This window comes from Amblyomma americanum, chromosome 11 (assembly GCF_052857255.1).
Source record: "Amblyomma americanum isolate KBUSLIRL-KWMA chromosome 11, ASM5285725v1, whole genome shotgun sequence".
In the NCBI taxonomy this organism is placed as follows: domain Eukaryota; kingdom Metazoa; phylum Arthropoda; class Arachnida; order Ixodida; family Ixodidae; genus Amblyomma; species Amblyomma americanum.
This window is the reverse complement of record NC_135507.1, coordinates 12,190,666-12,255,830: the sequence shown is the minus strand read 5'-3', so window position 1 is coordinate 12,255,830 and position 65,165 is coordinate 12,190,666. Positions and strand designations below refer to the sequence as shown.

At 47.7% G+C, this 65,165-nt stretch overlaps 1 protein-coding gene and 2 long non-coding RNA genes across 4 annotated transcripts in view; 1 reads left to right on the top strand and 2 right to left on the bottom strand.

Annotated features, from left to right (window-relative positions):
- Positions 1-7,999: 7,999 nt before the first annotated feature.
- LOC144110374 (uncharacterized) lies at positions 8,000-15,758 on the bottom strand. The gene is made up of 6 exons (XR_013309818.1): positions 14,397-15,758; positions 13,745-13,850; positions 13,543-13,648; positions 11,171-11,360; positions 10,739-10,909; positions 8,000-8,169 (listed from the first exon to the last, which is right to left on the bottom strand). It is a non-coding gene; the product is annotated as an uncharacterized LOC144110374 (long non-coding RNA).
- A 12,230-nt stretch (positions 15,759-27,988) lies between these two features.
- LOC144110704 (uncharacterized) lies at positions 27,989-34,773 on the bottom strand. The gene is made up of 2 exons (XR_013309908.1): positions 34,684-34,773; positions 27,989-28,165 (listed from the first exon to the last, which is right to left on the bottom strand). It is a non-coding gene; the product is annotated as an uncharacterized LOC144110704 (long non-coding RNA).
- Positions 34,774-56,247: 21,474 nt separating this feature from the next.
- LOC144110367 (uncharacterized) overlaps positions 56,248-65,165 on the top strand; it is a 22,879-nt gene continuing 13,961 nt past the window's right edge. For both annotated transcript variants that reach the window (XM_077643220.1, XM_077643221.1), the window contains exons 1-2: positions 56,248-56,337; positions 61,403-61,585. In XM_077643220.1, coding sequence (XP_077499346.1) covers positions 56,275-56,337; positions 61,403-61,585 — 246 coding nt within the window. In that variant the 5' untranslated portion in view covers positions 56,248-56,274. The remainder of the gene's footprint in view (positions 56,338-61,402; positions 61,586-65,165) is intronic.

Sequence of the window (65,165 nt, the reverse complement as noted above, 5' to 3'; positions counted from 1 at the left end):
GAGCCGTAGGGGGGTGGGCCTTGTGTCAATTGCTCATACTCGAGCAGCGCCGCGCCCATTCGTGAGCGCGGGTGCGAGCGCATACGCTGCAGCAGTGAGCCGCCGTCCGGTGCGCGGTGAAGCCGGTCGATGTGATTCAATGCCCTGCGCGCTGCTTGTAGCTGAAGTGGCCGCGCTCCTGCCTCGGCCAACGTTGCGGCGCACTGCGAGTTTTTGGGCAGGCCTAGGCACACGCGCAGGGACTTGCGGCTTGCTGGGAGATGCCCTGGCCTCGAGCGGTGAGCTTGTGCACGGCAGCGGTGATCCTCTTCATCTGCTGACAGGCCTTGGTCGCCGCGGGGCGGAAGGAAAGGCGAAGTAATTGAAAATTAAAATTGGTTTTCAGGATAGGAAATGGTGCAGCAACTGTCTCACATATCTCAGTGGACACCCGAAGTGCACCACAAGGAAAGGGATAGAGGAGGGAATGAAAGAAGGGAGAAAGAGGTGCCGTAGTGGAGGGCTCCGGAATCATTTGGACCACCTGGGGACCTTTAACGAGCACTGACATCGCACAGCACACTGAGTAATTGCAATGTGAATATTTTGAATTCTTTAAGGCAGGCGCTCTCAATCTTGAATATTTGGCTGTCTACGAGAAACCTCCCAAATTTTCAACTCTGTCCTTTCTTTCTCTACGTGCATGCATAAAAGAGTATACACATGCGTGACTGCTAAAAAAACCAATCAAATTAAATTAATAGTGACTGGCTTTATAGTGTAAGTCTGTTACAATAAATTACAGCACAAGTCCCAAAATAAAGTACGCCAAAAAAAGGAGGGATTGGGGCAGCTGGCATGGTGGCTGCGGAATGTGTCGAGTCGGCAGTTCTCGGGCAATCACATGAGGATGACGACAGCAAAGTGAAACCCAAGACAGTCTAGTGGTCCCCGTCATCTGTCAAATGCTCAGCGTGGTAGACATGCTGAGGTGGCTCGCGAGCTCACCACATGACCACATGCAATCCTATCGGGCATGCGAGCGAAGGGTAAACCTGTTGTTGACGGCGAAGGAAGAGCAGAAAGAAAGGACCGTTTTGACCACAAATGACTTTTTTTTTTCTCCGTGAGGAATTTACAACATGCTCTGAAGGATTGTTGGCACTCTAAATACGAATTTCTATCCAGCGAAATTTAAGTGTCACAAAGTAAACTGCTGATTCGACCAACTTCGTTAAATCCAGGCTTAACTGTATAACCCGACCTCAGCGTGTTCAAAACAGCTACAGCCGAGGGCTCTGCAAAAATGGAAACGGTACACAAAAATAGGAAAGCAAGAAGTGCCTTAATATTATTGGCCAAACAACATATCACGCAGTAATGCGTGCGACACAAGGAGTGCAGCAAGGCCTTCGACACGTTGATGCATGCAGACGCCCATGCAGTAGCAGCCGCCATCGCTGCAGAGCCACCGCTGCTTCACGCTTCGTGCTGTCTGCTTCCAGTGCCCATTCTTTCTTTTCTCCGTTATTTCTTTTCTCTACCGCACTCGACTCTTCCAGTGCCTTCTCTTTCTCATCAGGCCGAGCCACGTTCGCCTTCGCCCATGCACACCAATAGACACCCCAAGTTAAGCTGTCTTCTAGTAGTTCGCGAGTCAGGCGGCGAAGCTCGATCGCTGTAGCTATCATAGAAATATATTCATAGCTATCATATAAGTATATGGAGCAGGGCCAAAAATTGCTGAAACTCAACAAAAGGCCCCTAGGCCTGAGGTCGTGCCGTATATCCACAAAATTTCGCGCAACCTCAAAAAAGTTGCAAGCAGACACGGTGTACCTGTCGTGTTCTCGGCTCCCAACAAATTGGGAAAGCTCTGCCCACGCATTTGTGACGCAAAAAAACGTGAGTATCTCAAGAAGCACCAGGAACCGTTCGTTCGGTGTTCCACTGGAGTGGTTTACTCCATTCCTATGTCTTGTGGAAAGTTTTATGTCGGCCAAAATGGACGTTGTCTGAATGACCGTCTGGGGGAACACGCCCTAAATTTAGAAAACCGAGAGGACAAATACGTGCATTTGGTTGCGCACGTTAGTAACTGTGAAGAATGTGTGGCCCGGTTTGAAGAGACGAAGGTTCTTGGCAAGAGTAGAGATAAGACGGCACGGATTAGCAGAGTAGGGATAAGACGGCACGGATTAGCCTAGAAGCCTATCATATAAAGAAACTTGGTGGCGAGTGCATCAGCGAACCTTCTTTATCTCTGTTCGCGGCTGAGATCGCCTTTTTTAAAGCGGCTAACTGTTAATTTTCACAAATATTTCTTTTCACGTCTTACGCATGTCTGCCCGCGCATGCGTTCTGCTTTAGTGGCTTTTTCGCACCTGGTTTTGTTATCTCATTTTTTCTTTCTTTTTTCATGGTCTAACACCCCACCCTTCAGCCTTTATAAGGTGTGGCCTTCCGCCAATAAAGCCAGTTGACAGTTTGCGCTTGTGTGTGTGTGTCGCCTTTCTCGTGTGTCGTTTTATTTGCGCAAAAGAACATTTCTAGATCGAGATCATAGAAGTAGCCGAAAAAAAACACTATGTTCGTATCTTGGTTTTGAATATAACGCAAGATGCGTTTCCAAACCGAAGGACTAAGGAAAAAAACTCTCGTTACGTTCCTGCAAATATGGTAACTGCAAAGGTACTCATGAGTGGCCATCGATGCATTACCATAAATGTACTACGGATCCTGTTTGCTGTACTGTGACTTATACTTGCATTGCAAAGAGGAGCCCACCTGCTGGCGGAGTTTCGCGATTTCTGCCTGCGTTGGATCGATGTTCGCCTCCGGCTTGTTCTTGGCCATCTTAGCCAGGTCGGCGTAGCGCAGTGTGTCCAGGGTCTCCTCACGGTTGCCGATTGCCGGACTAATACGAGCGATCGTTACCGTGTGGCTGCTACCTCCCAGCGAATCTGAGGAAAAAAGTAAATAAATAAAAATAGGGAGGAAATCAAACGCAAGGGAGTGAAAGATTTTTAAGAAAGTTCCTGCAAACAAAATATAGTGTCGAATGCAGAAGGTAAACTGCACAGTCCACGAGCATACCAAACACAATAGAACTTTGACCAATTAGAAGGCCGTCGGACCTTGAAAAACATTCGAATTAAACCATAAATGGCTGATGCTTCTCATCAGAAGAGTAGTAATAACGGTTCTCAAGTTTCCGAGCCCGAAGCTGCAAACTACGCCTCTGTAAGCTTGGAAAGCTAGACAGGTACTTTATTGGCCATATCACGAACACCAAACCACCTTGTGGGAAAGTCAAATTAATCTTAATATTTTATAACGGTCCCTAAAACTTCAAGGAAAGCACAAAAGGTAACCATTCATGCCAGAATGTAAAGTTCGCTAGTCAGGACCGCGCACAGACCGAAACATGTCCCCTGAGATTGCTTCCTCGGCAAGAGGCGGTCATCTTGGAGGTCACGTTGTGCGCAAGCCGATGTTGCCTCAAGATGCAAGGGTCAAGATATAAATTACGGAGGGCACTTCAGACTATTTACCGTTCTTGAATGCGAAGCATTCGTTGTTCACTTTATTTCCTTTATTTACAAAATGTTTTCCTTCTTTGTAATGACACACCTACTGATTAGAAACACTCATAAGGCAACACATATACTAGGTTCACCTTAGTTCGGCAATCGACCATGCGGATTTTTGTCCAATGGCTGGCGTTCTCTCCTAGCGACCTCAAAGTTCTGGGTTCGATTCCCCGGCCTGAGGAAGGAGTTTAACTTTTTTTGCGAGGTAGCATATGGGTTTTCTGACACGCACCGTCTGTCGGAAATAATTTGGAGCTGTGTAAAAAAAATGTATCATGATAACTTGTGGTTCTAGTGATTGACGATTGATTGGAGTGCGACAGGCAATGATGAGTTAAGGAAATCTTTTTAATTAAGGAAATGAAGAAATGAAAAGAACTAGAAAAAGCGGGCTCAAAAGTGTCAAAATGACCAGAAAGAAAAATCCAATGCTTCATGATGCCAGTTAAGAAAATTTAGAGTGTGTAATTGATCAACTGATTAACTGAAACAACTTAAAAACCCTGAAGCGTCGCCTAAGCAACACATGACGCAGCAAACCGCGTATGCTATCGCGTCAATTCATAAGCGCAGCATAGGAGTCCTCCACCGCTTTTCACTGTGAAGGGGATGAATTTTTCTGCATCAGAGAAAGCCTGGCCAAGCACAAGATAGATGGCCCTCGGATTTAGCATTGGCGCTTGCAAAATGCTGGCACCGGTGCAACTTGGGTTCGGAGGCATCCACGCTGCCACCACAGCGAAAGCGGCGCATGGTGATAAAACCCTGCTGCTATCCCAACTCGCATTTCTCGCAGTCATGGCGCCAGACTTGTGGCTGCTGAATCGAATCCTAACAGGTGCAACGCTCTCTGTGATGTGATTCGGAGCCTCAATACAGACCCAGTACTTCTGACTGACCCCACTTGCGACTTTCGCATGCCACGAGGTTTACATAGGCGTGGCTGCAATCACCTGCAGCGAATTCACTTGCTCTTTTCTTGCGCACAAAATTTTTTTTCATAAACTTCGGGGATCCGGCAGCCCTCAGTGCCACAAATGTGGTGCCCGCGAAGATCTTGAACACTCGGTTTGCCGCCGACAAAACATTAATACACCCCGCAAGCCTCCGCTAAGTACTTAAGGAGTCTGCCAGGATGGCGTCCCCTAGCATTTCGTTTCGCTGCAATGACGAGGTGTGGTGTGTCGATGTGGCTGTGTCTGCAAGGAGGACAGCGAAACGGGGAAAGTGCGCAGTGTACACAAAGTCACATTGGCGAGGGAGGAGCAGCGGTGGGAGGCAGTACGGCACAACGCTTAGTGCCCGAAGGGATCGACGCCACCTGGGAGATTGTGTAACAAGTTCGCACCTGCAGATTGCGTACGGGTGCGTAAGGGCCGCCGCTCCTGTGTATCTTACTTCTGTGTTCCCCACTATGAGCCGCTGTCTACCGACCCACTTCCTTCACATCAACATAGATGGCGCGCTTTTTTCTCTACTTACCGGTCCTCATAAATCATGGCCGCCGTCAAAAAAACTCTCACTGCCTTGCACGACGCATAACAAGGAACTGGAGTCCGCATGACATTTTGCAGTACTTACCACATGTAACGCGCTATTCACCAAAGCTTCACCTTAACTATTACCACGTGAAAGGTCAAAGAATCTGCCATCGCCGTCACAGAACACCCAAACATACGGTATCTCCTCGGCGCACCCAATCTTATAAGAGAGCGTGCGTAAAACAGGTTGCTCTAATTACCTAGAATCTCGGCCGGCAACAGCACATGCTTCGCAGTTGCAGCCTCAGGGTTCTTGACGTGGCAGCGAAGCCTGCTGTTTGGCTTCTCCCGCTTTCACTCTGCGACTTGAACGAGTTTCCGGTAGTTCCGGGCCACAACGGAAACGCAAGTTTCTTCTCGATGACATCTGCAATGAAAATATTCATATGATGCTCTAGATGCTTCATATTCAGTTATTATGCCTCGACAATCTGCGTAGCCGATTATGGGGTTGACAACTGTACCATTTTCAGACAGACGCAGATAAAACGCCGCCAATAAATGCTGCACTTTCGGGTGCCTGGCCAGGCATAGAAGCTTCGTTTTCGGCAGAAACGTAGAAGCTTCCTGTCCGTATTTAAAGCCTTCGATGTCCTCAGAAAACAAAATGTCGTCTCCCGGCGGAAAAAGGTCAACCCTATACGGAAGCGCCCGCATGGGGATACATCCACCATAACCCTCAGGAGAGCGTCGCTTATAGAGACATTACTGGTTCGGCGCGATCTTCATTTGTTCAGATCCACAAGGGGCCTTGCCACAGTTCGCTCTCCGTTTAGGCAGGGAGAAGTAGCAATAACGTTGATTACCAGGGTCATCGACGGAGCCCAGCTAGATATCTCTCTAGAAGTGCACTTTACCATAGGGTCGCGGATGTCATATGAGCACTTGCTTATAGACAAAGATAATATGCGTTTGAAGCAAGCTGTAGCTAGTCATGTATTCTTGTTTTTTTTTTTTACTTCAGATGGGTAATATGTGTTCCTGAGCTATGGAGCAGAAAAACACGTCATGGTCACGTGAAGCAATCAGTGGTATTTTCTTGTAGCCGGTGACTCATTATAGCCGGTGCTTTGTTCCAGCCGGTTTTATAGCTGGTGACAGGCAGTGCAACACACGGCGAAATCGGCTTTACCTATCGTAGTGAAGATTTAGCTTAAAAAAGGAAACGTAAGAGAAAACAGGGGTCACTTACTACAAAGACAGAGGAGTTGAATAATTTACTCATTCCTCCTTAGAGGTGGAGCCACCTTACGGAGCAGTCAGGCACGGAGAAAAATATTTATGGAGCGCGCACCATCCCCATTGGCTCAGCCATTGCCGCATTATCAACTGCACTGCAAACTGCTTATGAGACTAAGTATGGGCGAATGAAGAAACTTTTGACCCTCCTTTTCTTGCTTCTCGCTCGTGATTAGAAAAATGGGAATCCGTCGCGACTCACGAGCTCAGTCAAACCAGGGAGCATATGAAGCGTTGCTAATGCGTAGCACGGAGATTACAGGACGAGTAGACACTCTTTAACAAGCCTTGTTGCAGAAATGGGTGACCGCAAACGAGGAAGACAGCACGGAAGCACCAAAACAATTATTCTTATGGTTTCGTCTTACGCGACAGCAGGCAGATGAATGAACTAGCAACTACCCCACACCTTCGCTTCTATTTATCGAGAAACCACACGCTTACCAGACAGATAGGAGGCAGTGACTGCCTGAAGCATGCTGGTGTGGTGGGCATGCGCAAAGAACCTTCCTGCTTCCGTGCTACGGCTGGCCGGCGGGAACCGCCTTCCATGTGTCTGAAGAAAAAGGACAAGTGAGCCAGTTATCAGTTACAAACGTACCTACGACCCACATAGCAAAAACATATAAGTACCTCGCCGGGAGCGAGCATAAACACATGCGTTGACGTTTTTGCGCTGGAAGAATTTTGCAGTGACATAGTTGGGCGCTCCTAATGGTAGGCATTCTGTTTTCGTTTGGTATAAGCAGAGAGCGAGGTGGGGAGGTGGGGGGGATTGTGGTATTGCATTAGCCAGCAACAATTTAAGATCGAAGGGACAGATGCCCCTCAAAGGAGGCCCTCCAGCTAATGGCGCCGGCCCATTTTCATGAAGTCGCGGTTAATCCGAGTAACACTCTTTAACTTCGGGACCTCCTTCTGTTTGATATACTGCACGTATGTAAAATATTAACAAATAAAGAGAGATTCTCATTCTGAAGCCGTAATTATCCTCCATTCATATGCCACCCCCTGGGATTTCCCGCTAACGGGTTCAAGGGCACATGTTAAGAGGGAGAGGTAGAGAACCATTCAAGGGGGAGGATTGATCGATGCCACTGGCTGGAAGGGCTCCTTTGAGGGGCACTGGCCGCTTCATTCTTGAGTTGCATCCGAGTACAGCAACCAACCACTTTTTACAGCGTCAGCTCTGCGCGGAGATCAAGTCGTTCGCAATAAAATAAGATGCTGATGTCTCGCCTTCTTATTTATATGTGGACAAGCGACGCATTAAAGTTTTAACGCGACAACGTTAAAGAGCTCGCGTCGCAGAAAAGCCGGGGTCGTCAGCGTCGGCCGTGAGTGAAAAATCCCTCCTCCTCCTCCTCCTCCTCCTCCTCCTCCTCCTCCTCCTCCTCCCCACAATGTATGCCACTCCCCCAACAAAATTGAAGAAGGAAATGGAACAGTAACTGCCTCACATATGTAGGTGGACACCCGAACCAGGTTTGAGGAAAGGATATGGCGTATAACTGTCTCGCATATATCGGTGGACACCCATGCGAAGGGTCGACAACTAATTATATACTGTACGCGCACTTCTGTGACGGCCACTGGCAGACGTATCTTCCTTTGTGGATCGCCAGGGCTGCTCGTAGTGTGCGAGCCTAGTGGTTATCGCTCGTTGGCCAGTGCGAAAGCCCCGAAGTCTCGAACCAACCGGGCTGCGTTATCCTGGAGCAGCTTTCCCTTATGACGAGGAGCTCCTCCTTCTCGGATGCGCTGAGTGGCTTGACGTCATTGAAGAGGTTAGGCCGGACTCCACCAGCGCCGCTTACCTGCGAGACGACGAAATGAACATACAAGTGGAAGGATCTTTCGCCGCGCAAAGAGAAAAGGACGGGACACAAGAGTTTGGCAAATCCTTAGATTCAGCTTGCGACTATCACGAATCCCACGCGCTGAAGTGCTGCACGTAGTAACAGAGCTGTTTGTAATGGTGACACATATCAGATAAGAAAGCGCAGAAATGACAGCGATAAACATTTCCGATGTCTTGTTTTGTGCAGTACATTTCAAACATACATTTGCATGCTAGTGCTTCTGATGTGACGAACACACTTTTGCTGGTTGTTCTATATTATCCAAGTCGACACTGATTAAGAGATCTAGTCTGTCTCGAGACACAACTTAGTGATATTTCAAAAAAGCTTCCTAGGACCTGTACCGATCGCTGTTGCACGAATGGCAGTCACTGCCTTTATGACGTGGATAAAAATGTGCAGTACAAATCTGGTACTTACTCAAAGGCTAGTCGAGAACAATAAAAAAGAAAGCTGGAAAAGCGGGTAACTCGATCAATAAGAAGGGCAAACTGTGCTAATCTTAGCTGTTAATAAAATGTCTACATGTGACATGAATACATAAAACGTTTGCACAACCTTATTACTATTTTTAAAGCAAAAGCTTTACTTCTTCCCTATGCAGCTTCTTCGCCATGTGCGCCGTGTGCGCGACTTTGACTGAACCGAGGGGAGCCCACGTGACAGCTATGACATCACTCACCCGCCAGCCCCGAAACCGAGCGCTCGCCTGTTTCTATAATTATTAGTATAGGCTGTCCGCGTTCATTCTGTTCATTGGCGTTGGCGTTACACTTTTCGAACAAATGATACTGAACTCCTGTCCTCGCATCAAGGGAGCGATGCCTGGCCAAGCATGGGAAAGGTATAAATGATCTAACCCATTCCCCAGAATACCTGCGCACAGTAGTTCCGGGCACCGGGATTTATTTTAACGCCATTATCCACCATTCTAGGCGGGATTGTCGTATACACTGTCTTCATGTACCAAGCAGCCGGAGGCTGAGTCAGAGATAGTGACCCCTTTACGCACTGAATTTTTATCATTCCGTACACAACAAATTCTGACTCATCAAATCTACTACTTCCGTGTCATACATGATGTAGCGGAGTGGTACGCTTAAGTTTCAACGAGACGGTTGTATACATTTGGCGCATCAAGTTTTAAAAGGTAGTCATGTAGGTGCCTGGTTGTTCCGTTTTATTTCCCATAAACCTGAATTCAGGCTACGCAATATGAGACTGCGGTCCAGTTGTTACGTGATGTCCCATTTCTCCTCTGGCAATGGTCCGTCGTGTGAATCTACCTTAAGCGGCGCTTTCATGCGCCAAATACAGGGTTAGAATTGTCTTCGTTTCTCGCGGGCTCCGTTTTTGCAAGAATTACATCTCGCTTCCCATATTTCTGCATAGAAAAGCATTTGCTCATAACAGTTGCGTGAAGACACGGGATCGAACCTTGCAAATACAGGTTGCAAATACAGCTATACAGCGACTGCTATTAAAGACCAACTCACTTGGCTTAGCGGCGTATTGTAGTAGTAGCAGTCGCGTAAGCAGACTCTCGCTGAATCTCGCGTTACGTAGTGGCAGCCGTTCTGTAGTTCGTTTTTTTTTCTCTTTTGGAGCACACTAGAGTGTCCATCATTCGGTTTGGTTTGGTCTATGCGGGTTTCACATCCCAAAGTGACTGAGGCTATGAAAGACGCCGTAGTTGGTTGCGCACGTAATGAGCTGCGACGGGTGCGAGGCGATTTTGAATGAGACGAAGATTCTTGGCAAGAGCACAGATAAGACGGCGCGTGTTAGTCTGGAGGCTTTCTACATCAAGAAATATGGCAGGAGGTCCATCAGTACCCCTTCTTTATCTCTTTTTGATTCAGAGTATCAATTTTTAGATTCAGTTATCATGTAACTTTTTCTTTTTCTTGTATGATTTTTTGGCTGCCTGCCTGTTTTTTGTGAAGCGATGTTCTCTTTGTTCACCTTCTCCTCCTTGTCACCCTTCTCTCCCCTTGAAGCTTCACCGTATATAAACTGCTTCCTGCTTCAATAAAAAGCCAGTTGTGAGTTAAAAAAAATAGCGCTTGTGTCTCGTCTGTTCTGTCATTGTGGTTGCATGTTTTTGCGCTAGGTTTTCTCTAAATCAAGTAGTTAAGGGCTCCGGAAATTTCGACCGCCTGGGGTTCTTTAACGTGCACTGACATCCCACAGTACACGGGCCTCTAGAATTTCGCCTCCATCGAAATTCGACCGCCGCGCCAGGGATTGAACCCGCGTCTTTCGGGCCAGCAGCCGAGCGCCATAACCACTCAGCCACCGCGGTGGCCTAAGGGAAAGGTATTGGTCTAAGTCTAAGGTAAAGGTATTCGAATTACGAAGGGGCACCAAAACAGGAGATACACGCAAACCAAATGTGCAGTTCGAATCAACTCGAATTCGAATTAAGCGAATTAACGAGATTCCGCCCTAGTGGTAGCGGCTCTGTTTTAGTGGGGTAGAGAGGCTACACAGGCTACGGGAAGGCCATTGAACCCATGCCTACCGATGGTTCCCAGCGCAGCGGCTGCCAGATGTCGTCCGTGTGGCGTCGTCCAAAGCGCCACCCGCTTCCTCGCTGCGGTCGCTGGAGGTGGAGCCTCACGTCCAGGAACTGCGTGTTATTCCCCCGATGAGGTATTGGAAGCGCAAGACTTTCCTCTCGAAGCAGAGCATGCTGGAATGAATGCAAGTCTCATGTATATAGCAGATAGACGAATGATGCGGTGAAATGTCATGTGCATTCGGTCGGGGCCACGCATATACCGAAACATGTACTCAGATATTACTCGCACGCCAAAGGCCATCACCAAAGAATATTTCCACGTGAAAGGTCGGAGAATTTGCCATGCCGTGACAGAACACTGAGACCTTCCGGGTCTCCTCGGTGCACAAAAGCTTAGAAGAGGTCGTGCGTACAACCCGTCGCTCAAATTACCTAGAGGCCTGCTCGGACGTTCTCAGGAGCCGCCGGCACCTGCTTCCCATTTGCAGCCTGATGGTTCTTGTTGAGGCGGCAAGCTGCTCGTCGGCCCCACCTGCATTCACGCTGCGGCTTGAACGAATTTCCGGCTGTTGGCTCGCTGTGCATAGCTACAGCGGAAACGCAAATTTCTTCTCGACGACACCTGCAATGAAAACATCCATACGACAGCCTAAATATTTTTCAGATTCCTTCATCATGCCTCGATTATCTTTTTAGCCGATTATGGCGTTGACAACCATACCATTTACAGTCAGAGCCATATAAAACGCCGCCTATATTATTTCTAAATGCCGCAGTTTCGGCTGCTTGGCCAGGCATAGAAGCCTTGGTTTGGACAGGAATTTAGGAGCTTCCTGCCCCGACATGAAGCCAGGAAAGAAAATGGTGCCTCCTGGCGGAACATGGACAACTCTAAGCGTTAGCGCCGTAACGGAGACACCCGTTTCTCGCAAGAGACCCACTTACAAAGACGCTATCATGCATGGGACGATCTTGGTTTCGTACAGGTGCACAGAACTTCGGTATTTCTACCTCGAGCAGGCTTGACAAGGGCAGTGTTTTCTTGCACTGCTTGGAAACGCTATGTATTGAGCAATATCGGCATTAAAACAAAATTTTTAGATATAATGGTAAGGTTTTTCCGTATACGCTCAGCCGTCTTTGGCCGGCACCGTCAGCTTCCCTATAAGTCTGTCTTGCATCTCTATGTATTTTGTCCATGAAGTTTTTCCTATAATTTCGCAGACACCGCCACACTGTATACTCACTGCACATTTTTCATTAACCCCTCTACGAACTTTTTTTTTATAGTGAGATGTATTCCTGGCTAGCCCTTTGTCTGGAGAAATGAAATGCACTCCCTCTTCGTATCGGCTGGTATTTAGTATAGGCCGCTGAGCCATTAAAAGCATTCGGGGGACTCACATCCGTGTCTATTATATACAGTATCATTACTCGAAGAAGCCGGCGACAGAGAGCACATTGGACCTGATATACAAAATCATATCGATCGTAACTAATCAAAGACCCGAGTAGAAAATAGGAAGTTCATTTCCTTTGCAGTAAGCCTGCAGTGCCAAACGCACACATTGAGACATTAGGGAGATGGTTGTTCAGGAGAGCCCAAACGGCAAACACAAAATTCCAGATGGAAAGAAAAAAGAAGATCGCGAAGGAAGAGTATCAACATCATGAATCACATGTCTTATGCGGATATATCTCCTTTTTTCGGCTCGACTTCAAATCAAGAGCGCTCTTTACTGTTTCATAGCTAGGCGTTCTTTCAGCTATATGCGACGCACTCTTCGCCGGTCTGACTTGAGCCCCATATCTTTGGTGAGAGGATAACGTGTTTGGCAAATATTCTCACGCGTTAGAAAATTTCTGCCCGGACAGTTCTCTTTGTTCCCGCCTTGACGGGGTGCCGGTTTGCAGCGCCGAAGAATATTTTGTAATTGTCGCCGATATTGAATCTACCGCCGCATCGATGCTATACTAATTGCTTAAAGATGTTGAATATAATGTCAATTTCTATCAGACACTAAGTTACTGCTATGTTTAGTTGGAATGTGATTCGCTTACTGCCACCAAAAATCTCAAGTAGAAAGCAGTCTCAGTGGTCTACACACGCATTCCTCTTGCGTTTTGATTTACTTTTGTTTAAACTATAAACTACCACACTTGCTGAATCGTCCGTAGCAACATAGCAGATTACAGAACGCCGCAGAAACTTTGTTCCAGGCTAGGTACTTTCAGCTTTAAATGCAACTGCAGCGTGCTGTTGGAACGAAGAATTTCCACTGCGTTGTATTTTTAGCAGGCCAAAGCAATATCACGTTATCTCACAGCTGCCTCATTTTTACACCAGTGATGTCAACTACGCCTCGTCCACGTATACATGCACGCCCACGCACACAGACATGTAGTTTATCGGTAATTTACGCATGTAATTTACCTGCAGTTGTTGGCGGACTTCCGGAAAACCTTGTTGGAGCCAATGTGGTGTCTGAATTAGACATATTTCAGAAAATCTGAGGAACAACGAAATGTAGTACATGTAATGGTGCCACCGAAGCGTGGATTGCATTCTAATCTGCACAGAGGTTAGTCCGGCAGAGACGCGGTGCGCTACTTGAACAAACATGAAATCGTATTGGAGATCGGGCAGAGGGTACCCACGCCGCGCCCACCTACTATCTCGCTAAGGCTGCCGCCGCCTAGGATGTTTCTGGGTAACAGGAACATAGATTATATAGGAGACAGAAAAATGGTGTACCAACTACCTCAATCCCTTCATTCATCACAAAAAGTATCCACAGGCTCACCCGACCAGAAGCAGACAGTGGCGCCTTTAGGCTGCCGGTCGGGCAGAGGGTGTCCACGCCGCGGCGACCTGCTTTCTCGCTAAGTTTTCCGCCGCTTACGATGTTCCTGGGGATCAGGGACAAAGATTGTACAGGAGACAGATAAAATGGTGTGCCAAGTACCCCAACTCTTCCCTTCAACAAAAAATATCCACAGGCTCACCCGACCAGAAGGAGACAGTGACGCCTTGAAGTCACTGGTGGGGCAGAGGGTGTCCACGCCACGGCCACCTGCTTTCTCGCTAACGCTGAAGCCGCCTTGGTTGTTCCTGGGTAGCAGGGACAGATTATATTGGGACTATAGTGGGACTATATACTGGGAATATTTTTTGACCATATTGATCATATTGCACTGATTTAAATTTGACGCGCTTGCATTCATTTCAGGTTAGAGGATAAGAGCAGCTTGAGCGATCGTGGCACCACCTGACCTAGGTAACGTGACCTGGGTGGCGATGTAACGGACGGACGGTCACCGCGAGATCACCTGGACGGACGGACGGTCACCGCCATTATGAGCCATTAAAGGCTTTTGCTTTAAACTATTACAACTGCGCCGAGTCTGAATTAAGGAGAGCATTCTCTGTACACTTGGTGTTGAGAAAATGAAAGTTGCACTTCGAAACAACCGAGTTCACGCTATTATAGTCGAATCTCGGTCTTTCGTTCTCGAAAGGGACCGAAAATTCGAACTGAGCGGGGTTCGCGTTGAGGGAGCTTCCTCAATACACTTTGTGTTGGCATACGAATTAATGAATTGGTGCTTTACTGGCGCAGGGACGATTGATACTATGAGCCAAGTTCTCGGGACTAACCGGAGGGCTCAGCCCTCAGTTGCGGCGCAATCAGCACCGATGGCTCCACCTGCTTCCGCGTTGCGGCTTCGGGGGCGGAACCGACCTGTGGGTGCTTTCTCCGCAGGAATAAGTGGAAACACGTGTCTCTACTCCAAGCCAGGCTGTGATGACAATCTTTACTCCAAGACCGGCTGCATTGAGAGGACGTCAAAAGAGAATGGAACAAAGTGAATCGTAGTTCAAATCAGCACACTTCATTTCCCTTTAAAAAAAATGGAATGCGATAATGCCTTGGAGGCGATGCAGGTATTCTGTAAATAAATAAATAATAAAAGACATGAATCTGTCGAGTCCTTGTCTCACGTCGGAAATTACTAGCAGGGAAAAATTTTCAACTCCAATATTCAACTCCAATATTTCAAGGAGCCGCCCGGGGACACCTGGCGGCAATGTATTCAACTTAAGACACAAAACGTTGACACATGCTAATACTCAGTGCAGGCTGCAGATTAATACAACTTACGCTTTGAAGCAAACATGATCGCGACAACGCACTGGTCAGAAAACTGGTCGTAAATCTCGAAGCAGAAATAGTTTGAAATAGTTAACATGGAAGAAACCTGACAACAAAGTTATGAGGTCTGATAATACATATGAGTGTGTCTGTTGTATGTATAAAATGTTCAGTGGCCATTAAGACGTGCATACGGTAATTCGAATGGCTTAAATGGCAGCGTAAGATCAAAATAGCGCTCGTGATGGCAATGCAACTGTATTGCTTGATAAGGGTGACCCTGCTTTCAATAATTAGTTCTTATGCTTCTTGCTTTGTGTGCGTAAGTTCCAAAGCGATATTGAGGAGATATATTATTCACTTCTTTAAAGCCTTTTGTGTGGAATACTTGAGGCAGTTTAGACTAATGTACCTTGTTGGTCGGCATTAAATCATATCTTAAGATGAGTGGTTGGGCTGACAGGGGCTTCAACAAATGCAAAACCACCACAGGGTTCTTGGTAATTGATTGCCATGCTTCTGTTCGCGAAGCCAATGTATGTGCAGGGTTTTACTCCTCCAGTTTTCCTTCTTGTTGAAAATGTATTCTATTCTGCCAGTGCTGATATTAATACCACGTGTTTCCGGGAAGATTAGTAGAGCAAAATGTTGGGCCTGTTGGTGTAGCGACATATTCTCGAAAACTTTGTGCATATTAACACAGGGCGGGAGGGAGAAACATGCACACACACACGACCTCGAAATACTTTCAAAAAGTTTCAAAAATAGGCATTCCGGGGTGAAAATACGGGTTTTGCAGCGTAGTACTACCATGTTGGCGCACATCGGAAAGCTGGTGAATTGTCTTGAGTAGCAAGCTGGTTAACCAAACTATCGCTGACAGGCAACTAACTGGCTACAGTATGGTCAGCCTTTCCGCTCGCTGAGGGGGGGGGGGGGGGGGGTATGGAAGTGGGTGCGACCAAGGTGCTGCTGTTCCAGCAACCTGCCACCTGTTGCCGTGCTGCCACCTGAATCACTTCCCCTCCCCCCCCCCCCCCCCGGAGGGTGGGGGAAGCTTCGGCGCAGTCCCAAGTATTTGCACTCAGGCAGGAAGCTTTTCATGGTGTTCATCCCCGACCGCTTTTTGTCATCAGTATATAACGAAAACAAAGCTACAACACCCGTAATATGTTATAAAAAGGAAAAATACGTAGAAACTACGGCACCCAGAAATTTAGCTACAGAATATCCAGTTTTTTTTTAAATGATCACCATCCTGCTGTAAGCATTATCCAGGAAAGTCAATCATTGAAAGCTTTCAAAAATAGCATCACTATGTATCTGTTGTCACTACAGGCATGGCCACTGTTTTTGTTTCTATTCTGTTTCTCGCAGTTTTTGCCAAACTCTTGTACATAAATGCTCAATATGAAATAACTCTAGTTTCAATGTTAACCAATCCACTCTGTATTTCCTCGTTTAGTGATTATTTTACATGCTGAATGTCTTGTGCTCTCGACTAAGCAAGAAGGGCGCAGACTCTTTGTCAGGCATCCATTTGCCTTTTGGTCTGCGCCTTAGGAAACTGTACCACACGTTGCCTGAATAAACTCTGACTCTTTGACATGGAATGCGAGTCGGTTGCAAATTCTCCACAGCCCGGACTTCGTTTTTCTGGCCGCAAGCCCCCTCGAGGACCCGACTTCTTCGATATCGGAAACAAACACGCAGCGGCTGGGTGCCGCGCTCTTTTCACCAAAAGGGAGTGCATGCGGCATAGTCGTTTTGGACATTTTGGTCGCCCTTTTCAGCCACGCCGGCCAGTACCCATCCTAACACCCCTCCACACCTGCTACCATATCCTGACAACGGGCATCGTGGGCAGCAGCCCGCTCATATGGCCGCGGAGAGTGCCCTGACAGTCCTCCTGGGGATTCGCAACTCACTGCAGGGTAGGCCCCAGCGGGAAACCCCGACTATCGACGTAGCTACTGGACACGGAACAGCAGCCATAAGCGCCTCACAGCCTCCAGCACAAATGAGGGGCAACCAACCAACACGTCCCAGTCGGATTCTCAATCGGCTGACACACCTTTGTGGAATGGGACACGTGTGGGTCAAAATGTTTCGGAAAAACAATTAATTCATTTTCAGCCTAAACATGCAGCCACAAACCGACGGGGATGGTCTGCACTGACCCGCCGTCAACTGCACCTTGCATCCCTAAATACGTGGCCCCGTCTCCAAGCAGCCAGAAAATTGATCGTTTTCTTTTGATTAGTGTCTCGAGAACTTCTTGGACACCCGCACCTTGGACGAACAGGGAAGCCAGGCTTACCTGATCAAGTGCCTCCTTGGTAATCGAGCATAAGTCGAGTGCTCCAAGCATGTCCCTGAAAAAAAAAAAAAAAACTTTGAATGCACTTTAAGATGTCAGTGCCATCTGAGAAATCGAGAACGCGGTGAAGTTGTATATCATAGGGACATCACCCGTAAAGGAGGACGAAATGGTATACGATAGTAGTGGCAGTAATGTGAGACTTTATTTAGGCACAACACTTAAACGCCTAAGACGACGCAGGCCTGCTGCACGAGAAAACGCTGTTTGTGTTCACCTTCAGCTTCAAGCCAGTCCAGCCAGCTCCCGACAGTGCGTGTAAGGGGGTGCGAAAGAAATACGATTGCAGAGAAACCGGGCAGGAGAATAAACAGTAGGAGAGGTTGGCATAGGGGGCAGGACAGTTGGTATATGAAGGATCGCGACGGCATTTGTACAGGTAAAGTCGTGCAGTTGTGACAAGTGTGTTGAGTTGTATCTGTCGAAGGATGTGATCCTCTCGCTCAGAAAGACTAGGGTGAGAGTTGGGTTAAAGCTTACGGTTGAGTCGGAGAGCGTTGTATATAACATTCTTCGATGGAGCAAAGGTAGCTGTAAACCGCAATAATAGTGCAAAATTCATGTGGTAGATGGCGTATCTTGTGTCATAAAAGAGATGTTTCCGGAATGTTTCCGGAAGGGAAACATCCTTCTAAGGCAAGGAAACATCCTCGGATGTTTGGATTTCTTCTTCACGTTTGCTGAGCACGCCGATTTAAACACTATGATCCTTAAGTCAGGGGGCAGTCGCATGCACCGGAGTATCGCCCACACGCGTGTGAGGGAGGATATACATACAGACATCCTAAACCTACACAGGGGGACGAGAGCTAAATACCCCCCCCCCCCCGCATAAAGCCCTGACGAATGAGGAAGCAACGTTTTCGCGCAGACTGCAAGCAAACTCCTTCCCAAATTTATACATCCTAAACAAAATGTACCCGACGCAGTATAGAGATACCTGCCCCTGGTGCGGGGCCACACCCACACTCTACCACATCACATGGGAATGTGAACGCAACCAAACATTCCGCCAACACAGTAACCCGAGTGCGGAGCAATGGGAGAGTCGGCTCACCAGCTGCGAGCTCACGGCCCAAAGGGCTTTAGTGCAGCACGCAAGTGAGGTAGCTAGGCTTAGTGGAGCCCTGGAATAGGGGCCCAACCTTGCTTAAGAAGAGGCCTCAAGTCGCCAGCGAAGTGAAGACGACGGAGGCCTCGAGACGCCAAGCTCTTGAAAGCACCCAAATAAAGTTTTTTTTTTCTCTCTCTCTCCACCGAATACACTGCAAAATCGAAACACCGACAGAGCTGCGCTCAAATTTCGCATTCAATATCGTAATCATCCTTAGAATTGTTTCGTTCAGGTAACAAACAAACCGAACCGTGAATTCCTTTACGCACACGAGAACCTTGCGGGTGGCACGAAGGATCAGTGTCGACCCGCCCTCCCAGGTTATTCGTAAAATTTTGATAAGCAAGTATGATGATGCATTTCCAGAAATGGAAAGTATAAACGGACATGAATCATTTCCCGCATTTAGGCGTCTTACCTCCCAAAAGCAAGTACTTTTGCGTTACTTGTGTGTGCGTGATTCTCACTTTAGAATGCACTTCTCCTTTAAGAATGTGGTTAAGAAGGCCCGAAGTTTTCGTTCGCTGCGTTCCCTATAAGACAAAATCCACCTCATTTGCGAAGATGACGGATGCAAAATTGATCTGAAACAAATCACTGCTTAGTGCAGCCAACTCTCAGAAACAACTCCAAGATCGCTTCATACAAAACTGTGTAGTACACAGCGTGACTAAGCGTTAAGTTCATTCGCGGGGAGCGACATCACTGTTCAGTATACCTGACTGAAATTTGACATCGCGTGAGGACTGTTTCAGGTGTTTCTGCCCTTGGACGGACGGAGTTGTTCGTATCAGTAACCCGGTTCCCGACGATTACGTAACAGGAACACCTGAAGCGTCTGCACACGATGCGGATGCTCAACTATATGACAGGACGCATTATCTGATTGGCCGACAGGGGGAAGTGAACTCAATAACGACCCGCGAAATATCAACAGTTGCACTTTCCTCTTCCAGCAAGACTGGTACTGCCAAAAAGTGACTTCGTGTAAAACTCCAATTCGAATTACGGGAATTAGTACTCAGATTCTACCGCAGTAGTTCGGCACTTTACCGTTAAAGCTAACTATGAACCGAAGCATATCGTGACTCACCGAGGCGCGCAATCCAATGATTCCGGAGGCTGGCCAAGCACCATTGGCTTCCACGCTTCGGCCTCGGGGCTTCGGACGTTTGGTGAGGTCCTGCAGGCACTGTGAACTTTTCCCGTGACAGGAAAGGAAACGCAGGATTCTGCTCGAGCAAGCAGGCCTGGCAAGAATAAAAGGATGCCTCATATAGCAGGTCGAAAAAAAATTAGCTGGGGCTTAACTCGCTTAAACCAATGTGCGACGTGCGAAAGCGTGGTGAAGTAAAGGATGACGCCACAAGCGACACCACCGCAAAGAGATGGCGCAAAACGCCATTATATGTTGGCGGCTTTTGATGCTTTTACCAGATGTAGCTTGACCTCCGGATTTTTGACGTCACTCCACTCCAGTCAAAGAGAATGCTTCCGTCAGATGAGGTGTGTGCCCTCCATCTAGTTGGAGAATTATAAGACCGCCGAAGCATTTTGGCCTCATGGTGCGTTATTGCTATTGAGTCAAAACCAAATGAAACATTTACTTTGCTCTTTTAGTACAAATTCCTGTCGTGAACACTGCCAGTCCTGTGGAACTTCCGCGTCCGTTCAAACTCTTCCTGTCTTTGTTTACGAATAATTCACCGGCAGCAGAACTGATCGGCCCAATATTGGAAATATATTGGCAAAGGCCAGTCCGACGTAGGACCAGAGTGAAATTAGTCATTTCCAATATTGAGCCGATTACCTGTGGCGCTTAGGTTTCGCCTGCCTGAGGATCTTTAACGTGCAATGAAATCGCAAACCAAACGGGCGCCTTCTGTGTTTCGCCTGCATCGAAATACGGCCACTGCGACAGTAACAAATATTTGGCGATGCCGAAATTAAGGAAGCAGTAACCGCATCGCACTCGGTAGACACCTGAACTGCACCGTGACGGAAGGTATGGAGGAGGGATAGAAAAAAAGAAGGGAAAACTAGATGGTGCGGTGGATGACTCCGGATTAGATTCGACTGCCTTGTGTTCTTCCTGCACTGACATCGCAGAGCGCACGGCAGTTTTATACGCATCACCTTCACCGAACCGCGGCTTGCATTTGATACCGCATCATCGGGCTCAGCGGCCGACTTAATGAGTCACCATGGCTGATACTTGCTTTCCTTCGCTTCTGCACGGCGAACACCTTCGTAGAACACCACCGCGGCCATTTTAAGTTCCAGACAGCCTTGAAGCCAGACGTCTTTAGTGATATTAACGCTTTTTATTACATCCGGCCAGTAAGACGTGGGGTCACTGCGCGTTTTCTTTAGAAACCTGCTTTGGGTGCCTGAAACGATGTGCCCTACTGAACAAGCGTCTGCATCTTGCTTTCGAAGATGGCAACAAGACCATGAACTCGAGATCTGCGGCGAACGTCATATAATATAAGCCGTAGCGGCGAGTAGGATATAAGAAAAGCACACCCTCAATGTTCCCTTCTTTCAGCCCCTGTTTCTTCTGCTGAAGTTGCATTACACAACTGCCAGAGATGTGCAGCTCATTGCACTCAGAGACCAAACACACGAGGCCATGCTCACTCACCACACCGTCGACCACACTGGACAGCCACGTCGGTGGATTTGCCTGCTTCCAGGTTACGGCTTGGTGACTGGGCGGCCAAATTGGACGGAAAGCTGCTCACCAGCTTTGATGCTGCGGCTGCCTCGCCCTGTCTGCCCATAAGGAGGAAGACTGCGAATATGCAGAAAATGCCAAGTCTCTTCTTTTGGGATGTGGCAACACCTGTGACAGGTAGACATATCGCAAAAATCACACTGGACTCTGCGCTGTACAGCTGGCCGTACGATTATTCCACTGCGGGTATTGAATATGTACTGTCACAAATTCTTTTCATGCCAGTTCCGTCCTGGAATACACTTTGCTCAATATTACTTGCAAGAGCACCAAATACTGGTCGGCGGGTTTATAACGCGAAGCTTTACCATTTGGCCGCAGAAAAACAATGATAATTCCATTCAAAGAATAGTGTTTGTTTATGCTAAAGCTGGCGCATTATGCTTCGCTGCCTCCGTGCAGTGCCCCATCTGACTGCTCCTACGACCGAGACCGCCGGAAGTAGGCTATCACCAGGACTCACTCTTGCACATAAGACATGCAAAGAAAACCATTGTGCGTTGTGGGTATGGTCCGTAGACACTATGGGTTTAGAAAAAAGAAGGAGAGATTCTTAACAAGATTTATTGTTGCCGGCATAACAGTGGCCATGACACCTTAGCCTACACCTCTTCATAGCAGCAGGCAATAGAGCCATCTTAAATGAAGCTAGTTTTACCAATATATCACGTAAAGGAGTTCTTCCAACGCCCGTCGATCGCCGAGGCACGCCGAACGCGCCCTGCGTCCAACGCGGGTGATGGGTGAAAAATCAGAGACGCATGACTGCCCTGTATCAAGCACTTCGACGGCTCCAACTTTTTGTGCCAGTATAAATGCCACCACGAAACGTTTGGCCACGGTTCCGGCCCAGGACCCCCAGGCATATAGAATGCACTAGGCAGACTGCGTTGTCCCGAGCACAAAGTAAGAAAACGGAAAAGCATTAAACTAAACGCGAGCTGAACCAATGCGAAATGTTCCCGAACTTGCGAGGCTTTCCAGAAGTGCGAGCTCCACAAGGTACTTTTCTACAGACGTAGGAGAAAGTCATGAGTCACGTCTCATGGAAGAGGACGAAGAAAATTCATAACAGGTAGAAAAGAGAATGTAGGGACGTGTATAATGCCAGGTGGGAAAGAAGTATGGTATGATGCGGTATGACGTGCTATGGCATCGTATGGTATCATACGATATGGTATGGATGACAGAAGCCAGAATGGAGAGTTCGAGTTTAATGTAAGCTGCCGGGGGCTCTGCAGTGGGAGGGTGTTCCAAACGGACCCCGAGGTAACCATAGCCGACTGCGTGGAGTAAGGGCCGGATCTGCACAGGTCCTGCTGCCTTATGCTGCGTAGCCTTGGGTTACTGCGTTCTATTTGGAGGAAACACGAGGATCTTTTCAAGGTCGGCTACCACGTGTATTCAGAAGACTCCCAAACAGGAAGTCACAGAAGGCTCGGCATCCCTAAGAATTACAAAGAAAAATACACCTATGGGCTGAACTCCCTGCTTAGAACTCGCGAATTTGGACCTCGGAATTCACGACGTACAAATCTGCAAAATACTTCTTGATCTCAAGGCGCCTGCACCGGCGTTCTTTCAAGGCAGCTGATAGCGGACTGCCACGAGATGAGAGAGAAAAAACGAATTCAAATTCGAATGGAATGTTTAGAACTCGAAACAATGGCGCCACCGTTAGAGGCGGAGGTTGTTTGCAGCTCTTGCTGTGCAACATAGCTGCAGTGGCGCCCAGGATACGTACTCGGATCCCACCGCATGGCTGTTCCAATGTGTATCATCATTATGCTAACAGCTCTGAGAGTCATCTATAATTTATAGCCAGCCGGCTTTGCCAAATTCCTGCTACAAGGAACTTTCGACTCGCTACAAATTTAAAATCTCATTTTCCTCTAAGAGCGAGCTGCAGCAACGGGATGGAGCCCGCAACATTAGATTGTCTCTATTTTTGTGGTACAGTCTCAAGGCTAATATCCGAAGCTAGAGAGAAACAGACGAAGGCGTCGAATTATGCAAGATTCGAATACAGAGGTTATCAACAACGCTAAACCTTAAGTTTCCGTTAATCACGTTAGCATTAACGGGATTTCACTGTAATGTCAACGGCTGCGATTTAGTGGCGCAGAGCAAAGGCAGGCATTGCGCCGAAACTTGATCCCATGCCTACCGGTAATCCTCAGTGTGGCGGCTGAACGTAATAGTCCGGTTATCACCACGTCCACCTGCTTTCTCGCTGCGGTCGTTGAAGGTGCAGTCGCTATTTTTCCAGTCTTGACGTGCTTCAGTCGCGGGAGGCAGTGGAAACGCAAGTCTCTCCTTAAGGAACGAGACAACGCTGCAAATAAAAGAGAAAGTCTCGTATAGTTGGTTAAAGAAAATGGCGGCGTGTGCAACGAGCCTTCAAATCATTCGTCCGAAATTATTCGCTCGGAAAATAACGGTCGGTCGGCGCGGAGGTCGCTTTGCCCACACGAGCCATGGGTCATAAGGATTTAATGGTTCTGTTTCGATTTGGTTTTATTTCTGACCCTTCGTCAAAGGCTGAAACAACGCTATGAACCCGGCATAGAATTCCTGGCAACGCGCTCCTTTCAGATTTATAAGTCACAATAATGATACAGAAGAAATTATATCAAAACATGTAATTGCTTGGCTAGGTTACAAAAGGTAGGCTCTGTCCTGTTCGTGACTAATGTCTCTTCGGTACTCATATTCTTATGCGGCAGTATTAGCGTGCGTTAAACTATCTTCTTAATCTATTTCATGCGCTCTAACGCTCTTCAGTAAAGAGTAATCTGCGGAAAAAATCCGTTTCAGCTTCAGGCAGTGGTCCTTAGATAGAGAGACAAACAATTTAAATAAAGAAAAGGGTTGAGAGGTCGGCCTGCGGCGCGGTGACCGTGGCCTGCTAATCCACACTGGGGAAGGGGGAACGGGACATTTTGGGTGGATAAAAGTTTAACGTTCAGAAATGTTAAATACATTTGCCGTAAACGTTAAAACTCTAAAGGGGACACCGAAGACAAATCCACTGAATTACTGTTTTCAGTATAAAGTGAATCTATGGCTCTTTCTACGTACGTTAAAGTATGCCAGGCAACAAAGCCAATATTCACAGCTGAGAAAACTGAATTTTTAAAGGCAGATTTATTGTCTAAGGGCATCAGTGATGGGCGAAGGTGTGATGAACGATTTAGTAATGATTAAATTAATGAAAAAGGCTAGCTGATTTGATAAAGTTCAGTAGAGAGCGATGATACGGTCTCTGCGTCCTGGAAATATATGAAGCAGGGTTGCTTGGTGAAAGACCCGCTACCTTCAGGTGCCGGATCGTTGTAGGCTTGAGTGCTTGGCAGTCCCACAGTAAGTGAAGAATGTAGGCTTCAATCTCCTCGCGTTTATATATCGGACAACAAGGCCAAGAAAAGAAATAGATGCCAAATTACAAATTTTGCCGCCATTAGTTTCAAATTCTTGACGTCTACACCGAGAACGACCGGTTCCCGCCGTTTCAAGTGAATGGCGGTGCAGCCTGCCCTCCGGGATCAGCGTTTGAAGTTCGATATCGACGCCTGCATTTTGCTTGCGAAATCGACCGATGATGGAGACACTCGTGTTTGCTTTCTTCTCTTTTCTTCGTTATAAGCGATCTGTTTTCTGTGAGAGTTTTCTCTTTGCTGTTAGAATTTCATAGTCTGTTAATACAAGCACTTTACAAGTGAGCCTTCTTACAGAAAAATTAGGTGAAAAGGAATAATTTCATCTTAAAATGAGGAGGAACACTTGTTTGCTAAGTGGTTTATATGTTTTGCACAAGAATAACGCGTGATTCGCTCAAGCTATGTCCTGACGATATTCAAGCTGAGCCTTATATGGCGTTTATATGGTATGTGCACTTTAATACAAAGGCTGCTTTCGCTAGAAACCGCATAATCTGCTTTCTACGCATCAAAACGAGAAACAGGCGAAAAGCGCCATCCCGAGAATTTATGTGAAGAAAGCCTTCCCGCTGGGAAGAAGGGGAAAGGTATGCATGTGGTCGACACAAAGCGCAGGTGTTTATGCAACCTGTCGCCTGTTGCTGCGCTGCAGCCTGCTTCATATTCCTACCCTCACCACCCCCCCCCCCCCCTCCGGGAGCACCCAGTCCATTCCGGGGGAGGGTGTGCTTTGTCGGCGCACTCCCAAGTATTTGCAATGCCGCGGCGAGGGCGCCCTCGCTGCCAATTGTGAACTGCTGTTCCCTTGCTAGACTTTTGAACATTACCTTGGTTTTCTGGATGTTAAGTTTTAGACCCAGCGTTCTGCTCTCCCTGTCTAACTCATTGATCATGATTTGCAGTTCACCTCCCGAGTGACTCAGCAAGGCAATGCCATCAGCGAATCACAGATTATTTAGGTAATCTCCATTTACTCTTATTCCCAACTGTTCCCAATTCATGCCTCGGAATACCTCCTGTAAACAGGCGGTGAATAGCAATGGCGAGTTCGTGTCCCCTTGCCTGACGCCCTTCCTTATTAGAATTTATTGCTGACTTCACGGAGGAATATAGTTGCTGTGCAGTTGCTATATATATCCTCCAGAATTTTGACATAAGGCTCTTCTACCCCTTGATTACGCAATGCCTGTATGACTGCTGAGGTTTCCACTGAGTCGAATGCTTTCTTGCAATCAGTGAAGGCTATATATAGAGGTTGGTTATATTCTGCGCATTTCTCTATCACCTGACTGATAGTGTGAATATGATCTATTGTGGAATATCCTTTACGAAGGCCTGTCTGATCATTCGCTTGATTAAAGTCTAAGGTAGCCCTGACTCTATTAGCGATTACCTTACTAAATACTTTGTCGAAAAGGGATAGTAAGCTGATCGGTCTGTAATTTTTCAAGTCCTTGGCGTCTCCCTTCTTATGAATTAGGATAATGTTTGCATTTTTCCAAGCTTCCCATACAGTCGAGGTCATTAGGCATTGCGTATGCAGGGTGGCTAGTTTTTCGAGCACGATCTCACCTCCGTCCTTCAAGAGAACTGCTGTTACCTGATCGTCCCCAGCTGCTTTTCCCCTTTGCATTGCTCCTAAGGCTTTCTTTACTTCCTCTTACGTTGCTTTCGGGATGACGCATTGCTGTGCACTGCTGTCTTTCTCATTAACGCCCTGATTACATTGGCTACTGTACAGGTCTGTGTAGAACTCTTCGGCTACGTTGGCTATCTTATCCATATTGCTAATGACATTGCCCTGCTTGTCTCTTAATGCATACATCTGGTTTTTACCTATGCCTAGTTTCCTCTTCACCGCATTTAGGCTACCTCCGTTCTTTAGAGCGTTCTCGATTCTCTCCATATTAAACTTCCTTATGTCGGTTTCCTTGCGCTTATTTATTAACTTCGATAGCTCTATCCCTTCTATTCTGTCGGTAGGGTTAGACTCTCTCATGCTTTGGTGTTTCTTAATCGGATCTTTCATCACCTGAGATAGCTTTTTGGTATTCTGTCGAATTGTCCTACCGCCTAATTCTACTGCGCACTCCGTAATGATGGCTGTCAGATTATCGTTCATTGTATGAACATCACGATCGCCTTCCTCAGTTAAAGCCGAATATCTATTCTGCAACGCTTTCCTAAATTCCTGTACTTTCCCTCCTACGGCTAACTTGTTAATGAAGTTTTTCATCTCTAGCTTCTTCCGTTTCCTCTTCAAGTATAAGCTAATTCGAGACCTTACCATTCTGCGGTTGCTACAGCGCATCTTTCCGAGGACGGCCACATCCTGAACGATGCCAGGTATAGCGCACAGTATGAAGTCGATTTCTTTTTAAGCCTCAACATTGGGGCTCTTCCCGGCCCATTTCCTCTTTTCTCGTTTGCGAGAGAAAGCATTCATGATCCGTAAATTATTTTTATCGGCGAAATCGACTAATAACTCTCCCCTGATATTACTAGAACCTAGACCATAGTCAACTATCGCGTGGTCGTCAGCCTGCTTCTTGCCCACCTTCGCATTGAAGTCGGCAATCAGTACAGTGTACTGTGATTTTACTTTATTCACTGCCGATTCTACGTCCTCATAGAAACTTTCAACGGTCTGGTCATCATGGCTGGATGCAGGCGCGTAGGCCTGCACCACTTTCAGCTTGTACCTCTTATTCAGCCTAATTGCAATAGCTGCTACCCTCTCGTTAATACTACAGAACTCCTCTATGTTGCCAGCTGTATCTTGATTAATGAGGAATCCAGCACCTGGTTCTTATCTATCCTCTAATCCGCGATAGCACAGTATCTGTCCGTCCTTTAGTACTGTATACGCCTCACCTGTCCTCCTAGCTTCGCTAAGTCCTATCACATCCCATTTAATTCCCGCTAGCTCCTCGAACAACGCTGCTAGGCTTGCCTCACTAGATAAAGTTCTAACGTAAAACGTTGCCAGGTTCAGATTCCAATGGTGGCCTTTCCGGAGCCAGAAATTCTTAGCACCCTCCGCTGCGTAACAGGTCTGACCGTCGCCGCGGTCAGTTGCTCCGCAGACGCTGGAAACTGAGGGCCGAGGGTTAATTGGTTTGTTCGTAGAAGGTTGTGGCCAAGTACTACACCAGGGTGGCGGAGTCCTGTTCTGTTGAGGGAGTGCGTTATCGGTTCTGGTCACCGAGATCAGGCCGCACCCCAGGCCTCGTTATGCAATTCCATCGACACACGTTTTTTTTTTTAAACCCGGTGGAGAATTGTGCGGCACCAGGATTAGAGCCCCGGTCCTCTTGCACGCGAGGCGGCCGCTCTACCTCTACGCCATCGTTGGCTCCTCAGAAAATTTATGTAATTGCAAAAATAATGTGCTCATGAGAAACAGTAAAGACCCCCACCTGGATATCCCTGAAAAGAGGCAGGCTCTTTCACCATTTAACAATCTTGTAGAGACGACGATCGGCCACGTTGCAGAGCTTGCACAACAGGCTTGGGCCCCCGTCTGCTCCCAGGGCGCCAGGGGAATAAGGGCCACCAGCATCAAGTGCTGTGGCTCCAGTAGCAGACGCCTTGTGGCCAAACTGCTCGGACAACATGAAGCACATTTCATACAACACATGAGAGAATACATACTAGTAAGGACCCACATTATACTACAGAAGTCTTACTGGACAATCATTGGGTTTCAGTTAATTAATCACCACACTTGCGACACGCAAAGGTGCCAAGATGACCTGTGTAATTCATATAGTAGAATGGGCGAATAAACCTGTTCCGAAAAACGGCCTCCAAACTAAGAGAGGAGAGCCAATTATTTGCCTTTAATCACATAAAATAATGTTCGACCAATGGCTGCATTTTTTTCTTTAGAAAGATATGGGAGCCTATTCCAAGGTTAAGAAAAAAGACCAAAAACAGCTCAACCACACGAAAATGGCCAATGGTTGTGTGCATTCCCCGTGTTGCATAGAACCTGTCTGACTAGTTCAAAGCATCCTAGCAGAGCTGACAAGAGAACAAAAGTCTCAGTGTCAGGTTCCTATGCTACTTCACCAGTATTTGGGTCATTCCATGCAAAATGCAGCAGAGTTTGCGCTCGACCCTCTCTGCTTTTTCACACAAAATCTGTAGCATTTTACTGAACTGTCCAAAGCAATTTCTCTTAATATCCGCTTGAAAAAAATTTTCCTGTCTTGTGATAGTCCTTTCAATTTTGCTAACTAGTGCAAAACAGCCTGTAAAAAATTTAGAAAAATTATCTTTTTCCGCTCAAACTTTTTTTATAAACAATGTATATGATTTTTACTCTCGTATCATGCATGAACCAATTGCCAGTGGGAAGTTTTGTGTTCTTTATTTCGTTTCTTTGAACCCAAACCGCATAATTTTTTACTTTAAAAACCTCTATGTGGCATTAATGAGGAATATAAAAGCTTTAATCAGCTGCAAAAACATGTACTACTAGGTAATAATGTTTACAATAAAACTGAATAACATTCAATAAACATAATATTCCAAAGTTGCAAAAAAGTATTAAGGTGCATTGTAGGGCGAGTTGGTGAACGAACATTAGGAAGAAACACAGCGCTAAAGAAACGGGACAGAATGGAATGGGACAAGGTATTTGGCCGGAAATTTCATACAGAGGTGGTCTTAGGAAAAATGCGAACTATGACCACACTAATAGTCCGTTTCAAAGCAAATTCATCCCAGGCGACATCAGGCTGGGCTAGCTGCGTATTAAAGACGCGTTGCCAAAAATAAGCATGCGCTCCATATTGTGGGTGTTCGACAGCGTCCTCCGTCATTTTTTGCATCACAATGTCTGCCTTACGGAAACAACTCCTGATGCACGCTGCAGGCAGTTCTATCCACGCGAACTTATTCTATGGTGGGGAACAGAGTCACACGGACTGAGACTTAGGCACCTTATCAGTCAATTGCGATCATTGCTCTTAGTATGCACAAGAGTCGGGGCTCCGACAAAACACCTGGAGCATGTGAATTACGCCAATGTCAAGAGGCACGTCTGGCTCGTCGTGTTTGTTGGCAGAAAAATGTGGTTGCCACAGTCAGAAAAGGTAGCACATGGTGCGCACCGACGGTTGTCGAGAACGAACGGGATACTCAAATTTTTTTTACAAGCCACTCGGCAAACAAGTCGCAAATTTATGTTTAGTGGCGTACTCATTGATTAAACTCTCATGCATTGCCCAGTCGTCGCACGAGTATGTAGATTTTAAAGCACTGCAGCCTTGCTACTCTCCGCAAAGACACATGGTGTCCGCTGGTCGCTCTCTTCCATGCTCAGGCATTCAAGGACGGTAACTCAAAGCTTACTGCACTTTTCATCACCCTCCTTGAAACCATGCGTTTTCGATGGCCGCATCTTGCGAAAAGCATTGTTGGCGCTCCATACAGACCGTAATTTATTCTTTTATTTTTTCTTTCCGGGGGTTGCGCTCTTTCTTTAGAAATAGGGCAGGTGTTGTCATGCGGACTTTGAGGTGCTCGTCGCTCTCTGCTCCAGAGAGAAACTGAGGTTTTCTACTTCAGGACCGAGTTCACAGTGCCTCCTCAATCGCTGTAGCTGAGTTGTGCAGCCACACTTGTTCACTGTATCTCAGATGCAACGCCATTGCCCTAATACATAATTTGATAGTAAGTCTACCTTTGTTCGTAATAAACGAGTGTTCGTTATAACTCCAGCAGTTATAAGTGGGCTCGACTGCATTCGCGCACCCCTACATAAAATGCAAGCTGTGCTTTAGATATCTTAAATAATCTCAATTTTGTACCGGTTGTATCCTTGCTGGTTTACGCAGTGTGGCAACATTGTAAGAAGTGCCGATGCCATCATATGCCTGGGAAACACTTGGTAGCCAGGTTGCCATCACAGCATAGGTACTTCTTGCTAACTGTCCATATTTTCTCTGATTTGTTGAATACTTAATTTTAAATCACTTTATCCAGAAATACGTTCGGTGACCATTTGTTTTAACTGAAACTGCTTTATTTGTTATCCACAAGCGACAGTGACGACACTTGCAGATTGCCTGAAGTATTGTGTGGCAGTCAGGGTCCCACTAGCACTTCCTGTTCATTGCGTGCGCGTCCTGTAATCGATAGTTGACTTCTGGTAACTGTTGTCAAAACTGTTGGCCCGCACGTGATTGACAGTCACACTCCATGCCACATCTTAGCTCTCCTGGAAGCAACGACGAGTGAATAGGATTTGCCACTGGAAGAGGTAGCTATTTTTGTTGTGTCTGACAATGCTCCAAATTTCCGCGCAGCTCTCCGGGACTTTCAGTGCAGTGTTCGGGCCTTACATTGCAGTTGGTCATCAAGTATGCCAATGAAGAAACTGCAGGAGTGCCAGCCATTCTTAAAAAAGGCCGTACAATAGTAGGCTCTTACAAGCACAGTGCCCAAGCTGCAGCAAGACTAAAGGACTGCTAGCAGCGGATGTAGCTACCCCTCCTGGAGCTTTTCCAGAATGTAGACACGAGGCGGAATAGCGAGCATGACATGCTATCACGTCTCCTTCAGCTTAAAGTAGCAGTTTGCCTTGAACACGCTACGTCGGAGACAGTGGTATCCAACCTGACACCACAGGAATGGAAAACATGTGGCTGGACTGGTCAAGGTCCTTGAGCCAATTGCATCAGAACAAAAGACATGAGTGGGCAGAAATACGGAACGCACATAGTGCTGAACGACTGTACTGCAGCGGATGAAGACACGTCACTGTTCGCAAAAAAATACAAAAAACTGTGAAGGCAAGATCTCCTAACCACAATGAGCAAAAAGAGTACATCACGGCAACGGCATGCGGCCCATGATTCAAAAACATCTTCTGTACTGAAGCTTTACAAGAAACAAGGCTTCTGGAACGATAAGGACTGAGCTGCAGAGCTCGCCATTCCCACCACCCACTGACTGTGCGGAGCCCTCAACATCTACAGCACAAAAGCAGTGCAGTGCCAGCATATGGGACAATATTGACAAACTTGCAATATCATCTGGGAAGAGAGACAACCGTGAACCAGGCAACATTGATGAACTTCAGCGGCATCTTCGAGAGCCAGTTTGCAGCAAGGATGAAGACCCTTTTACGTACTGGAGGAAAACAGGCAAGCAGAACTTTTAAGGTCTGTACAGAATGGCCATGAAATACCTGGCAATATCAGCAACGCAAGTTCCAAGTGAAAAACTGTTTTCTACAGCTGGCAACATTGCCACGTCCAGGCAAGAAAACCTGTTGCCGGATCACGTGCAGCAGCGGCTTTTTTTGCATGAGAACTTATAAATTACAAGCACTTCAGCACATGTTTGAGTAAATTTGTTACTATTCGATATTCGATTCAAGAGGTACTATTCGGTATTCGCACACCTCTACACTTGTTCTGTAATGGCTTTACCGGAAAGAAACATGTAACTATTGGAATCATTCTCTAACCATGCAGGGATAAGGCCCAAGACTACAACCCTTGTGACTACACTGGAGGAGTCTTGTTCTTTGTTTGTTATACCTTTTACGCTTTACGTTTTAATATGCAAACCTCGGTCGAGAAATACTAGTTTTGTCAATCTGTATACTTGTCGTTTTTTTTCAATCTACAAAGCTCAGCCAGTGGTTTGTTCATTGCAATGTTATCATCAACATCGTCACCAGAAGCAATAAAACTGTATGCTGTTTCTACTATTTCATTAAGAAAAATCTCTACGCTGGTGAAATTTGACTGACATTTTTTGGAACATTGACCTACTAATAATCTATGCTGACTTAATATTTGGGCTTCTAGTCCCTTTAAAGTTTTTATGTGATGACAACAGTGTTGGGAGTGTGGACCATTTTAATTGACTCAATGAAACTAATTCAAAGAAAGGTTATGTTCTGGTTCACATTGAATAGGAGAATGGTTTAAGTTGTCAGCTGCTATTGATGCCCGAGTCATGGGTAAAATGTCAGTACGTGAGGGACCCAGCTGGCATTGGCTAATGGTGTGGTGGAGAATCTGGCCATCATTGAGTTTTATACTCAACCCATGCAGCTCTGGCAGCTGTGGTCCTGTATGTTCTGTCGGAGACAAAAGTGCCCACAGAACGCAAGATCTAGCTGAAATGCAGTGCTATATCACCTGCCAGTTAACCATTTTCCTATAGAGAGGTGCGGTCGTATGAAAGCATCCATGGAGTGGTGTTCTATTTTTTCGGTTCGATGGAAGAAGTGCTGCTGTTTAAATACAGAGAGTGAAATGTTGCTGATCTAAATTGTGTTGTCAACACCCTATCAGAATAGCGGTATATGGCAGGAGAGTATCCACCTTCATGATTCAGTTGTTGGGGTCGTTTCCTAACTAGGGTCCAAAAAAAGTAGAGCAGATGCTTTTATATGGACCCCTCAGTACTTATAACATCATGTGTGGGATCGATTCAACAGGTGCTTGGACGTCCTGGGAACTTTTGCTTAGATTAGAACACCGCGCCGCTCCATTGCTGCCGCGGTTTTCGGCTCCGTCGCCGCCACGGCGTAGAGGAGGCCGGCTGTGAGAATATGCCCGGACGCGGTGTGATGTCATACCAAACGGCGGCGGCGGGGAGCCGCGCGGTGTGCCGTCATGCCAGATGGCGCGGCGAGCGCGCGAAGGACAGTAACCGTCTCACATATTTCGGTGGACATTTGAACCGCGCCCTAAAGAAAGGGATAAAGGAGGGAGTGTAAGGAGAAAGGCATAACTGAAAATTGAAAGTTGCATTTTGAGGAAAGACACGGCGCTGCGCAGCGGCGGAACACTTGTGGCTCGGTGCAATTAGTGGCGCATGTGCAATATTGACTAGGGAGCGAGAGAGAGAGAAATATCCGCGGTGAGGCGCGCGCTGTGACTTTATGTGCCTCGTTGGAGCACGGCCACGTCAAAATCGCAAGTTCGGGGCCAGTGAAGCTTTCGCTTTAAAATAAGAAGACGCCAGTGCGCTGTGCGGCGTCGGTGCAAATTAAAGAGCTCCAGGTGGTCGTATGTCGTATTTCGAGATATATCCGGAGCGCTCCGCTACGACGCCTCTTTCGGTACACATGGCCCATCAAGGACACCGTTGTGGTTGTCCCCGGAATAGTTATAACTAGCACCGAATCCTTAACGGCACCTAGAAGACTTATAACCAGAAATGTTCGTCTTAAAAGCTCCAAAATAGTAACTGCTGACTAAAACACCCAGTTGGCAGTCGCAAGTCGACTGGGGAACAGTGCAGCTTGGCACCGAGACATGGTTTAAAAGGGTCCCTGTCAGAATCTACAACGCTGCTCGGCTAGGTTGCAGTGTGCAAGCATTTGCAAAAGGCAGAAATGAGAGTGCACAGCAAGACTGAAGACGTTGGTCGAGCAAGCCTGAGCAGCGACATAGTAGCTCGCAACTCATGAACGAAGCGACATATCTCCCTGAAAGGAGGCCCTTTAAGCCTACTTTATTGATCTCGTGGTTAATGCGGTTAATCCTTGCTTAGTCTCCTTGCAGCTACCAGCCGCCTTGAGATGCCACGCATGCAGGAGCAAGGAGATTAAAACGACGACATGACAGGTGGTCGATGCTGTCGGCTGGAGGGCCTCCATTGAGGACCATTTGCCGTTTCTGTCTTCAGCTGTATAAGACTGTACCTGGAAGTGACCATTGAGTCTGCTTCCGCGGCGCCGCGTCACACAAGATAAACTCTGGTCTAATAGCGATCAGCATCCACTTCGATGTTCACAAACTAGTCTACAATATGCATTGCCATAGTTCCTACCAGTTTGTAACCTTTCCGTGAGCGTACACGGTTGCTGCGGAATACAATCTAATAACGTTGATGTGGTTAATTATCCTTAACCAGATCTTTCATTTCTTGAGAGAGCTTGAAGGTATCCTGTGCAGCCAACCTACCGTCTGGTTCTGCTGCGCACAACGTAACACTAGCTGTGCTGTGAGGTTAACGTTTGCTTCAACAATAGCGAAACGAGCGCTCACAGGTCTCTCGGTTACTAGAGAATTCTTGCTGCACCTAACCTCTGAGGTAATTCCACAAGTTCCCTTAAACATGCAAGTCTCCCAATTCAACTTACCTGTTGAAGGGGCCATGCCTGCTTCTTCCTGCCTAGGAGGTGTGCGCCTGCGGCTGATCCCATCTGCTTTCACGTCACGGCTTGGCGACCAGGCAACCTTCTTCGATTCTGCTGTCGGACCTGCTTTCACTTCGTGGCTTGGCGACAGGGTAACCCTCCGCGATTCTGCAGTAAGACCGGCTTTCTTGCTACGGCTTGGCGAATTGGTGCCGCCTTGGGTGCAACGATTGCAATCAAGTTGGACGCGGTGTAAACGCGTTTCTTCCAGCCAAGGAATCCACCTGAAAACGAAGACGCGGCGGAGATCACCCTGGGACCTATGATTTTACGACGCTAAGATATTTGCACGGCAGAACCAAAAACAAACCTGCTGCCGAACGCCACTTTAGATTATTTAGGGGTCTATTTGCACAAAGGCGACCAAACTGTGATCCCGTTCTTCAAAGACGCGAGGCCGACTCATGGCGTTCTTTTGGTACTCGCGACTGTTGGAATTGCACAGAAGCACGATACACGCAAGCTCAAAGCAAGTATTATAAGCTCCGACCTCCGCTCATGAGCGTGTGTGTTGCGGCACTGTGATCGACTGAAAAATTTCTACCACCGATCCTTTGCAACATTCTCTCAAGGAAGGCGCAGCGCACAGTCAATGTCCTGCGCACTTTGCATGCGGGGCCTAAGTTCGAAGGGTTGTAGGAAGCGCCATTCATTAACAGAACCATTGATCGGAACGCTAACCATTAATCGCAAGCGTTTCACAACGGCGCTTAGCTGAGCGCACTAATCCCCGAGCCACAGTCGGGGGTGGGGGGGGGGGTGAAATTAAGCCGAAGCATTTCATTACGTCGCCCAAGTCGCATCTCTTTTTCACTGCCAACATCCTCTCTCCCTCGATGAAGTGTGCACTGAGAACTCACACTGTTTCTGTGGCTTTGTTCTCCTGAAGAGAGAAATTATGGTCTACGACAGAGCACGCGGCTTTTAAAGAATTTACTGATATTACATGGAGATGTTGTGGTGCCAGACCCGCTACAATTCCCTCAAAATAATCGCTGTGCGGGGACAGTCTTAAGGCGATAAACGTGCTTCTTAAAATATATAAACGAGTGGATGGGCAGAACGAAAATCAACACTCATCACATTATTCAAGGGATACCAAGCAGCAGAGAACCTGTCCCATGTGTCCACACAACAGGCAGACCAGTACTGAATAAACAGACGCGGCACACTGCACAGATCCTGTTTCTTATGGCTCGAACTCACCTCTGCACCGCTCTCATTTTTAAACCTACAACCGTGGGATTGACGCTGAAGCTGGACACCCGGAAGAATTGTTACTGTACTGCGAGGTACGCGATGCAACAATGCTAGTGAACTGATGTCCTCAACTTAGAGTGGTCAGCGTCTCGATTCGACAGTGAGTCCTCTCATACGGCCAATGCGCATGGCGCGTCTCGCCCCTCTTGGCTGCAGGCTATTCCGCAGGCCACGCGGCACAATTTCTTGGAAGGAAACGTTTAGACGCGACCGAGCAATGCGAAACGCTCTGCGGCACTACGTGCGCACCCTTAATATGGACGGCCGGCACGCCTCAAAGCCCGCGACGCGTAGTACTCAGGACCCGCCGAGGTGGATCAGTGTTTACGGCGCTCGGCTACTGACACGGTGTACCCAGGTTCGAACCCGACCACAGCGGCCGCGTTTGGATGGAGGCGAAAAGCAAAGGCTCCTATGCGCTGCTCGATGTCAGTGCACATTAAAGATCCCCAGGTGGTCGAACCTATCTCGGAGCCCTCCACTACGGCACCTCTTCCTTTCTTCTCTAGTCCCTCCTTTATTCCTTACCTTACGGCGCGGTTCAGGTGTCCGCCGATATGTGAGACAGACACTGCGCCAATTCTTTTCCCCAAAAACCAATTTTCATTTTCATCGGGACACCTGCGCATTTCTTACATGTAAATTCGGAAGCAAGTGTAACTGGCTCCCTGGGTTAATGGACAACTCAGTCGCGCTGTGAGTAGGCGGTCGCGTGCGTCTACAAATTGAGGAAGTTATGAGCGGTTCCTTTTCTCGAAACAAGCTTTATTGCCTCCGACTCTATTTATTTTGAGGAAAGGAAAGACACCTAACTGGCTCCCCGTGTGGGTGGACACCTCATTAGTGAGAGAGTGGACACCTCATTAGCGCTTTAATCTACGTGGTGGTGAGGGCGCCGGGACTCCATGGCTGCAGGAGGGGCGACGATGTCATGTGCGTGTCCCGATCCGGCCACATGTTTCTGATGACGGGAGGGGGTTGCTCACATGAGTCAAGTCTACTCTCGCAATTAAAAGCGCGCCGGCGTACTAAAAGAACAAGCCTCGAGATGACTAACTTCTCTTCAAAGAACATTTAGACAAGAAACGGGCACCTCGCGCCACATGACGCCACATTTCATTTTTCTTCAATTAGGCACCAGCAGAAAGAAGAGAAAAATTTGCAATAATTAAATTCGGCATATGATTAAAGGAAATGGCGCAGTATCTCTCACGCCTTGGTGGACAACTGAACAGCGCTGTAAGCCAAGGAATCCATGATGGAGTGAAAGAAGAAGGGAAGAAAATGGTGCCATGTAGGGCTCCGGAATAATTTCGATTATCTGGGGATCTTTAACGCGCGCTGACATTGCACAGCACACTGACGCGCTTTTGCGTTTCGCCTCCCCGAAAGCTGTTCGGCTCTATGATTACGCTCCAGAGAGCGCCCGGAGACTGAGTCCGGGTCCCCTGTATGAGTCCTCAAAGTTTGTCTTACTACACTGTAGATTTTGCAGACAGTAGTCCACTACAAGAACTGCGTCTTGCAAAGCTCGAATAGGTTTTGCAACCAGGCTGCAAACTCTACAGTGGAGCCATGCTACAGGCAGTTCTTGCTGTGCTCTACAGAAAGCCTCTCATGGCTTTACCAAAGCTTGCAATTATCTCACATAACAGCACAATCGAACTTACGGGGTCAAGCGTGATGGCCGCCACTTTCGATGGAACGGTGGCACCTGCTTCCACGCTACGGCCGGACGCCGTATAGTTTCTTCGCCTTTGATGCTCTGGACAGGTCGGTTCTCGACGCCGAGGAAACACGTCTCTTCTCGAAGAAACACGCAGCCTGCAGCGAGGAGACACGCCGCAATGACCACGCCGGAATCTGCGTTGCCGAAGTATCTTTCCACCGTGCAATTAAAAGAGAGCTAAGCTCCAATAAGCACGCCAATGAGCGAAGGCAGTTTTAGCTTTGGTTTAGCCATATATAGCGCTGCATTCTGGCGTGGTGGACACCTTCTGGTTTCGCATTCCTCCGCTCGCCACCTGTCACCCTCTCTCTCCTCCCTATCCTTCCTCTCATAATCGTGGAGAGGACCATGTCCTTCTCTTTGGTACTTGCTACGGTTCGCAGATGGCAATAAATTTTAAAAAAAATATATAATCCCATGATTGGGCTGACCTGTTCACCAAGTAGTTATGACCATATTGCAGGCGCTGCAGGTTCAAGATAAAATGCAGGGCTATATCGCTGCACCAAATCAATAACAAACTTCTCTGTAAAAAGTGCTTCGCTCCGATGAAGCCTACTGATGCAGTAAGGAATGCAGTATAAACATCGTCCGCAAGACTGTCGAGGAGCTAAAACAAGGAGCAACTGAGCATGTTAGCGCTCTTTAGCAAGGTGCAAAACTGAAAAAAAATTCCCTATTTAAAGCAGGCGCTACCGCCTGCCCACAGCTTCTACCATCCACCTTCTTGAATCCCAACTAAGCACATCAGTTCACCCATCGCAGTGCCCCACGAGGCGAAAAATATACGGCAGTTCTATGCGTACCCCAAATCATTCAGCATAGGCATGATCCAAACCACGAGTGAGTGAGTAAAAGCTTCATTGGTCGAAAGAGTAGAGCGTTGGTTAGGGGTCTCGGGCGGTATAGTCCCATTCCACGGCCTTGATTTGAGTATCTCGGGCATCGCTGGCCTTTGTTGAAAGCCACGCGTCAAATAAGGGAGCAGTCATGAGTCCGGGGGGTGGAAGACGTGCTGTGGAGGATGCGCTCTACAGTCCCAAATTATGTGGTCCAGTGGCTTTTTCGCCGTAGAACCGACAGTGCGAGCTAAACATTTCAACAAATAAAAATGAAAATTGGTTTTTGGGGAAAAGAAATGACGCTGTATCTGTCTCATAAATCGTTGGACATCTGAACCGCGCAGTAAGGGAAGGGATAAAGGAGGGAGTAAAAGAAGATAAGAAGAAAGAGGTGTCGAAGTGGAGGGCTCCGGAATAATTTCGACCACCTGGGGATCTTTAACATGCACTGACATCACACTGCACATAGGCGCCTTAACGTTTTGCCTGCATAAAAACAGCGACCGTGGTCGTGTTGGAACCTGGGAACTCCGGATCAGTAGCCGACCGCCCTAACCATTGAGCCACCGCGGCTGGTCGGGACAAAGAGAAGGAAGAAATAGGTGCCATAGTGAGGGTTCCGGAATAATTTCGACCACCTGGGGATCTTTAACGTGCACTGACAATGGACAGCGCACGGTTTCGCTTCCATCGAAACCCGGCCGCCGTGGTCTGCTTCGAACCTGGATATTGGTTTTGAGAAATGGAAGGCGCAGTAAATGTCCCACTTCCCAGTGGATACGTCATCCGCGCCGTGAGGGAAGGGGGGAAAGTGGGAGAGAAAAATACAGAGGGAAATAAGAGACATTTTGCGAATTTTGAAGAGCATATGGAGCAGTAGCTGGTTTTCTTCTTGGTATACACCTCAACGGCGCTGTTAAAGGAAAAAGGGAGATGGGAGCGGAAGAAGAATCTTAGCTGTGACTTTACTGCTGAACCTGGTTAGAGAGCGAAATCTGTGGTGTATCGGGCAAGTAGACGCGGCTTGGCGTCTGTTACCTTGAGTGCGCTCCGCACACTGGATAGGCAGCGTGTTCACCCTGCCACACTGGAAGGTGGAAGTTAAATTAAAGGTTGACTGTGAGACTCTCGTCACCCAATGAACGCTGCGGCCTATTCGCGCAGTGCCGTCTGTGTGCTACAACGTTGTCAGCGCTAATTCATGAAGCCTACATCTCTCTCACCACCGCCAGGTACATCAAAGCGCGTTTGAGGCGTCCACCGACCCAAGGAGCAAGATACACGCCCTTTCTTTCCTCAAAATCTTAGGAGTCTTGAACGTTGCCGACGCCCACGAGCACAATGAACGCCGACGGCCTATTGAAACAAACGCGCGCTCGGTTTCGGCGGCGGCGGGTAGTGACGTCATAGCTGCCAAGTGGTTCAAGGTGGGTTCGATGTCAAACCCGCGTACGCGGCTAAAAAGCTACGGATGGGGTGTTACAGCTTTCATTGAAGAAAAAAAAGAGGTGTAATAGATGAAGGCTCCGGGATAATTTCGACCACCTGGAGATCTTTAACATGCATTGGCATCGCACAGCACACGAGAACCTTTTGCGTTTCACCTGAGCCGAAACGCGGCTGTCGCGGTAGTGTTCGAAACCGGATACTCTGGCTCAGTAGCGGAGGGCGCTAACTATTCGGCCACAGCGACGGGCGAGCAGCAAACCCCATCCTAAGCCATTTACAACTAACCAATTTACATGCCCGTGTACTTTTCTTTTCGTTAATCCAGTGGCAAAGTGCAGTATGGTTGGAAGCCTTTGACTACTCTATTGTGAAGACTTGCATTTCCCTGTAAAACCGTTTTGTGCAAAATTTTATTCCAGCTGCTGAGTTCTTCCTGCTAAGAAATCTTGCCCCCAAAAGGGGGACACTTATTCGCTGATTACATGGGACAAAGCGATAACATAGTCGCCCGCCCTAGACACCCACGCCATTGACACCCATTGACACCCGCTCCCATTGGCACCATTGCATGTGCTAATTGAAGGCTCGAGGCCCGACCAATGGCTAGCGGAACTTCCGACTAGCAGTTCCGCGCTCGACCTCACGCATATTGAAACGCTATCAGCAAGCACTAGTGTGACAGTTTGGGGGATGCCTCGTCCCAGAGTGTGGGCCACACAACGACGCCGGGAAATAGCCTCCACGTGCTCACACCCTGAGGGTTCCCTTCACGTCGAATAGGAAAGCTTCGCCACCGGCCTCAACGTCTCGGGGACCAAATCACTGTAACCGTGGTTTCAAATTTCTTGAAAAGTCTCCTTCACGTGGAAAAGGAACGCTTCGTCGCTGGCCTCAACGTCTCGTGGTCGAAATTACTGTGAGCGTCGGTTCAAATTTCATAAAAAGTCCTTCACTTCGAAAAAAAACGCTTCGCCTCTGGTCTCAGCGTTTCGCGGACCAAATCTGTAATCCCTGGTTCAGATTTCATGAAAAGTCTCGTTCACGTTGAAAAGGAACGCTTCGCCGCCGGCCTCAACGTTTCGCGGTCCATATAAGTTTAGGCGCTGGTTCAAATTTCATGAAAAGTCCTTCACGTCGAAAGAAACGCTTTTCTTCCCGCCTCCACACCTCGCGGAAAAAATCACTGTAACCGTTGGTTCAAATTTCATTGAAATACGATTCTGATGTGGCCTGTGCGCTACCACGGCCGCCGTAGTGATGTGCTTTTACGCCAGAGCGTATGCAGCTCGTTTGGTCGAAATGCCCTCGGCATAGTAGTTAGAACCCCGTGTCGGAAATAATCGAGGGCTGCGTGGAAAAATATCGTATCATGGTAATTTATTGTTCTAGTGACTGATCACTGCTGTGTGATAGGTGATGCCGAGTTGATGAAATTGTAATAAAGAAATTAAAAAAAATGCGAAAAAGAGGGGTTCAAAAGTAAAATCGCTGAGAATTAAAAGCAACTACTTGATGTTGCTAATTAAGGAAATTTAGAGCGAGTCATTGATAAAATATATGAAACAATTGAAAGAATGAAAAATGAGTTCAAAGGTATGCTCAGAATGCTAAGCATAAGAGAGCGTTGTTGAAATTGTAAGCCTAACCCACTATGTACGCTATCGCGTCGTACCCTTAAGGCTGTTCATCGCATGCGCTTATAAAGCGTTGCTCACGAGATTTTCGAACCAGAAAGCTCCACTTTTCGCATGGAAAGCTGACGGCCAAATGAGGCTTAGATTTCACCTCCTCTAAATTGAGGCTCGCCATAGAAAAGGTGCATGGCGGGTTCACTTTGTCTGTGCACGCCCGAATAACTCCACGAACGCCGACTGAAACAGTTATCAAGCTTTTTGTGAGCGTTCGTGGTGCGCTTGAGGAGTCCACCGACAAAGCGAACGCGCTGCGCACCGCAGGGATCGCTAGAAGGAGCCCGGCGCCTCCAAAGCTCAGTCGAACACTTGCCCCGGTTCTGGCTCCATGTCTTCGGCGGTGCACTGGAGGCGCAGGGCTGCTTCTAGCGATCCTTACGACCGAGAGCGTCACGAAGCAGCGTTGGCTAGAGATAAATCGCGAAAGCTGGCTCGCTGGATTCGAGGTTCGTTTCCGGGAGCCTGACTAATGCGCCGAACGCCGAAAATACAAAGCCACAGTGGCGGGTACTCACCTCGGGAAGCTGGTTAACGACGTATTCTTCGGCAGGAACACTGACACTGACGCCGTCTGTTCCGTAGATAAATCCCTGTGATCTCACGTTTGCAAGTCATGTGCACTGAGGTCGAACTCTTCCAGAAACTAACGAAGTGCGGCCAACCTCAACCTGGCACAGCGAATTCTCTTTGCAATCCACGGGGCAGCCTTTCATTGGCGGAGACAGTCTAGTGTTGACGAATCACGGCACAGGAAGCAGCAGCACGTGCTCTAAGGTCCAGCACGCGCACTCTCCAACGCCACCTGTATGGCGTCTCAGCATTAGACGCCGTCATGCAACGTGGAGATGTTCGAATGGGTTGAAAAAAAAATTTTTGAACAGATTCGAACATCTCCATGTGTGATGGCTCGATGGCTGAATGGTTGGGCGCTCAGCTAGAGAGCGGGAATACCCGCGTACGAACGCGGCCGCGGCAGCCGCATTTCTATGCAGATGAAAAATTAACAAAAACTGAAAATGGATATTGGTTTTTGGAGAAAGGAAATGGCGCAGTATCTGTCTCACATATCGGCGGACACCTGAACCACGCCTTAAGAGAAGATTTTTTTTATGGGTTTATAGGGGGTTAACGTCCCAAAGCGACTCAGGCTATGAGGGACGCCGTTGTGAAGGGCCCCGGAGATTTCGACCACCTGGGGTTCTTTACCGTGCACTGACATCGCACAGTACACGGGCCTCTAGAATTTCGCCTTCATCGAAATTCGACCGCCGCGGCCGGGATCGAACCCGCGTATTTCGGGCCGGCAGCCGAGCGCCATAACCACTCAGCCACCGCGGCGGCTGAATATAAGAGAAGGGATAAAGGAGGAAGTGAATGAAAAAAGGAAGAGGTGCCGTAGTGGAGGACTCCGGTATAATTTAGACCACCTGGGGATCTTTAACGGGCTCTGACATCGCACAGCACACGGGCGCCTTAGCGTTTTTCCTCCATAAAAACGCTGCCGCCGCGGTCGGGTTTAAACCCGGGAACTCCGGATCAGTAGTGGTGGTGGTAGTGGTTTTATTAAAAATAATAGTAAAAAGGAAGGAAAAGATTTTTTTCTAGCCACGGCATCTGCCATCGATACTGAAGCACCTGAGCTGGGGCAGCGGAAATAAAGGATAGCAGGCAGAATGGAGGAATGAAATGAAAGAGGTGAGGGGACAGGAAGAGAGGATAGGGGGAGAAGTAATATGTACAAACTATTTAAACAATAAGAAATGTGTCGAGGTTGTGCGCGTGATTAGTTCATTTTAGAGGAATTAAATCACACACGCGCACAGCACTGTGATGGTTAAAACTGGAGTGCGGCGTCCAGTTATTAATCGTTCAAGGCAGAACTCGCGGAGCGTTCGGTCACTGCGTGTAACTACCTGACGGAGAACAGACGGGACGTCAAGCCCGTGTGTTCGAGGAATGCACAGAGGCTCACCAAAGTTCGCTCAGGAGTGCGCGCACTGCCCTGCGGCCACAATAGCGTCTTGATGGAGTCTGGTAGTAGAGTGTACTAGAACATTATAGTACACTCTACTGGTAGTATGCATTGCTCCCTATAGGCCGCGAGCATATCGCGACGAGCATCGGCGAACTCGGCACAGCGAAGGAGCAGGTGTTCTAGTGTTTCCACTGCACCGCATCCGTCACACACATCACTCGTCGCGATTCCGTGACGCAGCGGATCAGTAGTCGAGCGCCCTAACCACTGAGCCACCGCGGCGGTTGGAAATGAAAAACTTAAAATTGGTTTTGGGGGAAAGGAAATGGCGCAGTATCTGTCTCGCACCTCGGCCAGCACCTAAACCTCGCCTTAAGGGAAGGGATAAAGGAGGGACTAAGAGAACAAAGAAAGAGGTGTCGTATAAATAATAATAATAATAATAACTCGTTTTTGAGGAAAGGAAATGGCGCAGTATCTGCCTCGCACCTCGGCCAGCACCTAAACCGCGCATTAAGGGAAGGGATAAAGGAGGGACTAAGCGAACAAAGAAAGAGGAATCGTATAAATAATAATAATAATAATAACTCGTTTTTGAGGAAAGGAAATGGCGCAGTATCTGTCTCGCGCATCGTTTGACATCTGAACCTCGTCGTAAGGGAACGGATAAAGGAGGGAATGAAAGAAGAAAGGAAGAAAGAGGTGCCATATTGAAGGGCTCCCGAATAATTTCGACCACCTGCGGATCTAACGTGCACAGACATCGCACAGCACACGGGCGCCTTGGCGTATTGGAGGGCTGGTTTCTCTATGTGGCAAGAGTTCGCTGCCAACCGGCCCCAGCTCAGTCCCAGCCAGCCATTAAGGAATATCCACCGCAGAGCCTACGAAACCTGGGATGGCCGCCAGAAGACCAGACGCGTCCCCAGCTGACAGCCTATTAAGAACCTTCCGCCATCAGTTGGAGAACAACGTTCAGTTGCTCACCTATAATGCTGGTATGTGAAATACGCTTCACCCGCTGCGGTGCTCAGTGGTTACGCCACCTCTTTCTTCTTTCACTCCCTCCTTTATCCCTTCCCTTACGGCGCGGTTCAGGTGTCCAACGATTTATGAGACAGATACTGCGCCATTCTCTTTCCCCCAATACCAATTATTATTATGATTAAATACGCTTCAGCTGTAGTTTTATTATACTTGTGAATACACTTAGGTTTCTACTCAAAACCGGGTTCCCAGAATGCAATGGAGTGAAGGTTGCGCCCACGCAGGTGCCTTTACACCAGCGTGAACATTGAGTCCGGACCCCACCACACATGCAGGAGCCTTTGCTTTCTCCTCACAGAATCCTTCGCAGTCGCGCGAAATTAACTTGGATTGCGCACGCTGAACACTCATTAGTTATTGTTTTTTTTTTTAACTTAAATTGAACCTTTTCTTATTATAATGTAGTACGTTCCCATACGTTCGTATTGGAACGTCTCTCCTGCGCGCACAATCGAGTAAGCGGGTTTCCACCGAGGTAAGAAAGTTACTGCGTCACTTCCTTTCCTCAAAACAAATTTTCAAAAAATTAAGGGGGGATGGGGCACTTTGTTGACCTATAGTGCGGTGAGACGAGAAAACTTTCGCGTAATGTTGCTGCTTGTATCGCTTATGTGTGGTTAAGATGGTGATTAAATACTACACAACTGATCGCTTCCCGACGCTTTCGCTGACGTTCATTAGCGCGCGCACGCTTGGTTGTTGGAGACACAAGAGAGCGTTTAGGCAGCATCTTTAATAACAGTAATAATAATAATAACAATAATTGGTTTTTAGGGAAAGGAAATGGCGCAGTATCTGTCTCACATATCGGCGGACACCTGAGCCGCGCCGTATGGGAAGGGATAAGGGAGGGAGTGAAAGAAGAAAGGAACAAAGAGGTGCCGCAGTGGAGGGCTCCGGAATAAATTCGACCACCTGGGGATCGTTAACGTGCACTGACATCGCACAGCACACGGGCGCCTTAGCGTTTTGCCTCCATAAAAACGAAGCCGCCGCGGTCGTGTTCGAAACCGGGAACTCCGGATCAATAGCGACATCCTTCCAGATCGGCATTCAGGACGCGTCTGGCCAGATTTCCTGGCGTACACGTCTCTCGAACGATGGTGGCGCCATTCAATGGTGTCACACGCATGTAAAGTAGGCTGAAGAGGAGGTGCACTGTCCACTGTTTGCTGCCTCCTTCTGCATTCGCAGTGCATTATTGTATACTGAGTTCCTAGTTACGACATACTGCGCCAACAACTAGTATGAATTATTAATTACTAATTGACTAATTATTATTAACTGTGAGGACATTCCTCTGCTTACGTGGAGGAATGCGAAAACGAGTGTTCTGTGGAAAAGAAAGGTTTTTGAAAAAGGAGGAAGCAGCTAATAATGATAATAATAATTGGCTTTTGGGGAAAGGAAATGGCGCAGTATCCGTCTCATATACCGTTTGACACCTGAACCGCGGCGTAAGGGAAAGGATAACGGAGGGAGTGAAAGTAGAAAGGTACAAAGAGGGGCTCGTGGAGGGCTCAGGAATAAATTCGACCACCTGGGGATCTTTAACGTGCACTGACATCGCACAGCACACGGGCGCCTTAGCGTTTTGCCTCCATAAAAACGCAGCCGCCGTGGTCGGGTTCGAACCCGGGAACTCCGGATCAGTAGCCGAGCGCCCTAACCACTGAGCCACCGCGGCGGGTAGGCAGTAGCTCTCAGATCTAATTCTCGGTGGACAGCGCAAACAAGTTACATTGACAGCTTTAGTGCGACATCATCGCTGGCGAGCCGTAAGCCTATAAAGGCCTTCTCCTTAAAATTAGCTGCGATTTTACTGCCACTGAACCTGGTTAGAGAGCGAAAGCTGTGGTATATCGGGCGACTAGGCTCGGCTTGGCGCCTGTAACGTGAGTGCGTTCCGCAGGCTGGTAGGCAGCGCTTTCACCCTGCCACCCTGGCAGTAAATTAATGTTTGAACGCGAGAGGCTGGTCGCCCAAATAGCGCTGCGGCCTATCGCTGCAGTGGCGCGTCTCTTCCACAATGCTGTCAACGCTAATATATGAAGCCCACATATCTATCTCGCCAGGCCACGTACTTCAAGCGCAGCTGAGGTTCCCTCTGACCTTGGGAGCCGGTTATGCGGTATTTCTGTCCCCTAAATAAACGCCGACAATGAACGCCGACGGCCCATAAAAAAATTGGAATTGAAAATTGGTTTTTGGGGAAAAGAAATGGCACAGTACCTGTACGCCATTTCCTTTTGCCCAAAAACCAATTTTCATCACTTTTTTTAATTTTTGATCTGCATAGAAATAAGGCGGCCGCGTTCGTACGCGGGTTTTCCCCGCTCACTAGCTGAGCGCATAACCTTTCAGCCATCGAGACGTGTATGGCATCTGAGCATCAGACGCCGACGTGGAGATGTTCGAATGTGTTGAAAAAAAAATTTTTCAACACATTAGAACATCTCCATGTTGCATGTCGGCGTCTAATGCTGAGACGCCATACAGGTGGCGTTGGAGAGTGCGCGTGCTGGACCTTAGAGCACGTGCTGCTGCCTCCTGTGCCGTGATTCGTCGACACTGGACTGTCTCCGCCAATGAAAGGCTGCCCCGTGGATTGCAAAGAGAATTCGCTGTGCCAGGTTCAGGTTGGCCGCGCTTCGTTAGTTTTCGGAAGAGTTCGTCGTCAGTGCACAGGACTTACAAGCGTGTGATCACAGGGATTTATCTACGGAACAGACGGCGTCAGTGTTAGTGTTCCTGCCGAAGAATACGTCGTTAACCAGCTTCTCGAGGTGAGTACCCGCCACTGTGGCTTTGTATTTTCGGCGTTCGGCGCATTAGTCAGGCTCTCGGAAACGAACCTCGAATCCGGCGAACCAGCTTTCGCGATTTATCTCTAGCCAACGCTGCTTCGTGACGCTCTCGGTCGTAAGGATCGCTAGAAGCAGCCCTGCGCCTCCAGTGCACCGCCGAAGACATGGAGCCAGAACCGGGGCAAGTCTTCGACTGAGCTTTGGAGGCGCCGGGCTGCTTCTAGCGATCCCTGCGGTGCGCAGCGCGTTCGCTTTGTCGGTGGACTCCTCAAGCGCACCACGAACGCTCACAAAAAGCTTGATAACTGTTTCAGTCGGCGTTCGTGGAGTTATTCGGGCGTGCACAGACAAAGTGAACCCGCCATGCACCTTTTCTATGGCGAGCCTCAATTTAGAGGTGAAATCTAAGCCTCATTTGGCCGTCAGCTTTGCATGCGAAAAGTGGAGCTTTCTGGTTCGAAAATCTCGTGAGCAACGCTTTATAAGCGCATGCGATGAACAGCATTAAGGGTACGATGCGATAGCGTACATAGTGGGTTAGGGTTACAATTTCAACAACGCTCTCTTATGCTTACCATTCTGAGCATACCTTTGAACTCATTTTTCCTTCTTTCATTTGTTTCATATATTTTATCAATGACTCGCTCTAAATTTCTATAATTAGCAACATCAAAGTAGTTGCTTTTAATTATCAGCGATTTTACTTTTGAACCCCTCTTTTTCGCATTTTTTTTCATTTCTTTATTACAATTTCATCAACTCACCATCACCTATCACACAGCAGTCATCAGTCACTAGAACAATAAATTACCATGATACAATTTTTTTTCACGCAGCCCTCGATTATTTCCGACACGGGGTTCTAACTACTATGCCGAGGGCATTTCGACCAAACGAGCTGTATACGCTCTCGCGTAAAAGCACATCACTACGGCGGCCGTGGTAGCGCTCGGGCCACATCAGAATCGTATTTCAATGAAATTTGAACCAACGGTTACAGTGATTTTTTCCGCGAGGCGTTGAGGCTGGAAGCGAAGCGTTTCTTTCGACGTGAAGGACTTTTCATGAAATCTGAACCAGGGATTACAGATTTGGTCCGCGAAACGCTGAGACCGGAGGCGAAGCGTTCTTTTTCGAAGTGAAGGAATTTTTATGAAATTTGAACCAACCCTTACAATAATTTCGACCGCGAGACGTTGAGGCCAGCGATGAAGCGTTCCTTTTCTACACGAAGGAGGTTTTTCAAGAAATTTGAACAAACGCTTACAATGATTTGGTCCGCGAAACATTGAGGCCGGGGACGAAGCGTTCCTTTTCAACGTGAAGAAGACTTTTCATCAAATTAGAACTAATGCTTACAGTGATTTGGTCCGCGAAACGGTGAGACCAAAGGTGAAGCGTTCTTTTTCGAAGTGAAGGACTTTTCATGAAATTTGAACCAATGCTCACAGTAATTTCGACCACGAGATGTTGAGGCCAGCGACGAAGCGTTTCTTTTCAACGTGAAGAAGACTTTTCATCAAATTTGAACCAATGCTTAACAGTGATTTGTTCCGCGAAACGGTGCGACCAAAGGTGAAGCGTTCTTTTTCGAAGTGAAGGACTTTTCATGAAATTTGAACCAACGCTCACAGTAATTTCGACCACGAGATGTTGAGGCCAGCGACGAAGCGTTCCTTTTCAACGTGAAGAAGAGTTTTCAACAAATTTTAACCAATGCTTACAGCGATTTGGTCCGCGAAACGGTGAGACCAAAGGTGAAGCGTTCTTTTTCGAAGTGAAGGACTTTTCATGAACTTTGAACCAACGCTCACAGTAATTTCGACCACGAGATGTTGAGGCCAGCGACGAAGCGTTCCTTTTTAACGTGAAGAAGACTTTTCATCAAATTTGAACCAATGCTTACAGTGATTTGGTCCACGAAACGGTGAGACCAAAGGTGAAGCGTTCTTTTTCGAAGTGAAGGACTTTTCATGAAATTTGAACCAACGCTCACAGTAATTTCGACCACGAGATGTTGAGGCCAGCGACGAAGCGTTTCTTTTCCACGTGAAGGAGACTTTTCAAGAAATTTGAAACCACGGTTACAGTGATTTGGTCCCCGAGACGTTGAGGCCGTTGGCGAAGCTTTCCTATTCGACGTGAAAGGTAACCTCAGGGTGTGAGCACGTGGAGGCGATTTCCCGGCGTCGTTTTGTGGCCCACACTCGGTGACGAGGCGTCCCCCAAACTGTCGCACTAGTGCTTTGCTGATAGCGTTTCAATATGCGTGAGATCGAGCGCTGAACTGCTAGTCGGAAGTTCCGCTAGCCATTGGTCGGGCCTCGAGCCTTCAATTAGCACATGCAATGGTGCCAATGGGAGCGGGTGTCTATGGGTGTCAATGGCATGGGTGTCTAGGGCGGGCGACTATGTTATCGCTTTGACCCATGTAATCAGGGAATAAGTGTCCCTCTTTTGGGGGCAAGATTTCATTGCAGGAAGAACTGAGCAGCTGGAATAGAATTATGCACAACATGGTTTTACAGGGAAATGCAGGTCCACAATATGGTAGTCAAGGGCTCCCAACCATACTGCACTTTGCCACTGGATTAACGAAAAGCAAAGTACACGGGCATGCAAATTGGTTAGTTGTAAACGGCTTAGGATGGGGTTTGCTGCTCGCCCGTCGCTGTGGACGAATAGTTAGCGCCCTCCGCTACTGAGCCAGAGTATCCTGTTTCGAACACGACCGCGACAGCCGCGTTTCGGCTCAGGTGAAACGCAAAAGGCTCTCGTGTGCTGTGCGACGCCAATGCATGTTAAAGATCTCCAGGTGGTCGAAATTATTCCGGAGCCTTCATCTATTACACCTCTTTTTTTTCCTCTATGAAAGCTGTAACACTCCCCATCCTTAGCTTTTTTGCCGTGTACGCGGGTTTGACTTCGAACCTACCTTGAACCACTTGGCAGCTATGACGTCACTACCCGCCGCCGCCGAAACCGAGCGCTCGTTTGTTTCTATAGGCCGTCGGCGTTCATTGTGTTCGTGGGCGTCGGCAACGTTCTAGACTCCTATTGTTTTGAGGAAAGAAAGGGCGTGTATCTTGCCCACTTGGTTCCGTGGACACCTCAAACGCGTCTTGATGTACCTGGCGGTTGTGAGATGTAGGCTACATGCATTAGCGCTTACGACGTTGTAGCACACAGGCGGCACTGCGCGAATAGGCCGCAGCGTTCATTGGGTGGCGAAACTCTCGCGGTCAACCATTAATTTAACTGCCACCTACCAGTGTGGCAGGGTGAACACGCTGCCTATCCAGTGTGCGGAGCGCACTCAAGGTAACAGACGCCAAGCCGCGTCTACTTGACAGATACACCACAGATTTCGCTCTCTAACCAGGTTCAGCAGTAAAGTCACAGCTAAAATTCTTCCGCTCCCACCTCCATTTTTTCGTTGACAGCTCAGTTGAGGTGTGTACCAAGAAGAAAACCAGCTACTGCTCCATATGCTCTTCAAAATTCGCAAAATGTCTCTTATTTCCCTCCGTTTTTCTCTCCCACTTTCCGCCCTTCCCTCACGGCGCGGATGACGTGTCCACTGGGAAGTAAGACATTTACTGCGTCTTCCATTTTCTCAAAACCAATAATCAGGTTCGAAGCCGACCACGGCGGCCGGGTTTCGATGGAAGCGAAACTGTGCGCTGTCCATTGTCAGTGCACGTTAAAGATCCCCAGGCAGTCGGAATAATTCCGAATCCCTCCACTACGGCACCTATTTCTTCCTTCACTTTGTCCCGACCTGCCACGGTGGCTCAATGGTTAGGGCGCTTGGCTACTGATCCGGAGTTCCCAGGTTCCAACCCGACCACGGTGGCTGCGTTTTTATGGAGGAAAAACGTTAAGGCGCCTATGCGCTGTGCGATGTCAGTGCACGTTAAAGATCCCCAGGTGGTCAAAATTATTCCGGAGCCCTCCACTTCGGCACCTCTTTCTTCCTTTCTTCTTTCACTCCCTCCTTTATCCCTTCCCTTACGGCGCGGTTCAGATGTCCAATGATTTATGAGACAGATACAGCGTCATTTCTTTTCCTCAAAAACAAATTTTCATTTTTATTTGCTGAAATGTTTAACTCGGACTGTCGGTTCTACGGCGAAAAGCCACTTTGGACCACATAATTTGAGACTGTAGAGCGCATCCTCCACAGCACATCTTCCACCCCACGGTCTCATGACTGCTCCCTTATTTGACGCGTGGCTTTCAGCAAAGGCCAGCGATGCCCGAGATACTCAAATCAAGGCCGTCGAATGGGACTATACCGCCCGAGACCATTAACCAACGCTCTACTCTTTCGACCAATAAAGCTTTTACTCACTCACTCGTGGTTTGGAACATGCCTATGTGTAATGATTTGGGGTGCGCATAGAACTGACGTATACTTTTCGCCTCGTGGGACACTGCGATGGGTGAACTGATGTGCCTAGTTGGGATTCAAGAAGGTGGATGGTTGAAGCTGTGGGCAGGCGGTAGCGCCTGCTTTAAATAGGAAATTCTTTTCAGTTTTGCAGCTTGCTAAAGAGCGTTAGCATGCTCAGTTGCTCCTTGTTTTAGCTCTTCGACAGTCTTGCGGACGATGTTTACACTGCATTCCTTTACTGCATCAGTAGGCTTCATCGGAGCGAACCTCTTTTTACAGAGAAGTTTGTTATTGGTTTTGTGCAGCGATATAGCCCTGCATTTTATCTTGAACCTCCAGCGCCAGCCATATGGTCATAACTACTTGGTGAACAGGTCAGCCCAATCATATATTTTATTTAAAATTTATTGCCATCTGCAAACCGTGGCAAGTGCCAAAGAGAAGGACATGGTCATCTCCACGATTATGAGAGGGAGGATAGGGAGGAGAGAGAGGGTGACATGCGGCGAGGGGAGGAATGCGAAACCAGAAGGTGTCCACCACGCCAGAATGCAGCGCTATATACGGCTAAACCAAAGCTAAAACTGCCTTCGCTCATTGGCGTGCTTATTGGAGCTTAGCTCTCTCTTAATTGCACGCTGGAAAGATACTTGGGCAGCGCAAATTCCGGCTTGGTCATTGCGGCGTGTCTCCTCGCTGCAGGCTGCGTCTTTCTTCGAGAAGAGACGTGTTTCCTCGGCGTCGAGAACCGACCTGTCCAGAGCATCAAAGGCGAAGAAACTATACGGCGTCCGGCCGTAGCGTGAAAGCAGGTGCCACCGTTCCATCGAAAGTGGCGGCCATCACCCTTGACCCAGTAAGTTCGATTGTGCTGTTATGTGAGATAATTGAAAGCTTTGTAAAGCCATGAGAGGCTTTCTGCAGAGTACAGAATGAACGGCCTCTAGCATGGATCCACTGTAGAGTTTGCAGCCCGGTTGGAAAACCTTGTCGAGCTATGCTAGACGCAGTTCTTGTAGTGGACTACTGTCTGCAAAATGTACAGTGCAGTAAGACTCAAACTTTGAGGGCTCATCCAGGGGACCCGGACTCAGTCTCCGGGCGCTCTCTGGAGCGGAATGATAAGAGCCGAACAGCTTTCGGGGAGGCGAAGCGCAAAAACGCGTCAGTGTGCGGTGCAATGTCAGCACGCGTTAAAGATCCCCAGATAGTGGAAGTTATTCCGGAGCCCTACACGGCACTACTTTCTTCCCTTCTTCTTTCACACCATCATTTATTCCTTGGCTTACAGCGCTGTTCAGTTGTCCACCAAGTCGTGAGAGATACTGCGTCATTTCCTTTAATCATATGCCGAATTTAATTACAAATCTTCATTCTGTTGGTGCCTTCTTGACGAGAAAATCAATGCGTCATCTGGCGCGAGGTTACCCGTTTCCTGTTTAAATACCCTTTGAAGAGAAATTACTCATCTCGAGGCTTGTTAGTACGCCGGCGCACTTTGCATTGCGGGAGTAGACTTGACTCATGTGAGCAACCCCCTCCTGTCATCAGAAACTTGTGGCCGAAACTCGACACGCAGATAACATCGTCACCCCTCCTGCTGCCATGGAGTCCCGGCGCCCTCACCACCACGTAGCTTAAAGCGCTAATGAGGTGTCCACTCTTTCACTAATGAGGTGTCCACCCACCAGGGGAGCCAATTAGGTGTCTTTCCTTTCCTCAAAATAAATAGAGTCGGAGGCAATTAACCTGGTTTCAAGAAAAGGAAAGGCTCATAACTTCCTCAATTTGTAGACGCACGCGACCGCCTACTCACAGCGCGACTGAGTTGTCCAGTGACCCAGGGAGCCAGTTACACTTGTTTCCGCATTTACATGTAAGAAATGCGTAGGTGTCCCCATGAAAATGAAAATTGTTTTTTGGGGAAAAGAATTGCCGCAGTGTCTGTCTCACAAATCGGCGGACACCTGAACCGCGCCGTAAGGTAAGGAATAAAGGAGGGACTAGAGAAGAAAGGAAGAGGTGCTGTAGTGGAGGGCTCCGAAATAAGTTCGACCACCTGAGGATCTTTAATGTGCACTGACATCGCGCAGCGCACAGGCGCCTTTGCGTTTCACCTCCATCGAAACGCGGCCGCTGTGGTCGGGTTCGAACCCGGGTACTCCGTATCAGTAGCCGAGCGCCGTAAACACTGATCCACCTCGGCGGGTCCTGAGTACTACGCGTCGCTGGCTTTGAGGCGCTCCGGCCGTCGATATTAGAGAGTTTTAGTTTCACGTACGTAGAGGGTTCACGTACGCAAACGTGAGAAGTCTACGTAGCCTGCACGCAGGTTGTTACACGTACGCGAAGCACGCCGCGCGTTACGCCTAGTGCCATCTACTAAGAAACACAGACACTGGTTGTAGCCTAAATCATCCAAGACAAGTCTTTAACCCAAGCCATGCATAGCGAGACCGTTGCTATGACGACGACCAACGCTACTTCGTCAGGCTTAACAGCTGAAAAATCGCCCTTCTGTCTGAAAAACAAAAGCTATTTGTCGCTTGAAACCTTATGCGAGGGTAAGAATGGGCAAATGGAAGGCGAATACAACAGTTTACAACACGATATCGCCTCGAGGGATTAGCGACGAAGCTGTTATCGCTGTGAAGCGGCGGGCTGGGCGCCTCCATGTTTGTCAACGCTACGTACGCAAGCAACGCAAAGACCGCAACGTAAAAATCCGAATCACACGTACGTACGTGAGACTCGCACATACCCTTTGCGTTCTGCGCATGCGCACTGGTCACCCGTAAGAGCTCTACGTACGTGAAGCCTCTACGTACGTGAAACTAAAACTATTAAGGTTGCGCACGTAGTGCCGCAGAGCGTTACCCATTGCTCGGTCGCGTGTAAACGTTTCCGTCCATGAAAGTGTGCCGCGTGGCCTGCGGAATAGCCTGCAGTCAAGAGGGGCGAGACGCGCCATGCGCATTGGCCGTATGAGAGGACTCGCTGTTGCATCAAGGCGCTGACCACTCTAAGTTGAGGACACCAGTTCACCAGCATTGTTACATCGCGCACCTCGCAGTACAGTAACAATTCTTCTGGGTAGGCAGCTTCAGCGTCACTAGAAATACCACGTTTCTCGGCTAATAAATGAGAGCGGAGGAGCGGTGAGTTCGAGCCATAAGTAACAGCATCTGCTTATTCAGTACTGGTGTGCCTGTTGTGTGGACACAAGGACAGGTTCTCTGCTGCTTGGTAGCCCTTGAATATGATGATGAGTTGATTTTCGTTCTGCCCATCCACTCGTTTATCTATTTTAAGAAGCACGTTTATCGCCTTAAGACTGTCCCCGCACAGCAATTATTTTTAGGGTATTGTAGCGGGTCTGGTACCACAAGATCTCCATGCAATATCAGTAAACTCTTTAAAAGCCGCGTGCTGTGTCGTAGATCATAATTTCTCTCTTCAGGAGAGCAAAGCCGCAGCGACAGTGCGACTTCTCAGTGCACACTTCATCGAGGGAGAAAGGATGTTGGCAGTGAAAAAGAGATGCGACTTGGGCGGCGTAATGAAATGTTTCGGATTAATTTCACCCCCCCCCCCCCACTGTGGCTCGGTGATTAGTGCGCTCAGCTAAGCGCCGTTGTGAAACGTTTGCGATTAATGGTTAGCGTTCCGATTAATGGTTCTGGTTAATGAATGGTGCTTCTACCAACCCTTCGAACTTAGGCCCTGCATGCAAAGTGCCCAGGACATGTTTGACCGTGCGCTGCGCCTTACTTGAGAGCATGTTGCAAGGAATCCGTGTTGGAAAGTTCCCTGTCGATCACAGCGCCGCAACACACACGCTCATGAGTGGAGGAAGGAGCTTATAATACTAGCTTTGAGCTAGCGTGTGCCGTGCTTCTGCGCGAGTTCACTTTCGGGAGCACCAAAATAACGCGATTAATCGGCCTCGCGTTTTTGTAGAACGTGGTCGCAGTTTGGTCGCCTTTGTGCCAATAGACCCCTAAATAATCTGAAGTGGCGTTCGGCAGCAGGTTTTTTTGGTACCGCCGTGCAAAAATCATAGAGCCAATTGGACACAACAGGTCACAAGGTGATCTCCGCCGCGTCTTCATTTTCAGGTGGATTCCTTGGCTGGCAGAAACTTGCGTTTACACAGCGTCCAACTTTATTGGAACCGCTGCCCCCCAGGCGGCACCAATTCGCCAAGCCGTAGCATGGAAGCCGGTCTTACTGCAGATTCGCGGAGGTTTACCCTGTCGCCAAGCCATGACGTGAAAGCAGGTCCGACTGCAGAATCGGAGAAGGTGGCCTGGTCGCCAAGCCGTGACGTGAAAGCAGATGGGATCAGCCGCAGGCGCACACCTCCTAGGCAGGAAGAAGCAGGCATGGCCCCTTCAACAGGTAAGTTGAATTGGGCGACTTGGGTGAGATAAGGTGCATGTTTAAGGGAACTTGTGGAAAAACCTCCCTGGCTAGATGCAGCAAGGATTGTCAAGTAACCGACAGACCTCTGTGCGCTCCTTTCGTTATTGTTGAAGCATGCGTTATCCTCACAGCACAGCTAAGGTTACGTAGTCCGCAGCAGAACCTGACTGTAGGATGGCTGCACAGGATATAGGCAAGCTCGCTCAGGACAGGAAAGATCTAATTAAGGATAATCTACCACATGAACGCTATTAGATCATGTTGCGCAGCTACCGCGCACCCTTACGGAGAGGTTACAAAAGTGGTAGGAACTATGGCAATGCTCCGTGTAGACTAGTCTGTGAACATCGAAGTGGATGCTGATCGTTATTCGAACAGAGTTGGTCTTGTGTGACGCGGCGCCGCGGAAGCAGACTCAATGGTCCCTTCCAGGTACACTCTTATACAGCTGAAGACAGAAACGGCAAATGCTCCTCAATGGAGGCCCTCCAGCCGACAGCATCGACCACCTGTCATGTCGTAGTTTTAATCTCTTGCTCCTGCAAGCGTGACATCTCAAGGCGGCTGGCAGGTGCAAGTAGATTAAGCAAGGATTAACCGCATTAACCACGACATCAATAAAGTGGGCTTAGAGGGTCTCCTTTCATGGAGATATGTCGCGTCGTTCTTGAGTTGCGAGCTACTATGTCGCTGCTCAGGCTTGCTCGACCAACGCCTTGAGTCTTTCTGTGCACTCTCATTTCTGCCTTTTACAAAATGCTTGCACGCTGCAACCTAGCCGAGCAGCGTTGTATATGCTGACACGGACCCTTTTAAAACATGTCTCGGTGTCCATGATAGGCCATGTGTACCGAAAGAGGCATCGTAGCGGAGAGCTCCGGATATATCTTGAAATACGACATAGAACCACCTGGAGCTCTAATTTGCACTGACACCGCACAGCACACGGGCGTCTTCTTATTTTAAAGCGAAAGCTTCACTGGCCGCGAACTTGCGATTTTGTCGTGGCCGTGCTCCGACGAGGCACATGAAGTCACAACGCGCGCATCACCGCGGATATTTCTCTCTCTCCCGCCCCTAGTCAATATTGCGCATGTGCCACTAATAGCACCGAGCCACAGGTGTTGCGCCGCGGCGCAGCGCCATTTCTTTTCCCAAAATTCAGCTTTCAATTTTCATTTTTGTCTTTCTCCTTACACTACCTCCTTTATCCCTTCCTCTACGGCGCGGTTCAAGTGTCCACCGAAATATATGAGACGTTTACTGTGCTTCGCGCGCTCCACCGCGCCATCTGGCATGACGGCACACCGCACTGCTCGCCGCCGCCGCCGACGTCACACCGCGTTCGGCCATATTCTCACAGCCGGCCTCCTCTACGGCGCAGCGGCGATCGACGGAGCCGAAAACCGCGGCGCGGTGTTCTAATCTAAGCAAAAGTTCCCAGGAAACAACACCAACAACTGAATCATGAAGGTGGATACTCTCCTGCCATATGCCGCTATTCTTATAGGGTGTTGACAACACAATTTATATCAGCAACATTTCACTCTCTGTATTTCAACAGCAGCACTTCTTCCATCGAAACAAAAAAAAATAGAACCCCACTCCACGAACACTTTCATACGGCCTTACCTCTTTATAAGAAAGTGGTGAACTGGCACGTGATATAGCATTGCATTTCAGCTAGATATTGCGTGTTCTGGGCACTTTTGTCTCCGACAGAACATACAGGACCACAGCTGCCAGAGTTGCATGGGTGGAGCATAAAACTCATTGATGGCCAGACTCTCCACCACACCATAAACCAATGCCAGCTGGGTCCCTCACATACTGACATTTTAGTCATGAATCAGGCATCATTAGCAGCTGACAACTTAAACCATTCTCCTATTCAATGTGAACCAGAATATAACCTTTCTTTGAATTAGTTTCATTGAGTCAATTAAAATGGTCCACACTCCCAACACTGTTGGCATCACATAAAAACTTTAAAGGGACTAGAAACCCAAATATTAAGTCAGCATAGATTATTGGTAGGTCAATGTTCCAAAAAATGTCAGTCAAATTTCACCAGCGTAGAGATTTTTCTTAATGAAAAAATAGTAGAAACAGCATACAGTTTTATTGCTACTCGTGACGATGTTGATGATAACATTGCAATGAACAAACCACTGGCTGAGCTTTGTAGATTGAAAAAAACGACAAGTATACAGATTGACAAAGCTAGTATTTCTCGACCGAGGTTTGCATATTAAAACGTAAAGCGTAAAAGGCATAACAAACAAAGAACAAGACTCCTCCAGTGTAGTCACAAGGATTGTAGTCTTGGGCCTTATCCCTGCATGGTTAGAGAATGATTCCAATAGTTACATGTTTCTTTCCGGTAAAGCCATTACAGAACATGTGTAGAGGTGTGCGAATACCGAATAGTACCTCTTGAATCGAATATCGAATAGTAACAAATTTACTCGAACATGTGCTGAAGTGCTTGTAATTTAGGAGTTCTCATGCAAAAAAAGTCGCTGCTGCACGTGATCCGGCAAAAGGTTTTCTTGCCTGGACGTGGCAATGTTGCCAGCTGTAGAAAACAGTTTTTCGCTTGGAACTTGCGTTGCTGGTATAGCCAGGTATTTCATGGCCATTCTGTACAGACTTTAAAAGTTATGCTTGCCTGTTTTCCTCGAGTACGCAAAAGGGTCTTCATCCCTGCTGCAAACTGGTTCTCGAAGATGGCGCTGAAGTTCATCAATGTTGCCTGGTTCATGGTTGTCTCTCCTCCCAGATGGCATTGCAAGTTTGTCAATATTTTCCCATATGCTGGCACTGCACTGCTTTTGTGCTGTAGATGCTGAGGGCTCAGCACAGTCAGTGGGTGGTCGGATTGGCGAGCCTTGCAGCTTAGTCCTTAATGTTCCAGAAGCCTTGTTTCTTGTAAAGCTTCCGTACAGAAGATGTTTTTGAATCATGGGTCACATGTCGTTGCCATGGTGTACTCTTTTTGCTCACTGTGGTTAGAAGGTCTTGCCTTCCCACTTTTTATGTAAATTTTTTGTGAACAGTGACGTGTCATCATTCGCTACAGTACAGTCCGTCAGCACCATGTGCGTTCCGTATTTCTGCCCACTCAGGTCTTTTGTTGCTGATGCAATTGGCTCAAGGACCTTGACCAGTCTGGCCACCGTTTTCCATCCCTATGGTGTAAGGTTGGATACCACTGTCTCCGACGTAGGAAGTTCAAGGCAAACTGCTTTTTTAAGCTGAAGGAGACGGGACAGCATGTCATGCTCGCTATTCCGCCGGGTGTACATTCTGGACGAGCTCCAGGAGGCGTAGGTCCATCCGCTGCTGGCAGTCGTTTAGTCTTGCTGCAGCTTGGGCACTGTGCTTTTAATGGCCTACTATTGCACGGTATTTCTTAAAAATGGCGGGCACTCCTGCAGTTTCTTCCTTGGCATCCTTGATGGCCAACTGCAATGTATGGCCCAAACACTGCACTGAAAGCCCCGGAGAGCTGCGCGGAAATTTCGAGCATTGTCAGAAACAACAAAAATAGGTACCTCATGCAGTGGCAGATCCTATTCACTCGTCGTTGCTTCCAGGTGAGCTAAATAGTTGCATTGGGTGTGACTGTCAATCACGTGCTGGTTTCCCAACGTGAACGCCCGGATTTCAAAGTTCGAGGTCAAGTAATGGCACGTGAGACTAATGTAGCTCTGGTTTGACCTCGACATTCACATGTCACTGGTGAACGACAAAGACGCCTTCCTGCAGGTCAGCGTGAATTCGGCGCTTGACAGCTATTCCAGTGACCGTGTTCAGACCGGGGATGATTGTTCTTGAAAAAGTTGTCCAAGAGGGAACGTTGTACAGTGGCTCCACATCATGCATTAACTCGTTGAACCCTCGCCTTTCACCAAAATCGTTGGGCTGCAGGTCGAGTGCCAGCATCCGAGCAACCCGCGTCGTGATTTCTTGCCTTCGACGCTGCGACAACTCCATGGCCGTGTCAAACTTACATTTGATAGAAGGCTGCGATGCGCTGCCGAAACTTGTTCGCTTCCCGCTTTCCGCCAAAAACGTGCTGTGAAAAACGTAATGTTAGTTCCTTAGGTGGTTCGCCAGCGGTGGCCGATGTTTGGTGTTGCATGTCTTTGGCGTTCCAAGTGGGAAGAAGTGCTCTTGGAATTTCGAAACTGGTGCAAGTAAGCAAGCAGTAATTTGACTGATTGTGCCACTTTTAGTTGGTACATAACTCCCTGAGTGTCTATAAAGCCTAGTAACGTTATAAGTTGGACCATTAGGTGGCTTCTGCTCACAGTTTACAAAAATCAAGCATTTAAACGTAGAGTCAAGCACGCTTAAACAATGTGACCGTCATGCACCGTTCATTCATTATACAGTCCAGCACGCTTGTAACGAACATCAGCGTCTCGCGGCGTCCGTTCGTTATATCCCTAAGTTCGTACCACAGCTTTAATGACAGCTGCTTGTCAAAACGCTAAATTTTAGAGGGTCGAGCACAAACTCTACTGCATCTGGCATGGAATGACCCAAATGCTGGTGAAGTAGCATAGGGACTTGACACTGAGACTTTTGTTCACTTGTCAGCTCTGCTAGGATGCTTTGAACTAGTCAGACAGGTTCTATGCAAAACGCGGAATGCACACAACCATTGGCCATTTGCGTATGGTTGTGCTGTTTTTGGTCTTTTTTTTTCTTAACCTTGGAATCGGCTCCCATATATTTTGAAGAAAAAATGCAGCCATTGGTTGAACTTTATTTTATGAGATGAAAGGCAAATAATTGGTTCTCCTTTCTTAGTTTGAAGGCAGTTTTTGTGAACAGGTTTATGCACCCATTCTTACATGATTTACAGGGATCATCCTGGCACCTATGCGTGTCACAAGTGTGGTGAGGTATTAAATGAAACCCATGGAATGTCCTGAAAGACTTCTGTAGTATATTTTTAATTAATGTGGGTGCTTACTAGTATGCATTCTCTCATGTGTTGTATGAAATGTGCTTCATGTTGTCCGAGCAGTTTGGCCACAAGGCTTCTGCTACTGGAGCCACAGCACTTGATGCTGGTGGCCCTTGTTCCCCTGTTGCCCTGGGAGCAGACGGGGGCCCAAGCCTGTTGAGCAGCATCTGCAACATGGCCGATCATCGTCTCTACAAAATTGTTAGATGGTGCAAGAGCCTGCCTCTCTTCGGGGATATCCAGGTGGGGGTCTTTATTGTTTCTAGATCACTGCTCTCATAGAAGTTTTCAATGTTGAAGCTTCCATGCAGCCACCATGATTTTCGCATTTGGATAGAATCGCATGCGCACATTATTTTTGCAATTTCATAAATTTCCTGAGGAGCCAGCGATGACGTAGAGGTAGAGCAGCCGCCTCGTGTGCAAGAGGATTGGGGCTCTAATCCTGGTGCCGCATAATTCTCCACCGGGTTTAAAAAAAAACGCGTGTCGATGAAATTGCATAACGAGACCTGGTGTGCGGCCTGATCTCGGTGACCAGAACCAATAACACACACCCTCACCAGTACAGGACTTGGCCACCGTAGTGTAGTACTTGGCCAAAACCTTCTATGAACAAACCAATTAACCCTCGGTCCTCAGTCCCCAGCGGCTGCGGAGCAACTGACCACGGCGGCGGTCAGACGTGTGACGCAGCGCAGGGTGCTAAGAATTTCTGGCTCCGGACAGGCCGCTATTGGAATTTGAACCTGGCATAGTTTAACACTAGAACTTTATCTAGTGAGGCTAGCCTAGCAGTGCTGTTCGAGCAGCTAACTGGAATTAAATGGGATGTGATAGGGCTTAGCGAAGTTAGGAGGACAGGTAAGGCGTATATAGGACTAATTAAAGGACGGCCACATTCTGTGCTACCATAGGTTAGAGGATAGATGAGAACTAGGTGTTGAATTTCTCATTAATCAAGATATAGCTGGCAGTGCAGATGAGCTCTGTAGTATTAACGAGAGGGTAGCAGCTATTGTAATTAGGTTGAATAAGACGTACAAGCTGAAAGTGGTGCAGGCCTACGCTCCTACATCCAGCCATGATGACCAGACCGTTGAAAGTTTCTATGAGGACGTGGAATCGGCAATGAATAAAGTAAAATCACAGTACACTGTACTGATAGGCGACTTCAATGCGAAGGTGGGCAAGAAGCAGACAGACGACCACGCTGTAGGGGACTGTGGGATAGGTTAGGAAATAGCAGGGGAGAGTTTAGTCGAATTCGCAGATAAAAATAACTCACGGATCATGAAGTATACCTTCTTCCCCAAACGAAAAAACAGGAAGTGGACCTAGAAGAGTGCCAATGGTGAGACTAAAAATGAAATCAACTTTATACTATGCGCTATACCTGCCATCGTTCAGGATGTGGCCGTCCTCGGAAAGATGCACTGTAGCAACCGCAGAATGGTAAGGTCTCAAATTAGCTTAGACTTGAAGAGGGAACGGAAGAAGCTAGTGATGAAAAAGTTCATTAACAAGTTAGCTGTAAGAGAGAAATTACAGGAATTTAGGAAAGCGGTGCAAAACAGATATTCGGCTTTAACTGAGGAAGACGATCCTGATGTTCATACAATGAACGATAATCTAACAGCCATCATTACGGAGTGCGCAGTAGAATTAGGCGGTAGGAAACTTCATCGGGATACCGAAAAGCTATCTCAGGTGACGAAAGATCTGATTAAGAAACTCCAAAGCGTGAGAGTAACCCTACCGGCCGAATAGAACTGACAAAGCTATCGAAGGTAATAAATAAGCGCAAGGTAGCCGACATAAGGAAGTTTAATATGGAGAGAATCGAGCACACTCTAAAGAACGGAGGTAGCCTAAAAGCGGTGAAGAGGAAACTAGGCATAGGTAAAAACCAGATGTATGCGTTAAGAGACAAGCAGGGCAATGTCATTAGCAGTATGGATAAGATAATTAACGTAGCCGAAGAGTTCTACACAAACCTTTACAGTAGCCAATGTAATCAGTTTTAATGAGAAAGACAGTAGTGCACAGCAATGCGTCATCCCGCCAGTAACGAAAGATGAAGTAAAGAAAGCCTTCGGAGCAATGGAAAGGGAAAAGCAGCTGGGGAGGATAAGGTAACAGCAGTTCTCTTGAGCGGAGAGGAGATCGTGTCAGAAAAACTAGCCACCCTGTATACGCAATGCCTTATGACCTCGACTATACCAGAAGCTTGGAAGAACGCAAACATTATCTTAGTTCATAAGAAATGGGACGCTAACTACTTGAAAAATTACAGACCGATCAGCTTACTATCCGTGGCCTACAAGGTATTTACTAAGGTAATCGCTAATACAGTCAGGGCAACCTTATAATTTAATCAACCAAATGATCAGGCAGGCTTTCGTAAAGGATATTCCACAATAGATCATATTCACACTATCATTCAGGGGATAGAAAAATGTGCAGAATATAAACAACCTCTATATATAGCCTTCATTGATTATGAGAAAGCATTCGACTCAGTGGAAACATCAGCAGTCACAGAGGCATTGGTTAATCAGGGGTAGAAGAGCCGTATGTCAAAATAAAGTCTATAAAATCAGCAATAAAATTTAAATAAGGAAGGGCGTCAGTCAAGGAGACACGATCTCGTCAATGCTATTCACCGCCTATTTACAGGAGGTATTCCGAGGCATGAATTGGGAACAGTTGGGAATAAGAGTAAATTGAGAATACCTAAATAATCTGATTCCCTGATGACATTGCCTTGCTGAGTCACTCAGGAGGTGAACTGCAAATCATGATCAATGAGTAAGACAGGCAGAGCAAAACGCTGGGTCTAAAAATCAACATGCAGAAGACCAAGGTAATGTTCAACAATCTAGCAAGGGAACAGCAGTTCACAATTGACAGCGAGAGCCTGGAAGTTGTGAAGGAATACGTCTACTCAGGGCAGGTAATGACAGCTGATCTGGATCATGAGAGTGAAATAACTAGAAGGATAAGAATGGGGTGGAGCGCATATGGCAGGTTCTTTCAGATCATGAGTGGCAGTTCACCAATTTCCCTCATGATAAATGTGTACAACAGCTGTATCCTACCGGTAGTCACCTACGGGTCAGAAACGTAGAGGCTAACGAAGTGAGTTCAGCTTAAGTTGAGGACAACGCAGCGAGCCATGGAAAGAAAATTGATAGGTGTAAGCAACGTTACGAGACCGGAAGCGAGCAGAGCGGATGAGGAAGAAACGCGGATTAATGACATCCTAGTCGAAATCAAGAAGATACGGGCTTGGGCAGGGCATGTAATGCGAAGGCAAGATAACCGCTGGTCCTTCTGGGTGATGGAGTGGATTCCAAGAGAAAGTAAGCGTAGCAGGGGTGGCGCAGAAGGTTAGATGGGCAGATGTGATTAAGAAGTTTGCAGGCAAAGGATGGATGCAGTTGGCAAAGGAAAGGGTTAATTGGAAAGACATGAGAGCGACCTTTGCCCTGCAGTGGGTGTAGTAGGGCTGATTATTATTATTAATATTATTATTATTATTATTATTATTATTATTATTAATATTATTAATATTATTATTATTATTATTATTATTATTATTATTATTATTATTATTATTATTATTATTATTATTATTATTATTATTATTATTATTAAATTTTCCACCCGTCATCTCGGAAATGAGCTGGTATTTTGTGTTTCGTAGGGAACTAAAACTTGGGGTCTGCCTAATCAAATTCTGAAAGGTGAAGTTATAAATTCCAGAGTGACAATCACACGCACACAAGTAACGCACAAGTACTTGCTTTTGGGAGGTAAG